The sequence below is a fragment of the Styela clava genome, chromosome 10 (assembly GCF_964204865.1).
Source record: "Styela clava chromosome 10, kaStyClav1.hap1.2, whole genome shotgun sequence".
Lineage (NCBI taxonomy): Eukaryota > Metazoa > Chordata > Ascidiacea > Stolidobranchia > Styelidae > Styela > Styela clava.
The window spans coordinates 12,625,097-12,694,822 of NC_135259.1; the positions used below are offsets into that span (position 1 = coordinate 12,625,097).

Sequence of the window (69,726 nt, forward strand, 5' to 3'; positions counted from 1 at the left end):
TATATTTGAATAATGCTCTCTGATTCATTTAGATACTAAAAACATCTGAGTGCATACTCAGCTTCATTAGACTTTGTCTCTATTTATATATATTGTCTTGTCTTATAAACTCCCCTGTATAAACAGTTTTGTATACTCCACCCTTACCACTTTCACCACACCAAACGACCCATTGCCCCACCTTGAACAACTGTCTAAATAAGGGACCATATTATACATATTTAATCTAATGTTCTTTGTTTTATATTTGTCAAAAAGGGTGCATGCCGCACATTTGTGTTTTAGGCCAGTACGGTCTTGTGCAGGCATCCCGTCTTAAATAATAATAATCGTTCATTTATTTTTTTATCACTATTACGAGACGAATAAACATACATACATACATTCTAATTATAACAATTTGAAATTGAAATAATTGTTAGTTCACCTAAAACGGCAACAAAAGTCAACTTCTATGTCGCCTTACTGTATTTTTGACGGATTTTTTTATATAATGTATTTCTCAAACATGGTGTAGAAGGAAATTTTCAGTATTGCTTTTTTAATTTTCATATCATAAAAATTCTTGGACTTGCCAAATATTTATTACCTTGCTTTGGTCGAAAAGTGCTCTCATTTCAAGTCCAGGTATTTTAGTTTACTTGTGCGTGTGATTTTGATGCTATGTGTGCATCTGGACATCTGAAATGTTTCTTTTTATTTACGATGTGAATTATTTGAAGTGAACAATTATTAGTGCCAACATCTTATAAAACACACGCTTGAGAAGACTTCATCAGAGATGTATTTATCTTCGAAGCATTAGCATTTGGGACAACAATTTTGAATTTTATCACAAATAGTGATGAAATGAAGGCGCGTATTGGGATATTGGAATTAACATTATGCAAGTATGCCTCAGTTCGTACATTTCTCAGAAGCTAAATTAAAGTTGAAAAGAATAAAATAGCCGCGAAGCTATTGTTTACTCTTACGCCACTTTCTGATATAATCATCTGTTGGACATATCAGGTGACAAGAACTTGAATCCCCGGTGCGAACCCGCTTGTTATCTTGATTAAAGCGCGACAATTAATGATAAGAGTTTATACCGCCGAGTCTCAAGGTGCGAGCGATAACAAATGATCAGGTAGTTCCGATGTTCCAGACGGAAGATTGCATAGACGAAAAAGTGCGAGCCATTTGCTTTATAATCCAGCTCGAATTCGAAAATGACATCAATCACTTGGGTTCATCCCAAGCAGAAGACCTCTTCCATCTATTGGCATCAGCAAGTATCGGTCTATCACAATGAATTCACCTTATGTAAGTAAGTATTAGAACTGTGCATTTTCAAACTCATCTTATAATTCGCTTTGGAACTTTTCTGGAACGGGTTTTGTTTTTCGAACAAATATTCCGAAACCCATTTCTAAAAGATCCCGACTGAATATTTGACTATCATCAAACGAATATAAATTTAGACATCGGCTCGTAATTTGGGTATTCGCATCGGAACATAGCGGAAAGAGCTGTCTTCATATCATTAGCTCTTTACGGTGTGTCCTACTGCGAGTACAACTTACACAACACTAGTTATACTGTTTACTATAAGTCAATGTTATGAAGAAACGCAGACAAGAAAATTGATACCTCGCTTCGGAACATATCGGAAAGGGCTGCTATAGTATTCAGCTCGTTCTGAAATGTCCTAACGTGAGTTGATCTCGGATATCTTCACTATATCACCTCAACTATGATTACCTCACTATATTTGGAGGTTTACTACGGAACATAACGAAAACGGCTGGTTATTGTATAGGTGTTCCGCCTGGTCCGCTATGTCCTAATGTACGCTCATCTTGCTTTCACCCGTTTTCCGATTCCTACTTTCCGATCTTTACGTTGAAACTTATTTAGAAACAGGCCGTGTCTTAGATGGCAGTTTCAAATAAGATTCAAAGCAAATTGAGGACTTTCACGCAACGAAAAGAGAAGAATTATATTTGAATTGTCCATATTTGGTTTCGTATTGGAACTTACTTGGAACGGATTTGAGGGACATTATGTAAGACCTTTCCGGTAAGATCCACAACGAAGGAAATACTGTCTCCTACTACAAGTCATATGTATTTTGTTAATACTGTTTTAAAGTAAGACAACGATTGTTTCGGGTTTTCACAAAGGAACATGGCGGAAAGTGCTGTTTGAAATAAAACTCAGCTAATTCCATCATGTCCAATGTGATTACACCGTCTATCAGAGATGCAAGAAGAAAATATTGGACAGTGGCCTTCGGAACATAACGGAAAAGGCTGTTCCCAGTTTCTGCCTTCTGCGATATGTCTCAATGACCGCGGTACTTCAATTTCTACAATCCAAAAATTTGTTTATAATTTTCAAGATACAGGTAAACTAAACATAACTTTTACTGGAGTGTGGTCTTCGGAACATAACGGAAATGGCTGTTTTCATCTTCGGTCTTTTCCGGTATGTCTCAACGGCCACGAAACTTCAATTTCTACAATTTTTTATGGGTATAATTTAGGAAATCAAAAATCACATTTAAATAATGAAGAGTGGCTTGTGGAACACAGCTATGCTTCAATTTCTACAATCTGCCTAAGTATGGAACAAAATCCAATACGTGCTGGGATGTGGTCTTCGGAACATAACGGAAAGGGCTGTTATCATATTCTACCTTTTCCGATATGTCTCAATAACCGCAATGCTTAAATTTCTTCTACAGTGTTGCATTGAAACATCTGTGAATATTTTCTTAAGACGCAATGAAACTTATATTGGAACGGGCCGTGTATTTAATAAAATGGCGGTTGCTTATAAGTTTTGTAGAGTCTTAAGACCTTACTCAAATAATGACATAGATTTAATAGAAAACTTGAAAATATTTCATTTTCAAGGCTTCAAACTGTGTCGTCGTCTGCTCTCTCGCTTTGCTGTGAAGTAGCTCAAATATCGACTTTCTATTCTTGAATTCGGGCATTTTTATGCAATCCAATAGTCGACCTCAGTGACAAAGTAATGCAAAAATTAGACTTCAAAAAACAAGCTGCCAATTATCATAAAACGATTCAGCTAGAATATAGTGGGGAGATTTGTCTATTTCTCACGACCAAATTGCGAAGGATTGAAATTTTGCACGATTAACTACACGCCAGCTTCAATAATAATCCCTCGTTAGCACCGTTATATTGATCATCAGTGTGCGAATGTACTACAGAGTGTACACAACAGGTTTGTGTGGATGAGGTTTTTAAAAAATCAGCCATTTCCTGTCATTATCAGATGTTCGATAGATTTAGTAAACTATAGAAGTATTTACAGTAAAAAAAGCACAGATTTCCATAGAATTACAGTTGAATATCCACACAAACCAGACAACAACATCAAGTTCATTAATGAATATTCAGCACGTTGATATTGATCATCGCGAATGTAACACATAATACAAGTTAATTGTATTGAATATATGCCGGTTGTTTTTGCACTTACATCATATGTACCACCGTGTACATGTTAAACTTTTTATAAATTACTTATCTTAACAGTTTGTTCTATTGAATTTATTTACACCCACCGTCATCTGTCGTACGCGGTTAGCGTGATCTGTCAATAATGTCTAGACACTAGACCAGGGATGTTCCACCTGCGGCCCGCGGGTCGAATGCGGCCCACAGGAAGAATTCGTGCGGCCCACTTGAAGTTTTTATATAAATACAGACATATAAACATATTTAACGTGAGAAAGTTTCCTGGTATGATATCAAATCTTACTAGAATTTAGGCTATAATTTCACGCGACTCCGCCATAAAAAAGCGTTGTTAAGCGCCTTAGAACATGATTTTACATTGGGCCACTCAAGCTTGCAACATCTGTGGCGACAATGAACTAAGTCATCGAGGTTGAAGTCACATACCGGTACTGTGTTTTATCGATGGTAGTTGACGAACCACAAAACCAATTCCACCGGTATGTGTGGAACAAAATAGATGAAGCTTGAGGACGAAAATCGGAAATATCAAAAAGATTGAGAAGAGTTGTAGGACAACGATGTATGCCTAATATGCTGTTTCGAGTTTGAAGTCGTATAATTTGAAAATTATGAAGTCGAAGCATAGGAGTAAGCTGACGATCGAAAATTTGACAAGCCAGTTAGTTACATTGTGCTATACCAAAACTACCCGTTGGTATGAAACAGTTAAGAATTGACAATCAAAAGCAAGTTTCGAATTAGTTAAAGAAAAAATGCTGACTCTATTTTATTTCCTGTGATTTTTCACGCCAATGTATGTGCATTTTGCATAAAAGCTGAATTGAATTTCATGGTCCATGGTGCGGGCATCTTGTGTTCAGAAACCCGCAAAATTGTTGTGCAATCCAGGCGTTTGAGTTAGTGACGCTCAAATTCTAACGTAAATCGGAATTAGGTTGGTATCTGAGTTCGGTAAAAACCTTTGCGGCCCGCAATGATTTTCCCCATGTGAAAGTGGCCGCCACACTAAAAAGGTTGGACATGCCTGCTCTAGACAAAAAAAAAGTGATGCCAAATTTTTAAAGCCTCAATTATATGAAGTTCAATACTGTCTTTTACAGTTGAATGTCTTTCAAATTATTTAATTGCTCACATAGAACTCATTGACAAAGTAACGCAATAATTTAACTTCGAAAAGAGAGCTGCCAAACATCCTAAAACGACCACGTAGAATATATTAGGGAGATTTGTCTATTTGTCACGACCAAATTGCGGAAGATTGCATTCTGAACGATCTAACTACACGTCAGTCCCAATCGTTGGCACATTGATATTGATCATCAGTGTGAGAATATACCGCAGAGTGTATACAACAGGTTTGTGGATTGAATCAAATACAAGAAATTTTTTTTTTTTAAATCGGCCATTGGATGTCATTTTCAGATGTCCAAAAGATGGAGCGGAATAGAGTAAATTATAAAAGTATTTACAGTGAAAAAGCCCATATTTCAATAGAATTTTAAAAATAACAATACAATTTACAAATAGAAAACTATACAAATCAGACAGTTGTCAACCTCTTAAGGTGAATGCTATTACTTCATCTGAAATAATCCGAAAACATATTTATAGAGGCAAACATATCTCGCAACAATGATAATCACACGTTAGTCATTCGTTTGATTGCTGAAAACTACATCACGTCATACACGCTAAATGAAGAAATGATAAATAGATGTAACACAACCGAAGTGACGCCATGATTATAAAACTAACTCAGACTTTTTGATAAAAAAAAAGACAGACTAAAATAGAACGCAATAAAAAAAATTCTAGAGACAATGAAAACGCTTAAAGCTAGAAAAAGAATTGTATTTTGTGTTTGACACTTTTGTCATAAACAAGAACAATGAAAATAACAAACGGCAGCAACTACGTTAGTTAATCAGATTATTTATAATCTAACTGAGCCTCGAATGCGAGATCTCATGATTAATGTTGTCGGTAACTTAGGCAGCTTGTCATCCTTCATACTTCAAACATTAATACAATATAACGTTTCAATACCATAGATTAAAAACACTTTTTGGGCAATTTTGTAAAATGGTCAACTTCAGATATAGATATTCAATCAGTATTTTGGAAATAATATGTGAAATATGCAAAAAAAAATTCATCCGTTTTTTTAATTCGATAAAAATGAAGTTTTTAACTAACGAATTTACACTTTTTTGTTGAAAAATGGTCGCCGTATTTCATTTTGTTGTCAATTTATAGCGAAAATGCACATATTTCAATATAACATCCAAATGTACCAAACAATTTGCGAAAAGAAAACACTCAATTCAAACAGTTTTCAAGCCATGTAATGTTTCATCTTTCTGAGTTTTACGGAATACGATTGTAGGATAAACATATGTCAAGATGAAAGATAATTCCTCATCTGCAGTATTTTCAACATCTAGAAGTTTCTTGACTTTTTTTGCGAGAACGTCAAGCGGATCATTGCATGAAGTATAGTTACCAATGTGATATTCGCCCATACTTGCAAAAAAATCTTTGTATTCTGACATAGTGTATATTGCATTGCTTTTGATTCCACTGATCCACTCTTTTGTATTATTTTTCAGTTGTTTAAAAATTTCGACATAGAAATCGAACGCCACTGTTGTACGGTGGTGTGCGTTCACATTGCTCAGATAATCACGATGTACTTCTATCAGAGAAATACTTTTAATGTTTCCTTCATTACTCTGAGTCACTTTAGTTGCTTTTATAGGAACATAAGTGTATATTGCGCAGCATCCACCAGGCTTTAAAACTCTTTCACATTCTCTTTCGAATATTTCCATATCAAGCCAATGCGCGGAACAAGCACACGTTACCAAGTCGATGGTACTATCTTCCACGGGTAACAGATTATCATCAACCAGTTGAAAGCATACATTTTCGCTTGTGTTGATTTTGTTTGCTAAAAGTATTTGAGCTTCGCTGATATCGATACCTAGAATTGATTCAAAATGATGTGAGTACATATGAGTGTTCTGGCCGCTACCGCATCCAACGTCAATCATTTTTCTTGGTTTACAATTAGGTTTGATTCCGTCTTTCAAATACTTCAAAACAGATTCCAATATTTCTGTAGGATATGTTGGTCGACTTACCATGTACAAATTTGCTAATTTGCTACCTTCATAATATCGATAAATTTTAGCTGGCAACATATCCTATCGCGTTAACAGCTTCATACCAAACTCGTACTTCATGAATTGAGTCCGTACTTTTTCCTATTTTCGACATCAGTTACTCAAATTGATTTCATTGGCACGCAAGTTGCAGTTCTCGTGCTCACTAACGAGTCACAGAAGTCACGGTTAACTTTTTTTGAACAACATCAATTCCATTAATGAATATTCAGCACGTTGATACTGATCATCGCGAATGTAACACATAATACAAGTTAATTGTATTGAATATATGCCGGTTGTTTTTGCACTTACACCATATGTACCACCGTGTACATGTTAAACTTTTTATAAATTACTTATCTTAACAGTTTGTTCTATTGAATTTATTCACAGCCACCATCAGCCGTCGTACTCGGTTGGCCGTGATCTGTCATTAATGTCTCTAGACTCTAGACCAGGGATGTTCAATCTGTGGCCCGCAGGTCGCATGCGGCCCACAGGAAGAATTCGTGCGGCCCACTTGAAGTTTTTATATAAATACAGACATATAAACATATTTAACATGAGAAAATTTCCTGGTATGATATCAAATCTTAATAGAATTTAGGCTATAAATTCACGCGACTCCGCCATAAGAAAAGCGTTGTTAAGCGCCTCAGAACATGATTTTACACAGGGCCACTCAAACTTGCAACATCTGTGGCGACAATGAACTCATTGTGGAGTCATCGAGGTCATACCGATTCTGGGTTTTATCGATGGTAGTTGACGATAGATGAAGCTTGAGGACGAAAATCGGAAATATCAAAAGGATTGAGAAGAGTTTCAAGACAACGATGTATGCCTAATACGCCGTTTTGAGTTTGAAGTCGTATAATTTGAAAATTCTAGACGTTTGAGTTAGTGACGCTCAAATTCTGACGTAAATCAGAATTGGGTTGGTTTTTAAGTTCGGTAAAAACGTTTGCGGCCGCAATAATTTTCCCCATGTGAAAGTGGCCGCCACACTAAAAAGGTTGGACATGCCTGCTCTAGACGAAAAAAAAAGTGATGCCAAATTTTGAAATGTCTTTCAAATTATTTAATTGCTCACATAGAACTCATTGACAAAGTAATGCAATAATTAAACTTCGGAAAAGAGAGCTGCCAAACATCCTTAAACGACCACGTAGAATAAATTAGGGAGATTTGTCTATTTGTCACGACCAAATTGCGAAAGATTTAAATTCTGAACGATCCAACTACACGTCAGCTTGAATCGTTAGCACATTGATATTGATCAACCATGTGAGAATATACCGCAGAGTGTATACAACAGGTTTGTGGATTGGATCAAATACAAAAGAAAATTTTTTTTTAAAATCAGCCATTGGTTGTCATTCTCAGATGTCCAAGAGATGGAGCGAAATAGAGTAAAATTATAAAAGTATTTACAGTGAAAAAGCCCATATTTCAATAGAATTCCAAAAATAACAATACAATTTACTAAAAGAAAACTACACAAATCAGACAGTTGTCAACCTCTTAAGGTGAATGCTATTTCTTCATCTGAATTAATCCGAAAACATATTTATATAGGCAAACATATCTCGTAACAATGATAATCACACGTTAGTCATTCGTTTGATCGCTGAATACTACACCACGTCATACACGCTTATTGAAGAAGTAATATTTTGATGCATCACAACCGAAGTGACGCCATGAATATAAGACTAACTCAGACTTTTTGATAAAAAAAAAAGATGGACTTAAAGAGAACGCAATAAAAAAAATTCTAGAGACAATGAAAACGCTTTAAGCTAGAAAAAGAAATTGTATTTTGTGTTTGACATTTTCGTCATTAACAAGAACAATGAAAATAACAAACGGCAGCAACTACGTTAGTTAGTTGGATTATTTATAATCTGACTGAGCCTCGAATTCGAGATCTCATGATTAATGTTGTCGGTAACTTAGACAGCTTGTTATCCTTCATACTTCAAACATTAATACAATATAACGTTTCAATATTATATATTATAAAATCACTTTTTGGGCAATTCAGTATTTTGGAAATAATATGTGAAATATGCAATTTTTTTTTCATTCGTTATTTTTTTAATTCGATAAAAATGATAAAATTTTTACCTAACAAATTTACACTTTATTTGTTAAAAAATGATCGCCGTATTTCATTTTGTTGTCAATTTATAGCGAGAATGCACATATGTCAATATAACATTCAAATGTACCAAACAATTTGCGAAAAGAAAACACTCAATTCAAACAGTTTTCAAGCCATGTAATGTTTCTCTTTCTGAGTTTTACGGAATGCGATTGTAGGATAAACATAATTTGCTACCTTCATAATATCGATAAATTTTAGATGACGACATGTCAAATCCGAATCATTAACTAATAACCTGAACATAACAATTTGAACTGATTTTACAATAACGCGATTTTATTAACTAGTATTTAGAAAAACGCAAAACGAATTATAATCAATACCTTCACGTTGATAATGATAATCAGACTATAGAATAATTATATTGCATCAACCTTGGCTATTGTTGCACGTTCGCCATTCATTTAAAAATTGATTAACATCAACGATCGAAAAGTACAATTAATCCAAATTGAAGAGTTTTTATTGCGTATATCAGTCGTAAGCCGTTGTTCTCATTTGGCTGTGAGCCCTCAATAGTTACGGAATAGATGAGGGTATTGTTATGCCCATTTTTGGAAAATAAATCAAATATGTTAAATTCACCACCGCTCCTGATTTGTTAATTTGAACGGCGAATCACATTGCTCGGAAGTCTTTTTTTCTTATGAATGAGAGCGGGTAACTTAGTTCGAACAAATTTCTCCTAAAAAAATTAACCTGAGTTTGTCGAGTTCAAGAAGGAACCCAAATTACGGTTTAGCTTCAGTCAAAAGTTATGAGGAAGAAAATATTCCCACTAAAAAGTTTCTTTACTGTTCTTGGCTGACACCAAACATCTTCGCTCACGTGACATTTTTAGGATTGCGCCACCCCTTCCCAATTGTTCCTTGATCGTTTTTTCGTAACTTTATATTTTGTAGTCAACCTTTTCTTGTCAGAACCTTTTTTAATATCATAAATTGCTTGCAAAGCACCAAATGAAAATTTCTGATTTGTGTCAACACAAATAACTTTCGACCCGAGTAGCAAGAGAGCTAACAGATTGTAATTCATGGCTTCAAAATCAGCTAATATTCTTAATGCTTTCTGATACTGAGCAAAACAACTCCATAACAAATAAAAAATAATATTAATAATTAGGAAGATGATTTTATTCTCTAAAATTTTTCAAGGCTCAACCTACAGCACAAAAATTAAACGTATTATTTTTACACCATCACGTCTACTATTATTGTCACAATAATTGATGCGGCACCAATGTTTCAGTAACATTTCAATGGTCCTAAAGTGTAGTATCCAAAATACGATGTCGAGGTATAATAGAATCCAAAGTGCATTCCAGTAACTGGAAGTACATTTTTATCATAAAGATATCCAGCATCGACTCGATCTGGAGACGAACCGTAGTAATCACAGTTGCACTTGTGACTATAAGTAGTGCCAGGCTGGCAAGATCCTGAAGTGAATGATATAGTTATGACAGATTACGTTTTGAGTTCCGTCAGAGTTGGCGACAAGTGCAGAAATAGATTCGCTTCAATATGACCGATATCTTACACTGACCAAGACGATTTAAAAAAACAACAATTTGCACAAGTCAAAGCCAGCTGGGCTAAAATGTCGTTCGCGAAATAGTCATAGAGGTAACTTTTTTATTTCTTCTAGATGTCGACAAGAAACTTAATATTACTGAAGTGAATAGTTTAAAGTTCAAACAAAATAACAATCAAATCTATTTGGGGTTCAAATCACAGTATACTTTCACAAATTGAATTTGTCAAATTTAATACGTCTTGCTACTAATTTCGGACAATAAAAAAGACTGAAAGTGACGCCACATAGTGGATTAGAATTGCAGCAACAGAGACAAAAGTTGTTTAAATTGCAACAATCATGTGAATAATGAAGAATATGTAATAAATGGTGAGATCGTCAGGTAATCAGGTTAGTCATTGAATAAATGATGGGGAATAGAATTGAACAGGGGTTGTGAATAGTGATGCCCACCTGTTTCTCCACAAGCACAATATCCATCATGATTAGGATCAGCTCCTCCCCAGTACGTCATATTGTTTCCTTGTCTCGAAATCCACCAAGTGTATCCGCCGTACAGCATTCCCGTTCTACGACATTGCCACTAAACAGAGTCGTAAATTAAAACAAGATAGCGAAACTCAAATATATGGATACGAAGAGCCAATCAATACCTAACCGCAGGGTACTCCCGTACAATGTAAACCAAGATGGCAGACACCGGAACGTAATATGTGTACCAGGTTAGGGTTAGGCCATAATTTTAAGTACAAATACCACGGGAGCCACTGGTCTAGTCCCCAAACTCGTAATAGAATTTAAAAAAAAGGAAAATTGTAATAAAATTATGGACTAACCCTAACCTGGTACACCACATACTATGTTCCGGTGTCCACCATCTTGGTTCACATACTACAGGAGCGCAAACCGCAGTGCCGGTAACCCACGCGAATCATACGGAAATATGTCGCAAAAGCTTACAGAACCGAGTTCGCAAAATTAAAACGGAGGACAGCGTTGACGTAGGACGTACCGCATGACAGAATTAAAACGGTGTTCCCCCGAATAAAAAAGTGAAATTTTGGATGAAATATCTGATCTCATAGAATTCATACAAAATTTAGGACCCATGAAAAGTAATAATAGACTTCTGCCGATAACAACAATCTCTAACCACTAAAGATTTCAAGCTAATTGGTCTAGTAGTTGAAGTAAAAGGTGATTTATTTCACGACAACAACAAGAATACCAACAACAACAACATAATAACGAAACGATCCTCTCGCTTCATTACAGTTTTTAAGTAGTTTGTAATGTGTGCACAAACGAGTATTACAATAGAAATGATGTCACTATGTAACAAAAAATCTTATTTTTAATACAGCTAATACAAAGCAAAATTCTTTACCAAGAAAGACGAAATTTCTCCTCTGAGGGAGTTTCACACTAATTGGGAAATATGCAGTTATCTGAGCATTCAGAGTCGTAACAATTCATACTAGCAGAGGTAACGCCTTGCTTAGTAGTGAGCATCGGAGTTAACAAAAAGATGGCGGATTGGTCTGACGCAACACCAGCACTTATCGTAAAAATAGAACATTTTTGGGTGAAATAACGTGCCCAGTAGAACTGGGGGTAAGTATGAAATAAGATATTAATAGCCTTATAGCGACTTCCATCTTTGAATATTGAGAATTATACATTAACCACAATAACAAGTCCCTCAGAAACAACTTGGCAAAACGTTCCATTTCGTAGCAAACTTCGTGTTCAATAACATTTTAATTAATGACCATGAGCTTTTGACGATCACTATAAAAAAAACGTGGGTTGTTTGTTCAGAACGCGTGGGACGTGTTGTAGCTACTCGATATTTTGGATTGTTTAAACTTTCCCAGACCATAGTATTCGCGAAAAGCCTTTGCTTGAAGTAAAAAGTAAAAGCTGACCTCAATGTATTGCTCGCAGTAATTGGATCCGTTAATAAGAGCACTAATTTGTTCCATAGTTACATTGTAGTTGACTTTAATATCGTTGTCAGTATTGTAAGTAAGTTGGGAACTCTTACTTTCTTTATCATGATGTACAACTGTTATCCCTGTCCCAAAATAAGATTATGATGAAGGTTGGATTCAACAAGAGTGCAATTACTTGTATCTTATATTATTAACTTCTGAAGTTGAAAAAGAATGAAACAAGATATATACATAAATAGTTTAGGCTCATCTGGGCTGATTCCCGATCTGTACCGACCTGTTCCAGGATAAGAATCCATATCGCAATAAACTTCAAACGGTTGAACACCAGCACCAGGAGCTATTGTATAGTTTCCTGATGGGTTTCCGTCTTTCTTGAGACCAGCACAATCCTTGGTGCTCACTGAAATTTTAAAAAAACGGTCGAAATATATGTTAGAATTAATTGTATCAGATGAACTTCACCGTAGCAAAGAGAAATACCTTTGCTCTCGCACACTAACGTTTCTACTGTTTACTTACCTTTTACACGTGTGAATAGCTTGAAAATCACACTTATTTCGTTGTAACTCACGGGAAGATATAAGTCAACTAATTAAATTTGAATTTAGAGATAAAATGATAAAAGTAAAAATGTTTATGTACATTAAAAAATAATTCTTCTTGCAATTGCATTGAAATGAAAATAGTTCTAGATTTCATTTCGAATATGATCTGGGTACCTGTTTTATCTGTCTCTTCTTTTAATGCATATTCAATTAGCTTCAATTAATATTTTATTCACAGTTTATTATAGAATTGGTGTCTCGACTTAGCAACTTGGGATAAATACCTTGTCCTTTACATTCCAATTTTCCAAGAGTAAAATATCCCCTTTCTTCAGCACCTAAAACGTCTCCAAAGAAGAGCTGAGTTACAGGCAAAGTATCCTTCGAAGATATATACCTGTAATATATTCAAATAATCAAGCAACTGGCAGTAACTGGTGATTAATATCGGTTTACTCATTGTGATGAACTGGTAAAACGATACAGGTATGAGCTTTTTCAATCACAAGCGATTTTGGACGTACAGGTTGATCCACGAATTTCTTAATTACCTCTACGAAAATGGAGAAACTTTATGTAACTCTTAACTTCTGTTTGTGTATGATTGTAACCGGAAGTTTTGGTAATGTGGGAATCCTTGCACAAAAATCATGTTCTCTTCAGAGTTTCCAAATGACCTGGGTCCTTTTTTTTATTTTTGAGAGGGAGAGAGAGAGAGAGAGTAAATTGTTAAGCATACAAAAAACTTCATGTTTGTCCAAACAACAGTCACTTACAAAATTGCACTTATTTAACAGATTCATTACTAAATGGCATCATCTACACTTGCGGTTGAATACTATTGGAAAAAAAATTGTATCTTCAACACTTGAGATTGCCCCGATATCACTTTGATAATTATATATATACATATGGTTTGATTGGGGTATATTGGCGACTTACCCGTCATCTTGTCTCCAAACTAAGTCATTATTATCACAGTTACAAGTAGTGGATTTCCCTTCGCATGTTCCTTTTTTTCCGCATTCACACATATTGCTTCCTGCCAGATACAATTTTTTTTAGGTCTGATTAAAAAATCTTGGAAGTAAAACACGAATGATCAAATGTAAACTAAATTTGAACCTGGATCGGCTCCAGCCCAGTAATGTTGCTCTTCGCCATCTCTCGACACCCACCACGCATAATCATTGTAAGAGAACAGCATTGATCCAAGACATTCGTACTGTTTTTCATATTGAAACAAATAGTGATGTACTTTATACATTTGTAGGCACTATATAGTACAAATGTTACCAACAAACCTACGATGTATTTTACCCAAATATTTTTTTATAATATACCGAATGTAAGTTTGGAACATAGCATATGAATACAAATTCAGAAACATTTACATTTTAATTGATCTGTTGATTTTTGTCTCATCTCGTTTCATATTAATTGTATTTGTCAAGTCGTACAAGAATTATCTGGGATGGTAGAGAGCTTTCATATAAAACTTTTGTTGGGAAGTTCCGAATGAATTCACACAACACCCAAAGCTGGCAAGCATGAATGCAAAACTCGATTAACATGAAACCGATTATTTTTTAAAGTATTTATTTCTATTTATAACTTTTTAAGTAACTTACCGACAGATATTGTTGACAGGATCTTGATGTCCACATGACAGCTTGGATTTGTTCCCAGGTTTGATTGTATGTGATGTTATGAGAAAAGCAACCTGGATCCTGGCAGCCATAGACGTACGTCCTTTCTTCAGAATTATGTCTAATTTAATAGAATATATTTGAGAAAAACTTGATGGCTTAGTTATATAATCGAGCCACTTGCTCGAGAAAATAATTACACCAATGCTTAATCCAATTTACCCCAACATCGTAACTGCCCATTCTGGATCTGATGACATGTTGCAGTAAACTTGAAACGGTGGTATAGAACCTTTGGGACCGTCTGGATCTATTTCATAGTATCCGGAATCGTAGCCACTGAGTTTGTAGTGTTCGCATGATATTTTTGCTTTAAATATAGACACAAAACTGAATTGTTGTAATTGACTGGTTATTATTAAAAAGTTAATTATGGTTTGTTTTATTTGAAGATGTAGTCACAAGAGTTAGCTGTTATAAAATCGAATGAAAGACGCTTCAAAAAAGTTTTAAATTTGAATGAAAGAAGCAATAATTTATATAAGATTGATCCATTGCGCAACTTACGGTCTGTGTAGTTGATTGTTTCTTCTATTTGTTCTACTCTACTTTGCAAGCTCGTCAGTTGTGTTTGCAATGCTGCGACCTTCAATTGGAAGTTGTAAAAATGGTATTATGAATTAATTTATTATCCAAAAATTTGTATGAAGTGAACAACTCAAAATCCGGAATGTTCACCACCTGCAATGGCTTCCGTCTATTATCGTCATCAATCAAGGGAAATGTAAATGATAATACGCGAAGTTGTGGTTTTATTCATTTTATTTGGCGTATTATGGTGATCACTGCGTAGATTGGCATATTTCTATTTTGAAATTGTAAGTTTTTTTGTCTGCAATGTAATATTAAATCGGACCTCCTGAAGTATGAGCACCAAGATGGCGCACAACCTGAACTCAGGTTGTGTCCAGGTTAGGGTTCAGGTTATGCGACATCTTGGTGCGCATACTTCAGGAGTACCAATAAATCTGTATTTCTGTGATGGAAAATAAACTAAAATTTCGTGTTGATACATGATAATTTTAATCATATATTAACACTCACGTGTCCTTTTAATTCATCGATTTGAGTTTGCATATCGATACAGCACTGTTCCTCAACCGGTTCTGAATCTGCAATGAAGAGCGGTAGATCAGAAATATGATAACGGGTAAAAATCGATACCTTGCGAAGTTTCAGATGTAAAAACATGTCAAAATGACGAACATACTAACCCACACCAGATTCTTCATACGGCAAAACATCGTCAGCTTTGGTTCTAGTTGCCGAAAAGTATAAAGCAATCAGCAGAATGCTCAATCGGGACATATTAATCGCTTGCATACCCTTTCTGCAGTTGTGTGAATCCCGGATAAAAGTATGTGACTTCGAGGAGTAATATGCTTCTTTTATACATTTTTGCCGAGGGCGTACGTGCTGGGGGGTTGGGGGTGAGAAAAAACACATTGAGTTGCTTAAATATTACGAGGCAAGTTGTTGATTTTACTTCTATATTTGTATCGTTATCGAGTCATTTCCAACTATCGGTTTGACAGTTGCAAGTATTCCCATTACCGAGCAAATATTGCTTTCAATTGCATAATACCAAAATGTACTGACTTTGACCTCATTCCAGAACGACTCTGGTAGAATAGTGCTTGTGCATTAGAGTTTTTATATATTTTTCGAAATCTCCTAACATAAATTGCTTCGGAACGAGACTCATATTAGCAGAGTGTACAAATCAATCTTGAAAATTTTATTTTGAAACCCATTTTACGTTTTATTCGTTTGCTCATACTTCCAAAATAGGTTTTTGCTTAGTAAATCGCATTGGGTGTGGCCAATTTATATCTGAGAATAGAAGTACATTCAACAATTGGAAATGAATCCAGATAATAATTTTTTTTTTTTGCTTTTTCCTTATCATATGTATAATATCAATGTTGCACATTAAGAAAAATTTAATAAAACTTATTGAAATAATCCGTTTTTGGTGATTATCTTTCCTACTTTCCTAATAAGCATGTTTCATTGGGACGTCTATTTAACGCCAACAAAAAGGGGGAAGTTGAATAATAACACTTTTGATGTACAAGTTTTTCTCCAGCTATTGTAAAATATAGTAAAGTATTGTAAAATATAGTAAAGTAAAGTTAAAAATATTTCTTTAAATTGCAATGAGAATTTATCGATACCATATATTGTTTTGAACCTCACAGATGTATCAAATGAAGTAAAAATACTTAAACAATTACTGATTGTAAAACAACAAACCTGGTTAAGATATATATATTGGGAACTGACTTCGTAACAAAATTGAAATTGTAAGAGGACTTTATGGACACCCTGTATATCTTTTCTTGCACTTTACGTATCATAGACCCAGTATCTGGAGATGTGAATTTTTCATAAACGCAGACGCGATGTTGTCGAGACAAAAGTGGCAGACAGGAAATTCTGTATTTTGTTGACTCTTTTGAGTTACATAAGATCGTTCAAAGTTGCACGTAGTCAATATACATTGTTTGTTTTCTCATCTCGTCTTGTTTTCCCGTTTCCCGTAACTAAGCTGAGAACATGTGCAGCTGTTTAGGTAAAATTCAAATTTCGGGTTTCAAAAATACCCTGTTTTATTTGCTGTTGCGTGATGCAAAACAAGTCAGCATATGCCTAGCGTCATATTTTCCCATATAGTTACGCAACAGGAAGCAATAAAACCCCCGATCATTTTGAATCTTGTTTTATTCAACATAACGTTTAATACAGACGAGTTCTCATTTCAACGCGAAAATGATGAAGAAACCTTTATTGCTGATTTCCTTAGCACTAATGATCAACTGTTGTTCAACAGCTCCAGAAACAACGTCCAAACCAAGAACGACATTTAAACCAAGAACGACAACAGGCAGGGTCTTTTTATTTTGTAAAATAAATAGCCGGATTTCTCGAATCCACCCCTATAAGCTTTTGGCGTATGGTCGAATAACATATCTTCGACTTTAATCATATCTAGTCCAGCGCTCAGTTCGTGCTTGATACGTCACAACTTGGTCAATGCGATTTCTTCGTAATTTACACTGAAATTCAAATATCGTAACCAAGCCTACCTAAGCCTAAAAAAATCATAATTGTAATTCCAATGTCGTTAGTTTATTGAGTATAAGATACACTGTAAATAAGTTCAAATTGTTTTGTAACCTGTAATATGTATAATGCGGTTTCTTATTGCATTGTGTGCATTTTGATAAAGCCTTCAATTCTTTGTTTGGTGAATCAATAAATATTTTCTTGCAGCCGTTTCCACAATCGGGCCATGCTGTCCGTCATTACAAGCTGAACTTGACAACCTAACTGCAGAGGTAATTTTATAAATTTATGTTGAAGTGTTATTTTATACATACAATAGATATCTTATGTTCTGCAATATCAGTACATACGGCACCCATTATTGTCTTCCATAATAAAATGTAACGCGATAGAAATTTGTCATATACACAAGTGAACCACGGAGAAGTATAAAAATGAATATTCCCGAATGTGCAAACACAATTTGTGGCGGCGCTCATAGCTATAGTCTGCTGCAATAAAAACTTAAATCCTTGCGCATATTTTCACCTGACTGTATTTCTTTAGGCAGCAGCGTTGCAAGAAGAAATCATCGACTTTCAAAATCAGGTTGATGCAATTGAAATAACTGTTAATCATCCAGATGGTGAGCAATTATAACTGTATGCTTTTATTTACAAAAATATTTTCTTTTCCTTAGTTTTCCTCAATTATTTTATATTGTTCAGCAAAACAATCCTGTGACGAATTCAAAAAAATGGATTTTTCATCCGGTTATTACAATATTGATCCAGATGGCCCCGATGGTGAAATGTCTCCGTTTGAGGTTTATTGTGATATGGACTCTGATCCTGAATGGGCTGTTACTATGCTTGGGTTAGATCTGATTTGATTGTTTATATGTGAAGTCATTTAAAAATTTTACTGTATTGAAGAACTCTCTTTTCTATTAAGAAAATAAATGTTAGAACGAAACTAATTTTCAAAAGTTTAGGTTTATGTCGTTTATTATTTGTCAATACTATAGTATTGTAACTCAGCAAGAATATAAAGTTACCTAAAAGTAGTACATAAATACATAAGTCCATTTTTTCAGTCATGATTCTGAATCGCGTACGCTTGTGAGTGGTTGTCAAAACCCAGGATGTTTCTCACGAGACGTTAGTTATCGGCAATCCAAGTATCAGATTGAAGCTGTCATTTCAGCATCACAGACCTGCAAGCAATATCTATCGGTAAACATTATTTAATTGTAGGAAATATTTGTATGTCAGTTTTTCGATATGGTGACATATTTAATACTGACGAAATAGTATATTTTCTATTTACCGTCAAACGAAAAATTTCCAAACCAAAGAGCATTGTTCAAGTATTTGGTCGAGCACCGGTGCTTCCTGTAGCCATATAAGGCTAATAACACCGACGTAATGGATGCAAGGAATGTCACCTTATATATTGGTAATAGATTGGTAATCATTTGTTAAAGCTATATTCACCGGCAAAATATTTTATTTTGCCTTTGCTTTACTTTCTTATAAAAAAATTTTACAGTACGAATGCTACGGATCAATGTTATTCGAATATTCCGATTATGCTTGGTGGGTCTCACGTGATGGCGTAAACCAGTATTATTGGTCAGGAGCTGATGAAGGTAATAATTTCATTTAGAATTATATATACGATGTATTTGATGAAGTTGTGATATGCCGGCGATAATAGGCACAAAAAAGAAATTATTTGATGCTATGCTGTACGTACAGCATATTAAATTTTGAATACGATTACCTTTTGCTAGTCTCGGCCTCCACGCACTGATTTCGTTTTGAATATTTTTTGTTCTATACTTATTGAAGGAAGCAAAATGTGTGCATGTGGAAAAAATGGAAACTGCAATGGAACATCAACTACTTGCAATTGTGACAACAATGACTTTGAATGGAGACAAGATGATGGGTAAAGTTTACCATTAGTTTTCGTTCGCCACAAAATTAAATTTGAAAAATAGGTTCAATGAAGCGCAGTTACAATTTATGAAACTGTTTTCACCTGGTTAATGCTCCTTTCTACCTAAACCGACATTGGTAAATGCCGTAATGATTCTTATTCTCGGTGTGGTCTTGGTTTAAGGTATTTGACAAACAAGAATAATCTGCCAGTGACTCAGATAAATTTCGGAGATGTTTTAGGAATTGAAGAAAAAGGTTATTTCACGCTGGGAAAATTGGAATGCAAGGGTGATGGTACGAATAAATTAATTTGAAACTTTATTTTATTCCTATATCAGCTCTAACAATAGCTAATAGAAATAAAAGATTAGGTTTTTTCCATAAGTTTTTAAAGTTCATGTATGCAGCTCGTGTATATATATATATATAACCCATGTCCACCCAGAGGTTAACCGAGTGAGAATACATTGTAGGCTATTGGTATTGTATTGATCACTTTAAATAAACCAGTAAATGTGTTTCCAACGTGTAGATTCGACATTAATTTTAATGTTTCTGTTTGTTTTTTTAGCAAAAAGCATTTCAACTTGCGCTGGTCTGAAAGAAAGTGGAAATCCGACAGGATATTATGAAATTACTCCAAGCTCAACCGTTGAATCTTTTTTAGTTTATTGTGACATGGATTCTTATCCGGGAACAGGTTGGTAGATCCCGCTACCGGTTTTACTGATGGTATTTTTTTCTCTGTAGGCGCGTTAGTCATGTGGTTAAGGCGTTGAGAGATTAAAACTCGTAATGGTTCAAGTTTTATTTCCACTACCAAACTCTAATAAAAGTGGGTAGGAAATCCAGAATCGAAAAAAGAACTGTCATTGCAAAATAAAGTAACTATTTTCCTATCGGTGGTTGCTTTTATTAACCCTTGTTTGGAGCATACATTTTTTAGTTAAATATTGTTTAATGTCTGTTCTCTTTGGGCAAAATTTCTCAACATATTTCTTCGACCCCAGCCGCGTACCACATAACTTTGACCATCAGTTTTAGATTACATATGCAAAAAGAAATGTGTTAAAGGGTTAACCGATTCGAGAGCATACAAACATAATACAAATAAACGAATCCGCCCTAAAACCCTTGGAAAGGTAAACTTAACGTATCTGCACACATAACTAATCAAGTTAAAATTCAACTTATTCATGATAAAAATAACATTTCAAGAACTAGTCCCCCATGCATGGAAATATTTTGCTTGCAAACGACGGGAATTAGTTTTTTGCCTACTGCTTGATTGTAAGAAAAGTGGAAAACCCTATTCCACGCAAAACAAAACAAAACAAAAAGATCTGGGGCAAAATTGTCATTACTAAATTCATGAATATGTAATTTGCTGTGATATCGAATGGTTTTTCGTATTTCATGGAAAATATCCAGCGTACCGCCTCGGAGGCTTTGCGTTACATCAGTGTCTCGCGCATCGTTGATTGGATACCTTTGGCTTAGAGAATTAGACAACTTCGATTTCTAGCCTTGTAACATATTTTAATGAGAATTCAACACTATCAGCACATAACTATTATTAAATCTAACCTTTTCCAGGAATAACCGAGATCGACCACGATGAGCAAAGCGGAAGTCTTAATTACTATTCTTCCAATAAAAATATACAAGTTAATTACAACGTGTCAATGGATCAGATTGTTGCTCTAATGAGTGTTTCACAGCAATGTGAACAATATATTGAAGTTAGTAAAAGCTAAATAGAATATTTTTTTTTTAGATATTGATCAATAATATTAGTGATATATATTACAGTCATTTTGATTCATTTCAGTGGCGTTGTTCCAGAACAAGGATGTTTTACAGTGACAAAAACTGGTGGCTGTCACGTGATGGAGACAAAATGACCTACTGGGGAGGAGCTGCCCCCGGGCATGATGGATACTGTGGGTGCGGAGAAACTGGTAAGAGCGTAACCTAGATTTGAATAAAATAAAAATATAGGTCATAAAAATGTTTATACCACAGGAACGTGTCTGCCTGGAACCAGTTATCTACACAAATGCAATTGCGACTATATTAGCTCCAGTGATGGCACATACCGTGTTGATGGAGGTTATCTGTACGACAAAAGCACATTGCCAGTAACTGGCATGGCATTTGCATTGGATTACTATTACTCTTCTTCCATTTATTCTCGGGGAGACTACAAACTTGGAAAACTTAGGTGCTATTGATGCCTTAACCTGATTAACCTGAAACATGCATCAGTACTTTCTGAAATTATGAAAATAAAATTTATTGAATCTAGTAATAAAATAATTTACTGATGATTTCACTCAATATTCTGTATGATATATTTTATTTATCGGAAGGTTGAGGTGAATGTTGTTCAGTTAATATTTTCATATTTAGCTCGGGGAGAGGAAAGTCAGTGTATAATACAGAATACAGATCGATCGTAAAACGAACAACAACAAGTCAAAAACGTAATCGACCTGCGGCAGTGATAGCCCGACCTATATCGATACCATAACCATATGGCGAACCACTATCTTTCACCAGGTTATTAGTACCTGTTCCAGGGGATAGCAATCTGTTTCAAGGTTTTGGATGTATAAAATTGGGTGATGGGCATTGGTGGGTTTCAGAATGTTCCTGGAATGTCGTCGCTGAATTCATCACTGGATAAGATGGTGACACGCTTAACTAGGAATCCCAGCATTCCGTATGTTTTATCTTTGCGTCCGTTTTATTATTCATTGCTTCTTCCTGTTTCCCGGCCACAACAAATTGGTTGGGCAAATAAAGAATGTTATGTTATAGAATAAGCAGAGCGACTTCAGAAAAACATGCAACAACTAAATCGAAGTAGGAAATGCGAACACCACGAAACGTTTATTATAATATTCTCTACCAGGGAAATTCAACTTACAAATGAAGCTATTTGAGATTAGGGTTTGATTGCGCTCCTGAAATGCTTGGTTGCATTTGTTCAAAACTTCAAAGATATCCGATAAATCTCATAATATATAAATTATAATTAATTATCTATTAATAAAATTAATAACTAAGTTTTTTTCAAATTGATTTGAAAATTTAACTTTTATTTATATTATCGAAAGTAAAGACAAATACATGAACTTTGTTATATATGTCTGAGCAAAACTACAATAAAATTCAAACTTATGATCTGGTGACCTATTTCCCAGAAGACCTAATTCTAAAAATTGTTCGTTTATACCACCATTTATTTTATCAAATTCTGTAGGATCTTGTGCAATTTGTAAGCCGTCAATTATTTCGAGTGTCCGAGCTGGTAGCATTTGAGTTTTATATTACAAATTGTTTAAATAGTTGCATTTGATTGACACTAAAGAGTGGGCGTTTCAGAGCTTTCTATAGCACGATAGGACCCCATCGAGAAGTCCTAACGAGTGGGTAAACCGACATCCCTTGGGTCAACATGGAAGCTCGGTATATATTCAGACACAGCGAAATTTGTATAAAAAAAACTATTTTGTTTTGGCTGTTTTAATATGCAATGTGATTTCTCGTTTGTTTTAGATATTTATCTGTTGTGAGTGGAAATATTTTGCCGTGCAGTGTATTCAGTTATTTCGGTATATCTATATTTTTTTATAATATTTTTGTTTGAATTTGACAACATCTAAACCAGGGCCGCGCTCAATATGTGGCCCGCAGAAGAGTTCCGAGTGGCCCGCGCAGTATTTTTAGAAATTAAATAAACTAAACTTAAACCGATGTCTCGCCCAAATTTGAGTCACAATCGACACCTCCCATAAAACAATTAAGTAAATTATTATTAAAACAAATTATACTTGGTCGTTCAAACGCGCGAGAGACAGGACTAAATGAATATTTTCGAGACATCGCTTCCAATTTACTTCACTGTAGTGAGCACTGATATGGACGATTTGTCCATTTCAGCCTGTTGTATTCAAACTCCCTTAACAACGAGTCGTGAATTTTATATAGGGCAAGGTGTGTTTCGTGATTTGGGTTTGTTTATTCCGGCCATCTACATTCATATATCGGTTCTCGTTATCACATGTACCAAACCCTGCGCCCTGGTCGACATCGATGTTTGTTTTTATTTCTCGAAGGACCACGCGCTTTTCTCAACAAAATGAAAGCTATTGTACGATCATTGGTCGAGGAAAATTATAGGAATAAATTTGCAACCCAAATTTAGTTCAATATGATAATTATATTTCGTGTAGGCTTTGATCATTCTTATCACCACTGTAAAATAAAAAGTGTACTGTACAAGATCTTTACTACTGGCTTTTTTTGCGTTAAATAGAACTTCTGAAATTTATTCATTGGTTTAAAAATGCGTGCATATTGTTTTCAGATATTCGCAATAGCTTTGTGCAATAAGATGGCTTGTATTAACTAACCTCTTGATATTTAGATTTTTTTTTCCATAAAATATACTAGTTTTGTGAAGAGAAAGATACTAACAATACATCCACTGAATCAAATGCTTAAACAGATTTCTATCCTGGAATCCATAAATATTAAACAAACACATTTAAACAAGTGGGTGATGCTTCATTAGATGGACACGAAGACGTATAATTAGCCTACGTCAAGTAGACCAATGGATTGTTATACAGATTCTTCTCTCAGCAGCAGAAATTATACAAGCAAATTATTGTTCATTCTGAACAACAGGCCAAGAAAAAGAGAAATACTTGTTTGAAGATCATTTTTAAAGGATCAGATTTCTTACGACTTGCTTCGGATTAATATTCATCATATAATATAAACACGTCATATTTGAATCACAACGACATAAAGCTTTAAATCAGCACTTCGTTGCTGCTATTTGCAAAAATATCTTATTGGTTGTTGGTATTCTTCTTATCTCTGGTTTACTGTTTTTGAATTTATAAAACATCACCGGGTATTGGCAATCAATTGGCGCCCCTTCGGGTATTTTTACAGTTTGAAACGATATCACACACACTCTAAATAAATCGAAAAACATCTGAATGACGGGACGAGTTGCAAAATCTTATTCCATTCAATAATTATCTTTCGTACATATGATATATATGAATTTTTCCTTCACCTTCATCGCCACCTCCTTCATATCCATGCCCTTACTCTGCCCAACAAGAACCGCCTACGTACGCCCGAATCCCTACCCCCGCGACAGATAAAACATGCTACCGCAGGCCTTAAAGTCGAAACGCAGTAAATTGCGCAAGCAATGTATATTGCTGTCCAACCTAAACAGTGGTGGAAAAAATATCAGAAAAAAAATATTCTGATACTACGTGGATGACGCACGTCGTCTTTCCCCGGATTCTGATGAAATATAAGCTAATCAATGTTATTTAGGCTATGGTTAATCAGTTTTACATTCTATTATAAATGCATTCTTGAGATTCTATTGCAGGCCGTCTATGGAAATTTCAGTGGTATACCTCATTTTCCTTAGCGCCTTATAAACACGTGCTTATTTTGCCTGATTGTTTATCGAACACCGCCAGTACCTCACAAATAACTGTCAAAGTAATTTAAACCTGAAGTGTGTTAATTTTCTTGTTTTTCCTGAAAGCCTTCTTGTGCGTTCACTGGGCCACTAATATCGTGATATATTTTCAATTTACGTGCTAAACTTGTACGCATTTTTGACTTTGAAAAACGCCGGCGCAACACCTGTCTGTCTCCTTCTAATATTCTTCAGTAATTTGCGTTCTATTTGAATCAATGTGCAGCTTTAATTAATGATCAGAGATCGAGCGTAAATGGTTTACAGCTGAAAGTGTTTGAAATTGTGAACATCTGAAGCAAAAAGATATATACTCCTAAAAATATGCCGGCGAAAATTTTTACTCACTATTCCGAGTAGTGTTGAATTACAAAATAAAACATTCGAGGTTCATTAGCGCGACATACAGGAATGTTCTCATAGAAGCAAAGTGTTTGTATGTTGTTGAGTAAAAACCAATGTAGTTTATAAACCAATACCGAATAGGATGAACTATTAGAAACCATATTCATATTAGTTTGAAAGATATAAAGCGAACGATGTCGATATTCGAATTTTAAAAAAAATGAAAAGGGCGCTTCTCAGCAATAATGCGCATCCATATTAGTTTAAAAGATACAAAACAAAAAATGCCGATACCTATAAAGAAAAAAGACATGAAAAGCGACGTTTATAAGCTATTGAGTGATGCATTCAGCCATTTTCTTAATTACCCCACATTGAAATTAAAAATATTTTATTGCATCTTGAAGAAATTAAATTTGCTTATTTTTAAAATGTTAAAATTAATTCGTATCCACATTAGTTTAAAAGATATAATGCAAAGAATGTCGATACGCAAAGGAAAAAACACGAAAAAGGCCGTTTGAAATATCCCACATTGGGAATATTTTTATTTTATATTAGTACATTAAACTCACTTATTTTTGTAATGTAGAAATTAATGCGTATAAACATGCTTCCTAACCTCAGTACCATTAAAACGTACTTTAGCGGAGTAACCCCACCGACTCCTCTAGAAGTCAAAAAACACACGATAGATTGTGACGCCAAATATTCGTAGGCTATATTGTAAGGTTGCACAATCGAGTTGATCCATATACCAGATACCGATATACACTTAAAACCCTAGGGCAAGTATATGATGGAACCAAATGTCTACCTAACACAGAACAATAATACAAGGACGATCAACACTTGAGCTAGGATAATACGTCATCAACGTATGAAACAATACAAGATATAACTGTTAATATAAAAGATCAAATAAAAATTGAGTCTATTATTGAGTTTCCTCGGATTTCGGGAGATCTTTGTCATTGCAGTCATCATTGAGTCCAGATGAGGCAGGATCCATAGTTGGATACTAGCAATACACAGACTATGCCCATATGCCAATCCTAGGGGAACTTGGATATTGTGTATTGAACTGCAGGTCCTTTCTCCTTGATTACTTGCTACTTCGGATCCGTATGTGGCACAAAAATATCATAAAAGAAAATGAAATCGGGCAACGACGTTGTTTCAGGCAAATTACATTCACTATCAATAATAAGTGGTTAAAAGCATTGAAAAAAACAGTAACTATGTACTCGCTACTATTTGAACTCAGAGGAACCTTATTCGGAACAAATTCTTTTGTCTTATTATCGTGGTGCCCATGAACGATGCTTCTATTTAGGTTAGCAGGAACCTTGTTGCAAGCAAAATTTTTCCAATTGTTAAATTTTCCACGTAATTTCCTGTGTAATTTCTTCCACTGTAATTTTGAGCTCTGATCGCCAAGGTTGAATCATTGATGTACATCAGGCCTGCACAACTCAAATTACCACGAGGTCCGCATTCCGCAAGCATAAATCTGAAAGCCCGGCGTGCCGCAAACTTTGCCACATACAAATTTCACAAGATGAACTACAAATCAAAAAAATTTTGTGAAACAGTCAAATTTAATGAAACACTTTCATTACTGGGGAGCTTGAGTAAAGCTATTTTCTTGAGTAAAAACAAGGTACAGTATTTTTGCATATGAGATGGCAAATATGTATTTAGCGGTTCATCTACCTTGAAAACCCATCCTTCATTTTCAATATTTTTTTTTATTAGAATTAGGTATTGCGTGCTGCAGTATAAACTGGCTGCAGAAAAATATTTTACTCAGGTTCGGTTTTTTAAAATCGTCCAAATATATGTATGACAATTTATTTAGTAATATCTACCATTATTGGATATTTCCATTGTAGGCTAGACAAACAATCTGTTTAGTAGCAATAGATCTTCCTCTGTTGTACTTTTTTGACTGTTAAATAACATTTTTCTACAAAATCTGCTCCAATTTATTTGAAATTTTACAGTAAATAGCAATATCTTTTGTGCGAGAATTTCTGCACCATTCATAAATGAAGGAATTGTTTTTTAAGTTCTGAATTTGAATCAAAAAAGAAACTTCAGTTTCATAAACTGTTAGTAAAAAATAATGGAGGTAATAATAAAGAGATTGTATAGTAGCGAAGGAGCAGCAGCGAAAGTGGGAAGAGAAAAAGTGTTCTTGAAGCGCGGGACAAAGAAAATCGCAAGGAGTTTCCATTTAAATAGAATGGGAATATCATTTGTCTCACTTTGAGAAACTACATGAAATACCCTGTGCTAATCATATTATATGAAGAATAAACAACATATGTCCCCTGATGATACCGAATCTAAAAAACTAAAACAATATGATGAGGCGAAACCGTACTCGACTTACTACGGGAATGTTCGTCTATGACGTCACAAACGGCATTATAATCTGGTGTGACATAACAATGACTTGTAATTAAATGACAAATTGTAATTTGAGGAAAATCATTCCTACTTGAGAATCGCAAGCGACCAAATCATTTTTGGAACTTGTATCTTTCGGGTTTATATTGCTTATGATTATGGAGGACAATCATAAAATCAAGCTTAGAGCCTGCATCCAGGAGAAGCAGGACAGTCGTCGTCGAGAAAATGGCTCATTAAAGAAGATGGCGAAGTTTTTCAGCAAAGTCCGCGCTCGTGAAAATCGGAAGGTTAGAATTAATTAAATTACTACAAGCATTTTTTTAGAGGCAAAAGTTTTTTGAACATTAGGATAATGTACTATCATTAGTTGCAACTAACAAACAGTGCGTTTGTTACCAATGCTCGATACCATTAAATTTCATTGCTATTTGTACTTCGACATCCACCATTTTGTTGCTTGATGCTTCCTTCAAATTAGCGTTTTCGGATTTCGGTGGTTGCAAATATTCTGCTTTGTTGATCTCATTTTTCATTATAGGCTATTAATACTATTGTACTTATGTATAATAGTTTTTTCCATCGGTAACGATTCAATATCGCGCAACAATAACGGTTCCTGCAAAATCCAATTGAGCATATACTTTTAATTAATCAGATCTTAAAATGAACCCGATTGCTAAATTGAATTTCTGACAGGCATAATTTAGTCATTGATTGAATGACCTAAATATCATTTTTCTTCAGTTTTCTCCGTGTGTGTAATAGGAATAGGACCACAATGCATAAATACTATATATACATGCTTTCTGAATTGTACAGATTGCTTCACTACTTCTTCAGGCCAAGTCAAAGACAAAACATTTTTCACACCGGTGTGGAAGACTACTACGAAAGGTAAGATGATATGGATATTGGTGAGATGCATATACAATATTTGCAATACCAACATTACATTACTACATTTCATTTAGATTTTTCTTTGCTGCTCATCGGACGAGTTAGATGACGACTTTCGTTCGACATTGAACGGTCCAAATGTTCCTGGACCTTCTGCCCGCAATGCCATTATAAACAAGGATGAAGTATCCAATCCTGATTTCGGGTCACCGAGACGACATCCAAAATCTGTTGGACAAGATGGCATCTCCCTCGATGACGTTAGTGGATTTGTCGCATTTGACTGCACGTGTATTTTTAACATCCATATTTCTCACCATATAAGCTTTATACTACATTTTATTCAGATTTTCCTTTGTCTTCCACCAGACGAGATAGATGTTGGTCTTCTTTTAGCATTGAAAGGTCCGAATGTTTCTGGACCTTCTGTTTACAAAGGCATTATTGACAATGATAGCGTATTTATACCTGATTTCGGGTCACCGGGAAGACATCCCAACCTTTTTGGACAAGATGGCATCTCCTTAGATGATGTTAGTAGATTTTTTCACATTCGAACTGTAAAACAATATTTGTAGCTTTTAAACATGCGTGTTCGTAGCATCGATATTTAAATACAAGCTTTATACTGTAAAATTATAATGTTGATACGCATTATAGATAATATTTAAAAGCATTTAGTTAAAATAATCCAATTTAACAGGTGTTTTATCTAATTGTACATGATTTTTTCACTGTGTTGCACGATTATTTGATTTTTTATTTTTAGTTCTAATTTGGCAGTTTAGCATCCATAATTATTATTATAAGTCAATGAACATTTGATAAAGCAGACTAATTATTTCACTTTTCAAAGGAAACGCCACCTCTGGAAATCGAAATTCCTTTTGCCAAGTATGCAGAACAAAGACTGTCATTGGACTGGTGGGATAAGGTAACCAATAACCTTCGAAAAAAACTAAAATTTAAGAAATGGTCATAATGCGAAAAATGTTACATATCGATAATTTCACGGAGCTAATAAATGAATATACTAGTTCTGGGTTATAACAAAAACCCGCGTCTAGTAGAAAATATGAGAGCAATGCTTGAATATATGGTCACGTTCGTGCATCGGTGAGGCTTCGTTCGCCAGAAATATCCTCGTGACGGACAAGCGTGACGGAATTGGTCAAGCACTATGGAATAAATAGATTTCAAAATGATCAATAAAATTGTGTGTCTCAGCTTTGCGTCGTCTCTGACTGGAATTTTCGTTTTACGGAAGAAAATATGCTTACATATACCCCATTGGTAAATAAACTGAAATTTCGCTACGGGGTCCCTTTTTTAAATAAGAATTTTGCGATATTCTTTATTTTACAAATTCATAAAATAGTTGTAATAATCTTGATTGCTCAAAATGAATTTAAACGTCTGGCGCATCTTTAATTCTATAATTAAATTTATATAAGACTTTTTATGTGACAATGAGAAGCAAGTTAGACCTGTGGTACTTACGTATGTGTTCTTGTAGCATATAAAATATATGTTTATTAATATTTTCAGATGGATTCAATGGTTGATGAGAATAAACGGAAAACGGACATGAAATCGAATCAAACAAATGTTAAAATATTTTCATAGGATTTTCCTGCTGCGAATAAAGTGCCAACACAGAAAAAGGGTAAATTAAAATAACACTTGACTTAATGCAAATTAGGTAATGCAAATTCCAACTTAATTGTCATAATTATGGAAACATATATATTTGATCAACAGTGTTGGCGTTTGCAAAATCATAGATTACTGATTACAAGAATCCCTAAAATTACTGTTATTATTTTCAAAATATATATCTTTAATCTGACAGGATGACGTAAATAATGATGTCCAATTGACGTTCAATCGTCGAATGAAATTCATTGGGAAATTCACGCAAACTCGGAGAGATGTAGGCGTTTTACAACGCAATAGCCGTCGTCGCAGCGAACGCCGTCGGATTTGACCAGCAAAGTTCGTTTCTTACACAATACGCGAGTGCACGACGGACTAATTTGAAGAAATAAAGGTGTTGGACCGAGAATGGCAACCAAGAGGACACAACACCGGAACGACAAAGACATTTCTTGACTGAGTGAATTTCGGTCATGGATGAGCGTAAAAGAAAACGAACGCGAACTTACCGTATACTTGTACTGCGTGCTTTGACGTCTTAGTAGTCATCTTGATATTGAAAATATATAATATTGTTTTTTTTTTTGTATGTCTGATTTTATATTGAGCAATACAAAAAAGTTAGATTGCAACAATGCGTAAAATAAATTATTTTGTGCAAAACGATGTACTCGGAAAATACCTTATTGGTTTTAATACGTCCGAAAATATTTTTTATATATATTTAAGTAAGTGGAATAGGGCAACGGAAACACGGAATAAACGAATTCGAAGCGCTTCAAACATTTAAACATCCTGAAAAATTCATCTGCCGTTCAGCAAGAGTAGCATCGACAGTACTTCTATTTCGTCCTAATTTGTGTCATTTTTAACACCAAAAAGTTTTGAAATTTTTATTTAAAAATTATCTGGAAATTTTAACAATTGGAAAAGGTTCGTACCAACTCCTAAATCAAATCATCGTTCACAGGCATTGCGATTATAATACAGGAGCAATTACTTTGTTGGGAGTTTGTTCTAAATGAGGCTAAGGAATTGACAAAAAGTTCGGTTTGGGAAGTCCAGAATATTTTCAGTTCGACAAGTGTTCATGAGATCTTAAAAGAGATCTTTAAACAGATATGAACCTACTTTTATAATCGTCTATCCAAGCGTAGTTTTTTCCACCCACAATTTGCAAATGCAAATAATGACACTTAGTTTCAAAATCATTACTTCAACCAATCATTTAAAACGATTGTTTTTTACTATAAAACAAGCCATTTCAATAGTCTATGATTTTTCATTCATTTCATGGGGTTTTAATTTTTATTTTAAAAATGATTGACAAAAATGATTGTTCACAACAGAACTGTAACAAAAATATGAGAGCGTAATTCACAGGGGTACCTACGGTACCTTACCTGTTGCTGTACTGTAGGCCTGCTATTCGATCGTAGAACGCTTCTTTTCTGGCCTTTAAAAACTCAATTTAATTTGCTCTTATCAATATTAACAAATACGGTAGGCTAGATTTGCTAGAAAACCTACAGTTGACATTGCTGCAATAGTAAGATCGCGAAGGGAATAAGTCAATTTCCCTGTGGTACGGTAACTTAGCAGTACCGTACATGCAGGCTTGATCACGCAACCGCTTGAAATAAGTTTCAAAACAATGTTACCATGAGTAAATGTTAGAAGAGCGAAATTTTGAATGTAATATCAGATCTCATAGGATTCATAGAAAATTTAAGAATAAATATAAAAGTACCGTAATAGCCTTCTGAAAAAAAATAAAACTTTAACCACTGAAAAGCAATCGGTCCAGTATTCGAAGAGAAAAGCGATTTTATAAGGATGGTGACGAAGAAAAATGAGACTAACAACAACATAATATTGAAACGATCGTTATGTCCACTAAAGTGTCCAATAAGTCAAAAACGTAATCGACCTGCGGCAGTGATAGCCCGACCTACATCAACACCATAACCATATAGCGAACCACTATCTCTCACCTGGTTATTAGTACCTGTTCCAGGGGATAGCAATCTGCTTCAAGGTTTTGGATGTATAAAATTGGGTGATGGGCATAGGTGGGTTTCAGAATGTTTCTGGAATGTCGTCGCTGAGTTCATCACTGGATAAGATGGCGACACGCTTAACTAGGAATCCCAGCATTCCGTATGTTTTATCTTTGCGTCAGTTTTATTATTCATTGGTTCTTCCTGTTTCCCGGCTACAACAAATTGGTTGGGCCAATAAAGAATGTTATGTTAGAATAAGCAGAGCGACGTCAGAAAAACATGCAACAACTCAATCGAAGTAGGAAATGCGAACACCAAGAAACGTTTATTATAATATTCTCTACCAGGGAAATTCAGCTTACGAATGGAACCTTTTAGCTTTAAGATTAAGGTTTGATTGCGCTCCTGAAATGCCAGATTGCATTTATTCAAAACTTCAAAAATATCCGATAAATCTCATAATATATAAATTATAATTAATTATCTATTATTAAAATTAATAACTAAGTTTTTTTCAAATTGCTAAAAAAATTTAACTTCTATTTATATTATCGAAAGTAAAGACAAATACATGAACTTTGTTATATATGTCTGAGCAAAACTACAATAAAATTCATGATCTGGTGACCTATTTTCCAGAAGACCTAATGCTAAAAATTGTTCGTTTATACCACCATTTATTTTATCGAATTCTGTAGGGTCTTGTGCAATTTGTAGGCCGTCAATTATTTCGAGTGTCCGAGCTGGTAGCATTTGAATCCTATATTCCAAACTGTTTAAATAGGACCGCATCGAGAAGTCCTAACGAGTGGATAAACCGACCTTCCTTGGATCCACATGGAAGCTCGGTATATATTCAGACACAGCGAAATTTGTATGAATAAATATTTTGTTTTGGTTGTTTTAATCTGCAATGTGACTTCTCGTTTATTTTACAATATTTATCTGTTGTGAGTGGAAATATTTTGCCGTGCAGTGTATTCAGTTATTTCGGTATATCTATATTTTTTTATAATATTTTTGTTTGAATTTAACAACATCTAAACCAGGGCCGCTCAATATGTGGCCCGTAGAAAAGTTCCGAGTGGCCCGCGCAGTATTTTTAGAAATTATATAAACTAAACTTAAAGCGATGTCTCGCCCAAATTTGAATCACAATCGACATCTCCCATAAAAAAATCAATTAAATTATTATTAAAAAAAATTATACTTGGTCGTTCAAACGCGCGAGAGACGGGACTAAATGAATATTTTCGAGACATCGCTTCCAATTTACTTCGACTGTAGTGAGCACTGATATGGACGATTTGTCCATTTCAGCCTGTTGTATTCAAACTCCCTTAACAACGAGTCGTGAATTTTATATAGGGTAAGGTGTGTTTCGTGATTTGGGTTTGTTTATTCCGGCCATCTACATTCATATATCGGTTCTCGTTATCACATGTACCAAACCCTGCGCCCTGGTCGACATCGATGTTTGTTTTTATTTCTCGAAGGACCACACGCTTTTCTCAACAAAATGAAAGCTATTGTTCGATCATTGATCGAGGAAAATTATAGGAATGAATTTGCAACCCAAATTTAGTTCAATATGATAATTATATTTCGTGTAGGCTTTGATCATCTTCATCACCACCGTAAAATAAAAAGTGTACTGTAGAAGATCTTTGTTACTGGCTTTTTTTGCGTTAAATAGAACTTCTGAAATTTAGTCACTGTGTAAAAATGCGTGCATATTGTTTTCAGATATTCGCAATAGCTTTGTGCAATAAGATGGCTTGTATTAACTAACCTCTTGGTATTTAGATTTTTTTTCCATTAAATATACTAGTTTTGTGAACAGAAAGATACTAACAATACATCCACTGAATCAAATGCTTAAACAGATTTCTATCCTGGAATCCATAAATATTAAACAACCACATTTAAACAAGTGGGTGGTGCTTCATTACATGGACACGAAGACGTATAGTTAGCCTAGGTCAGGTAGACCAATGGATTGTTATACACATTCTTCACTCAGCAGCAGACATTATACAAGCAATTTATTGTTCATTCTGAACAACAGGCCAAGAACAAGAGAAATACTTGTTTGAAGATCATTTTTAAAGGATCAGATTACTTACGACTAGCTTCGGATTAATATTCATCATATAATATAAACACGTCATATTTGAATCACAACGACATAAAGCTTTAAATCAGCACTTCGTTGCTGCTATTTGCAAAAATATCTTATTGGTTGTTGGTATTCTTCATATCTCTGGTTTACTGTTTTTGAATTTATAAAACATCACCGGTTATTGGCGGTCAATTGGCGCCCCTTCATGTATTTTCACAGATTGAAGCGATATCACACACACTGTGAATAAAACGAAAAACATCTGAGTGACGGGACGAGTTACAAAATCTTGTTCCATTCAATGAATATTTTTTGTACATATGATATGAATTTTTCCTTCACCTTCTCCGTCATCTCCTTCATACCCATGCCCTTACTCTGCCCAACAAGAACCGCCCATGTACGCCCGACTCCATACCCCCGCGACAGGTAAAACATGCTACCGCAGGCCTTGCGCATGAACGATGTATATTGCTGTCCAACCTAATCAGTGGTGAAAAAAAAATAAATTTGTTATAGGCAGAAAAAAATATTCAATCTGATACTACGTGGATGACACACGTCATCTTTCCCCAGATTTAAATGGAGTATAAGCTAATCAATGTTATTTAGACTATGGTCAATCAGTTTTACATTCTGTTATAAATGCATTCTTGAGATTCTATTGCAGGCCGTCCATGGAAATTTCAATGGTATACCTCCTTTTCCTTGGCGCCCTATAAACACGTGCTTATTTTGCCTGATTGTTTATCAAAGTACCGCCAGTACCTCATAAATAACCGTCAAAGGAATCTAAACCTGAAGTGTGTTAATTCTTTTGTTTTCCTGAAAGCCTTCTTGGGCGTTCACAGGGCCACTAATATCGTGATATATTTTCAATTTACATGCTTAATTTGTGCGCATTTTTGACTTTGAAAAACGCCGGCGCAACACCGCCTGTCCCCTTCTAATATTCTTCAGTAGGTTGCTTTCTATTTCAATCAATGTACAGCTTCAATTAATGATCAGAGCTCGAGCATAAATGGTTTTTTCAGCTGAATGTTTTTGAAATTGTGAACATATTCTACTAAAAATATGCCGGCGAAAGTTTTTACTCACGATTCCGAGTTGTGTTGAATTACAAAATAAAACATTTGAGGTTCATTAGCGCGATATGCAACAGGGTGGTCCAAGGTTGTCGGCTCCGCGGACCACAAATTTATTTTTTCATTGTTCGCGGGCCACAATAGTGCCAAGAATAGGTAAACAGTGCAATACAAACTAAACAGTTTTATTGTGCAAACACATAGTTATCAGACATAGCCATCCCAGGCTAATGGAATCCGCATTCGCCTTTCAGCTTTCTATGATGTCATATTGTTAGCATATACTCCCGACCAAAAAGATAGAAAGCCAGATAATAATTCAGACTGCCAAGCACATCATTCAACTTTGCTATTTGCCTCAACTAGCCATAACACTAGTCAATTCAGTGACATTAGTGTCAAATATATGTATCAATAATATGTAACAATATGTTTTTCTGATTAATTTGATTACAAAACAACACGAAATGCGATTTATTGATTACTCTCCAAATGTGACGCGGGCCACAGATAATGGAGCGGCGGGCCGCATGTAGCCCGCGGGCCTGAGTTTGGACCACTCTGACATACAAGAATGTTCCATAACAAGCAATGTGTATCTATGTTGTTGAGTAAAAACCAATGTAGTTTGGAAACGATGTCGATATATTTAAATTAAAAAAAAAAACATGAAAAGGGCTCTTCTGAGCAATTCAGTTTTCTAAAAGATTTTCTAAAATATCCCAAATCAGGAATAGAAATATATGTTATTTTTATATTAAAGAACATTAAATTTAGAAAATTATGCGCATCCATATTAGTTTAAAAGATACAAAACAAGAAATGCCGATACCTATAAAGAAAAAATACATTAAAGCGTTTCTAAGCTATTCAGTGAGGCATTCAGCGATTTTCTTAATTATCCCACACTGAAAGTAAAAATATTTTCATTGCATCTTGAAGAAATTAAATTTGCTTATTTTTAAAATGTAGAAATTAATTCGTATCCACATTAAGTTAAAAGATATAAAGCAGAGAATGTCGATACGTAAAGGAAAAAAGGGCGTTAAAAATATCCCACATTGGGAATATTTTTATTTTATTTTAAAGTACATTAAACTCACTTATTTTTGGAATGTAGAAATTAATGCGTATAAACATGCTTCCTCACCCCAGTACTATTAAAACGTACTTTAGCGGAGTAACCCCACCGACTCCTCCAGAGGTCAAAAAGCACAGATAGATTGTGACGCCAAATATTCGTAGGCTATATTGCAAGGTTGCACAATCAAGTTGATCCAAATACCAGATAACGATATACACTCTTAAAACCTTAGGGCAAGTATATATGATGAAACCAAATGTCTACCTAACACAGAACGATAAAACAAGGGCGATCAACACTTGAGCTAGGATAATACGTCATCAATTACGTATAAAACGTTGCACAAAAATATCATAGAAGGAAATAAAATCGGGCAACGACTTGGTTTCAGGCAAATTACATTCACTATTAACAATAAGTGGTTAAAAGCATTGAAATAAACAGTAACTATACTTATGTACTTGCTACTATTTGAACACAGAAGAACCTTATTCGGAACACGTTCTTTTGTCTTATTATTGTGGTGCCCATGAACGATGGATGCTTCTATTTAGGTTAGCAGGAACCTTGTTGCAAGTAAAATTTTTCCAATTGTTAAATTTTTCACGTAATTTCCTGTGTAATTTCTTCCACTGTAATTTCGAGCTCTGATCACCAAGGTTGAATCATTGATGTACATCAGGCCTGCACAACTCAAATTACCACGAGGTCCGCAAGCATAAATCTGAAGGCCCGGCGGGCCGCAAACTTTGCCACATACAAATTTCACAAGATGAACTACAAATCAAAAAATTTTTGTGAAACAGTCAAATTTAATGAAACACTTTCATTACTGGGGAGCTTAAAAATATGAAGAATCTTATTTTCTTGAGTAAAAACAAGGTACAGTATTTTTGCATATGAGATGGCAAATATGTATTTAGTGGTTCATCTACCTTGGAAACCCACCCTTCATTTTCAATATTTCTTTTTTATTAGAATTAGGTATTGCGTGTTGCAGTATAAACTTGCTGCAGGAAAATATTTTACTCAGGTTCAGTTTTGTAAAATCGTCCAAATATATGTATGACAATTTATTTAGTAATATCTACCATCATTGGATATTTCCATTGTAGGCTAGACAAACAATCCGTTTAGTAGCAATAGATCTTCCTTTGTTGTACTTTTTTGACTGTTAAATTACATTTTTCTACAAAATCTGCTCCAATTTATTTGAAATTTTACAGTAAATAGCAATATCTTTTGTGCGAGTATTTCTGCACCATTCATAAATGAAGGAATGTTTTTTAAGTTCTAAATTTGAATCAAAAAGAAACTTCAGTTTCATGAACTGCTTGTAAAAAATAATGGGGTTATTAATAGGTTGCTAATATGCACTAATGGGTGTGAGATGGAATATACCGATATTGTTTTAAGCGTGATTCAGTCTGAATACTGAGATATCCAAATCAGGGTTTCTCAAACTGGGGGGCGAGAGGTCGAACGACGAATTTTAGGGGTCGCGAAGGGCACACCAATTTCACACAAAGTTCGAAATTTATTGAAACTAGTGCAAATCATAAATCTCACGATTTCGAATATGATCGGAGTAGCGGCACGCTTGCATAACAATGCCGGCGTTGATTGTTAGACCCGAGAAGTGGCGTGTTTCCAAATCACCCGCGGGCCGCACAGAAGTATCTAGCGGGCCGTATGTTGTGCAGGCCTGATGTACATAGAAGGATATTATTTATTATTCATTGCTGTACATAGAAGCATATTATAAAGGGACATGCGGCGTTGCGCTGCCGTTTTTAGGTTTGAAAATGCGCACAAGTTCAGTGTGAAAATTGAAAATATACCACGTTATTAGTGGCAACACACTTCAGGTTCAGATTACTCTGATTACTCTACGGGTGTTCAAGGGAAGTAAGTAAGGTGAGCGAGCAATAGCAGCAATAGTAGCAAAGATGAAAAGGAAATAAAAAACAACGTAGGTAACGAAAATGTGAGCCCGCCACTGGCCAGCCAAGGAAAGTAGAGATATATGGAGAGGAAATAGAGATAAGCTAGGCCGGCGTCAGGAAGGGCGTTAGAAATTAGGAAAATGGCGCAAGCCAGCGTCGCCTGCAGCAGGTCAGCCAGTCAATGAAAAAATAAGGTAAAAGAGTGAGAGGAAATGGAAAAAACGTCTATGTGGATCCAGCTATCCAAATGTGAGCCAAAGATGCTAGCCAAAGAAGAAAGTGAAGAAGATAAAACAAATAAAAACAAGGGCGCTCCTCCATTCAGATAAGGGTAAAAGAAGTGAGGTAGATAGAAAAGCGTAGAAGAAAAGAGTCCAGCGAATATCAAGAGCTCTCTCGATCAAGAAAAAAAAATGGAGGGAAAGTAGTAGCGAAGGAGCAGCAGCGAAAGTGGGAGAGGAAAGTTGTTCTTAAAGCGCGGGACAAGGAAAATCCAAGCAGTTTCAATTTGAATGAAAATGGGAAATTATCTGTCTCACTTTGAGAAACCATATTAAAGACCCTGTGTTAATCATATATGAAGAATAAATGACATAAATCCCCTGATTATACCCAATCTAAAAAACAAAACAATATGATAAGGGCGAAACCGTACTCGACTTACTACGGGAATGTTTGTCTATCTCGATCAAAAAAAAAATAGAGGGAAAGAAGATGTGAGCAAGCGAAAATACAAACCAGCAAGAACATCTAACTAGTAGCGAAGGAGCAGCAGCGAAAGTGGGAAGAGAAAAAGTGTTCTTGAAGCGCGGGACAAAGAAAATCGCAAGGAGTTTCAATTTAAATAAAATGGGAATATCATTTGTCTCACTTTGAGAAACTACATGAAATACCCTGTGTTAATAATATTATATGGAGAAAAAACAACATATATCCCCTGATGATACCGAATCTAAGAAACAAAACAATATGATGAGGCAAAACCGTACTCGACTTACTACGGGAATGTTTGTCTATGACGTCACAAATGGCATTATAATCTGGTGTGCCATAACAATGACATGTAATTAAATGACAAATTGTAATTTGAGGAAAATCATTCCTATTTGAGAATCGCAAGCGACCAAATCATTTTTGGAACTTGTATCTTTCGGGTTTATATTGCTTATGATTATGGAGGACAATCATAAAATCAAGCTTAGAGCCTGCATCCAGGAGAAGCAGGACAGTCGTCGTCGAGAAAATGGCTCATTAAAAAAGATTGCGAAGTTTTTCAGCAAAGTCCGCGCTCGTGAAAATCGAAAGGTTAGAATTAATTAAATCACTACAAGCATTTTTTTTTTATAGGCAAAAGTTTTTTGAACATTAGGATAATGTACTATCATTAGTTGCAACTAACAAACAGTGCGTTTGTTACCAATGCCCGATACCATTAAATTTCATTGCTATTTGTACTTCGACATCCACCACTTTGTCGCTTGATGCTTCCTTCAAATTAGCGTTTTTGGATTTCGGTGGTTGCAAATATTCTGCTTTGTTGATCTAATTTTTCATTATAGGCTATTAATACTATTGTACTTGTGTATAATAGTTTTTTCCATCGGTAACGATTCAATATCGCGCAACAATAACGGTTTCTGCAAAATCCAATTGAGCATATACTTTTAATTAATCAGATCTTAAAATGAACCCGATTGCTAAATTGAATTTCTGACAGGCATAATTTAGTCATTGATTGAATGACCTAAATATCATTTTTCTTCAGTTTTCCCCGTGTGTGTAATAGGAATAGGACCACAATGCATAAAAACTATATATACATGCTTTCTGAATTGTACAGATTGCTTCACTACTTCTTCAGGCCAAGTCGAAGACAAAACATTTTTCACACCGGTGTGGAAGACTACTACGAAAGGTAGGATGATATAGATATTGGTGTGATGATTATACAATAGTTGCAATATCAATATTACATTACTACATTTCATTTAGATTTTTCTTTGCTGCCCATCGAACGAGTTAGATGACGACTTTCTTTCGACATTGAACGGTCCAAATGTTCCTGGACCTTCTGCCCGCAATGCCATTATAAACAAGGATGAAGTATTCAATCCTGATTTCGGGTCACCGAGACGACATCCAAAATCTTTTGGACAAGATGGCATCTCCCTCGATGACGTTAGTGGATTTGTCGCATTTGACTGCACGTGTATTTTTAACATCCATAATTCTCACCATATAAGCTTTATACTACATTTTATTCAGATTTTCCTTTGTCTTCCACCAGACGAGATAGATGTTGGTCTTCTTTTGGCATTGAAAGATCCGAATGTTTCTGGACCTTCTGTTTACAAAGGCATTATTGACAAGGATGGCGTATTTATACCTGATTTCGGGTCACCGGGAAGACATCCCAACCTTTTTGGACAAGATGGCATCTCCTTAGATGACGTTAGTAGATTTTTTCACATTTGAACTGTAAAACAATATTTGTAGCTTTTAAACATGCGTGTTCGTAGCATCGATATTTAAATACAAGCTTTATACTGTAAAATTATAATGTTGATACGCATTATAGATAATATTTAAGAGCATTTAGTTAAAATAATCCAATTCAACATGTGTTTTATCTAATTGTACATGATTTTTTCACTGTGTTGCACGATTATTTGATTCTTTATTTTTAGTTCTAATTTGGCAGTTTAGCATCCTTAATTAATATTTTAAGTCAATGAACATTTGATAAAGCAGACTAATTATTTCACTTTTCAAAGGAAACGCCACCTCTGGAAATCGAAATTCCTTTTGCCAAGTATGCAGAACAAAGACTGTCGTTGGACTGGTGGGATAAGGTAACCAATAACCTTCGAAAAAAACTAAAATTTAAGAAATGGTCATAATGCGAAAAATGTTACATATCGATAGTTTCACGAAGCTAATAAATGAATATACTAGTTCTGGGTTATAACAAAAACCCGCGTCTAGTAGAAAATATGAGAGCAATGCTTGAATATATGATCACGTTCGTGCATCGGTAAGGCTTCGTTCGCCAGAAATATCCTCGTGACGGACAAGCGTGACGGAATTGGTCAAGCACTATGGAATAAATAGATTTCAAAATGATCAATGAGATTGTGTGTCATCGTCTCTGACTGGAATTTTCGTTTTACGGAAGAAAATATGCTTACATATACCCCATTGATAAATAAACTGAAATTTTGTTACGGGGTCGCTTTTTTAAATAAGAATTTTGCGATATTCTTTATTTTACAAGTTCATAAAATAGTTGTAATAATCTTGATTGCTCAAAATGGATTCAAACGTCTGGCGCATCTTCAATTCTATAATTGAATTTATATAAGATTTTTTATGTGACAATGAAAATCAAGTTAAACCTGTGGTACTCACGTATGTGTTTCTTGTAGCATATAAAATATATGTTTATTAATATTTTCAGATGGATTCAATGGTGGATGAGAAAGAACGGAAAACGGACATGAAATCGAATCAAACAAATGTTAAAATATTTTTATAGGATCTTCCTGCTGCGAATAAAGTGTCAACACAGAGAAAGTATAAATGAAAATAACACATGACTTAATTAATGCAAATTAGTTAATGCAAATTCCAACTTAATTGTCTTAATTATGGAAACATATATATTTGATCAACAATGTTTGCGTTTGCAAAATCATAGATTACTGATTACAAGATTCTCTAAAACTACTGTTATTATTTTCAAAATATATATCTTTAATCTGACAGGATGACGTCAATAATGATGTCCAATTGACGCTCAATCGTCGAATGAAATTCATTGGGAAATTCACGCAAACTCGGAGAGATGTAGGCGTTTTATGACGCAATAGCCGTCGTCGAAGCGAACGCCGTCGGATTTGACCAGCAAAGTTCGTTTCTTACACAATACGCAAGTGCACGACGGGCTAATTTTAAGAAATAAAGGTGTTGGACCGAGAATGGAAACCAAGAGGACACAACACCGGAATGACAAAGACATTTTTTGACTGAATGAATTTCGGTCATGGATGAGCGTAAAAGAAAACGAACGCAAACTTACCGTACTTGTACTACGTGCATTGACATCTTAGTAGTCATATTGATATTGAAAATATATATATTATATCAATTTTTTTTGTCTGATTTTATATTGTGCAATACAAAAAAGTTAGATTGCAACAATGCGTAAAATAATTATTTTATGCAAAACGTTGTACCCGGTAAATACCTTATTGGTTTTAATAAAAAGTTCGGTTTGGGAAGTCCAGAATATTTTCAGTTCGACAAGTGTTCATGAGATCTTTAAACAGATATGAACCTACTTTTATATTCGTCTATCCAAGCGCAGTTTTTTCCACCCACGATTTGCAGATGCAAATAATGACACATGGTTTCCAAATCATTACTTCAACCAATCATTTAAAACGATTGTTTTTCACTATAAAACAAGCCATTTCATAGCCTATGATTTCTCAGTCATTTCATAGGGTTTTGATTTTAATTTTAAAAATGATTGACAACAGACAAAGATATATGTTTCCAGCCTTAAACCTAGAAAAAGAAAGAATAAACAAGGACAGAAAACAAAAGCAAATATAATTTAAACATTACTCAAAATACTAATATGATTTATCATTTACAGAAAGAAAAACCAAGCATCTATGCGTACGCGCTGACACTCGCTAGCACTTGAAATTACTTGGTTCTCGGCATACGCTAATCTAATTACTCCTAAAGAACGGAAATATTATCGTAATAAGTTGCTTAAAAATATAGAAATATTGGACACCTTTCGCACACCTTGCACTTATGTGTTCCAGCAAGCTCTTGAGGCCACTCGATTAAACCAAATGTCAATTCCTTGATAACCGATGTATGATACCTCAATTACTACTTAAGCATAACCTATGTTTCAGAATTGTCCATCTGGTGATTTTACAAGTACTGAACACCTTGTCCGTAAGTATGATAAGTAGGGTATAAGGAAGCAATAGTAATTTAGACACAAAGGAATTATGTAAATAAAAGTATTATATATAATAAAAGTATTTGTACCCTCAAAAAAGATTTAAAAACAGAAAATATTTGCGCATGGATGTATTTGGTGTTTCAGTTTTCGGAAAGTTACAAGCATATTGAATTGAAGAATGCATAATAAGCAAGAACTAGTTGCTAAATTATCAGCAGACTGATTCTAGCTTTATTTTAGTAATGATATAAATAACATAATTTTTCTCAAATACCAAAAAAATACGAGAGTTGTATTGACAGATATTTTTTTTTATATTGTACTGTATCGTATTGTATATTGTAAAAGATTCAAACAGAACAACATGATGCGCTTAAATAATCCAACGTGTTGTCGGCGTATTAGTTCCAAATATATTATCAAAAATTTGGTATAGACATATTTTATGAAACCCAAAATATCATTCCAATATTATTCAACAATTTATTCCAAAACTCAAACTAGCTTAAACCTATTGAAGGCGAATTATTATGCTGTTGAGAAGATTCGCAAATATTATCTGAGGAGTTGTCGCCACAAGTAAAAACACTGTCTTCTACCTGTCATACGAACACAATACCACATATAACATTGCTATTTATCACTAAAACCAGTCAGCATTCATCTGACAAAACTTCGGATAAGACGGCGCCGGCTGAGAACACGAGAGGAGATTATTATTTTGGGTGAAAGATTTCAAATCACGTAAAACTTGTCACTTGTTTGTATTGCTTTTCCTTTCTCTGTGTTGTTAATTTCCCCGATTGTATTAAAAGCGAGACACATGTTTGAGAAATGAATTATATAGAAAGATAGTCAGGATATGCAGGTTATATAGATTATAAAGTGGTTCCATGTAGGCGGTAACAATATATATATATTTCAGAGCAGAAGTGGTAGATTGTAGATATTTGCAACCTCTTGCACAATAAATTCATTTTTCTGTAGTAAATCCCTTCGTAGTCCATTCGTTTGTCGTAAATTTTGTACTATTAGCTTGAAGCATATGTATTTGCAAGAACCGTCTTTCCAATCAGGGGATTATACGCGCGGTTTTTGTCTACAAGTACAGCTCTCAGACAAAATGGTAGCAGTGAAGTTTTTACCTCGATTTGGAAATGATTGCCCATTTAGAATATTTCTTGAATTGTATATATCGTAATTCGTTGAATGCAATAAAATGTGTTTTATGCACTGCTATTATAATTTAATGTTCTTATTTCAAAAAATGCACAGATCTAACGCATTTGATAATACAACTTTTCTGATATTTGTAATCGCTTAAAACAGGGACAACTTGCAAACCAGGTGAAACAAGAAAATAAAATGGCGACGTCTACTCCGGTCAATACGACGCATATTGCCGATATAAAGTTTCCAAATTCGGGCGCTTTCAGACTGAAAATGCCGGCGCCAATTTTTTCTCCTCGAGACACTTTTTTGCCGAACCAATCAAAACACCAAACAAAGTTTGCTTTGCCTTCCATGCAGAACAGTCTGTATTCGTCTATACTTCAACAATGGTTAATGCGAAGCGTATTTGAAGGAATACAATCCCCGGGAAGAAATTTAATCTCCCCTTTTCCGTGCACAACAAACTGTGAGAAACCGAACTATTTATTACAAGATTTGAATGCAAGATATAAAGAACTATTGATAACTCGTCTCAGTGGATCACCCGGGTGTTTGAATTTTGAATCACCGACTCCGTTAATTTCTCCATTTTTCCCAAACCCAACCAATATAATGCCTAGTTATTCGCAGTTTTCCGGAACTTCGTTTCAAAGCCAAACACACAATCCAGCTCCAGTCCTTGTACACGGAGCCTTCAAAAACAATGATAGGCCTAGAAATATAACTGAAACATGTAACAGTAAATCACGCGAAGACAATACCCAAGATCTAAATGATCTGCAAAGAAATAAGTTGGACTTGGTCAACAACAATATTGGCAAAGAACGAAAAAGTCACAAATGTATTTATTGCGGTAAATTATATTCAAGAAAATACGGATTGAAGATCCACATCAGAACTCACACAGGATATAAACCTCTGAAATGTAAAGTAAGTGAATTCTTTCCTCGTGAAGTTTTATATATTGTGCATTTTTAGCAATGAATTTCCAAGAAAAATTGCTTCAAATTCACACTTTTCTTGGATTTCGGTTTGTTATTTAATATACTCTCGCTCCCCACGACTCCAGAGACCAGAAAAATCAGAAATTTAAATTTCAGAATAATAATTCATCTTGTCAAATAAAACCAAAAAAATAAAAACGAAAGGAAATTTACAACCATACTTTAAAAAGAGAAGACAAGTGTCTGAACGACCGGCTAATATTCAAATTGCTACATCCCCGTTTACTTATTGCTGAATGGCCATTGTTGCGGGTAACAATCAAGAAAGTACAACCTAGTCCTAGACCCTAGGATAGGGGAAGCATTTATTTATTAGTAAGTTCTGACACTTTCATTGTATTCAGGTGTGTGGTCGACCGTTCGGAGACCCAAGTAATTTGAATAAACATGTTCGACTTCATGCAGAAGGAGACACCCCGTATCGATGCAAGTTCTGTGGTAAAGTGTTGGTCAGAAGACGCGATCTCGATAGACATATCAAATCGAGGCATTCTCTTTGTGGGAATACCGAAAAAGGATTGTACACAGATAACTGGAAAATATAAAATAAGACAATATGATTACATTATTATTGTTCTTTCTATGAAAACGTTGCGACAATTTTTGTGTAGAAAGTAAAAATAACAGTGCTGTTCAAATTAATTACTTATATCAATATATACATCCCGTATCTCAACAATTGTGAAAAAGTTTACGGATTTTTGAACGTCAATTGGGCGTAGCATGAAATTTGGAATATATATTATCAACCAAAAATATTTCAATGTAGATAGAATTAACAAGAAAATCTTATGTAACGAAAATGAGAACAGTCACTATTCGAGGCAGTTTTGAATAAAAATCTAAAAAAACAGACCAGATAATAACGAAAGCTTATATGTGGCAATATTGTCTTTCAATGTCGGGTACGCTCACTGCCAAAACCCTGTCGGTCTATAGACCGGAAGGATGGGATAAGAATTTTTGAATATTCATAAGAAAACTCCTCATCTCGGGAATATTTTTTCAGTCACAGCACACTCGTGGTTATGTAAATCACGTTGTGACGTCAATGACTCCAGAAGTCCAACTGTCTTCTCGGACATGATCACCCTCTACAGCTTACGCCCTACGGCATTGCTATTTGAATCCTCGGACCTACCCAAGATTATTAGTTTTGCGACAGCCAAGGTGTTCCTAACGCTAATGTGGAAGGTTAATCGTCCTCAAATATAGTTGCTTACCACTTTTAGTCGGCAGAAATGAAATCGTACGTCACCACTTAATGTTATAGGAAAATAAGACCTTGCAGCAATTGCCTTTTGCTTATTTATGCGACCAATCCGACCATTGGGGATCGCCACAAATAATTTTGAAAGTATATAAAGTTTGAAAATGGAATGTAAATAGTTTTTCAGAACAACATTTTTTTATGTATGTGATATATTGAATGTATGTAAATTTTGTGTTAAGTATATTTATTTATAGCGTAGATTAAAACAAATTTTGTGCACTGGAACGTACATTGTTTCTACAATAAGAATTTCGAAAAACGATAATTTAAAACTCGTACTGAATACAGCTCAAATGATAGACTTGAGTTCGGTTCATGACATATTTTAACATTCTATACGGGTGGGTTAATAGTCCAGATTCACATCTAACAACTTTTTCACAAAGTTTTACCGAAATTCATTCATTCTTAGGATAACTTTCAACCGATATCAATTGAGTAATTTTGAGTCATTTTCAGTAATTCAACAATAGCCTTGTACAATAATTCGACCAGTATATAAGCCACCCAACTTAAAGCCACTCCACATCATAAGCCACTCAACTTAAATTAGCAGCTATTATTAGTAGTTTAAAGAACACTTTTTCCAATGAAGGCAGGTTCATTTGATGTAGGCAAGCAGATGCTTTTGTACATAAATTAAATTTCTGAAAAAAATGAGAAGAGATCAGTGTCAGACATGTAAACTAATTTTGTGATAGCAAAGAAACTAGCCTACTTTTGATGAAATGTAGGCCATTTCAGCATCAGAAACAGAGATGCGTTGAATATAATCATTCCTGGTTGAGCACGGGCCATCGGAGGAGATTTTGTTGTCTTAAAGAAAATTGGATTCCAATTTCTGAGAACCTGGATTTCAGAGCCAAATATTACAAATGCCAGTCTAATTTTACAAGCATAACCTTATTGAAATATTGGGTAAAAAAATAATATGTACATTTTAGTGTTCACTGTAATGAAAACCTATTTACATTGCTTACAGCAGCTCGTGATAGTCATTTAGTAAGCAAAGTTGCCCGTGCATTGCTATCCAAACACACCCGGAGTTAGCGATGTTAATCGACAATTCATTACAAGCCATTCAATTTTCGGCTCACGTGGAAACTCCTGTAGTAATCACGACGAAGAATTCAGCAACAAAACATTCAGTTGCCGGAGTTGTGATTGATTAAAAAAAATATTTTCAATCAGGACATACCACTAAACTTCAAGAATAGTCGTTATGTTTTTTCATACGTTTGAATCAGCTTACAACCCATCCCCTTAAAATATTTCTGAAATTCTTTGGTGGATTTTACTGTGACATTAATACTACAAGACAAATAGTGTCCACATAATTTCTTAACTATTTGGAAACAAACTCTTATAACTGATGTTGTTTAAAATAATAAACTTTATCTGAAACATACACTCGGATGTCTCCACAAATAAAACACACCATTCTTCAACCTGTCATACACAAACAATACATATTATCCTACTTCAATAACCTGTTTGATGTTCTTAGACCTTCGTGTAACGCGTGCGTAAGTAGATGCCCAGTAGGATTAGACTTTATGATCCACTGATATATCTCATGAGTTGGAATAAGAAATAAATTTTGAAGCGAAGACAACAATGTAATATCCTATTAACGTAATATCAAACTGAGTGCCCAATAACGACCTAGCAACCTTCTGTAATCCCCGCCCTTCCACCAGTTGCCTGATATAATGTCATGAAACAGTTGAACACCCACCACATAGCTCGGCCGTTCGAGCGTGACTGAACACCGTTTTGGATGAATAGCGATCTGGGAACTTTACATACATGAAATATGAGTTTGGTGATTTTGTTAAAATAATTTTTAAGGAATTTGTTGAAATTGTGATTAAATATAGTTTCGTCACGAGGCTTATTGTTTTCCAATTTTGCTTTCGTAACACTGTAAATATTGTTGATAAAATGTAACTTTTTACGTTATACTTACATGGCCCGCCAGTGTGGGGGGGGGGGGGGGGGGGGCGTTCTTGGCCCCTGGTCCGAAAAAAAACTTGCACGATTTTTGGGTCTGGGAAAAAGGTACGAAAACTTTAAATTAGAAGTTGCCACAATTAGTTTAGAGAGAACACGTACCATAAAATATTTGGGAATAGTCTTGAATGAAAAACTTACTTAGAAAAATCACATAGATTACCTTTCAAAAAACTTTCTCAATCAGTCGAAATGCTATATAAATTGAGAAGATTTGTTTTGCGTACCGGCACCGATCTCCGGACCGGCGGTTGGGAACCACTGACAAATACGAATCAAACAAATTGTTTTTCACCCCGCGATTCCAATCTTCAGCCACGAAGAAATCGCTTAAACAGGGAGGTATTAACGTATGGCAAAGTCTCCTATTCCCCTGTGTATAAAACAGTGTTTCCTAAAATTGTTTAATCGCCAATTTAAACAACATTTATTAGCAAAAAATGCTCTGATTCAATCATATGCAAATATCAGTGTATGCTGCAATATTCATACAATGGATATATATGAATTCACTATTATATATATAGCTATGTTTGTGTGAAAATGATCAAAGATGTTATCATATATACTTTAAAAAAATAAAGTGTGTATATATAGCTTTGGAAATGGGATATTTTTTTCTTACCCCGTGCATATATATAAATTGCCTCATTCTCGAATATTGATTTTTCGTCTAACACAAAATAAATCTAGATTGAGAAAATTATAATCAGCCTTAGGCCCTTCTTATGCCTTTCTTGTTATTTATTGAGTACTGTTAAGTTGTTAACCAGGCTCAAAACTAAAAAAAAAATTCATTGCGTTCACGATGCCTGCATCAGAGTGTTTTGTCGTGATACAAAACTTTTCTTAGAGGTCAGTTGACCTCGCGGTCTTACCCGCCCCATTCCGATTATATTTATGATTACTGTTCGTTTATTTTTACTGTAATGAGTACTTTAATAAAATATTCGGAAATAAATCATTATCTATCCATCTTTCATAAATGTAATGATAGATTGTCTCGTGCCTACTCGTCAGTTACACATGACTTCATGCTACGTCATACATCACATGATGCAAATAAAAAAAGACGGAACATCTTATGAGGCCAGTTTCCTATACTTCTACAATCGCCAGATCGCTGTTATATCATATTACTGTATTACTTTCAGTGTTCATACTTTCAGAGACTTGGTGTTCGCAATAGTTTAGCTATAGATTTTAATCAGTCAAACTATTCCAACTTGTTAAAATAACAGTAAATGAAAAGACATGGCTTAGAACAGTACCGGTACCGTACGAGAGGCCGTCGTTCGCTAAGCATTGCTAAGCCATCTTATCGGCTTTCTTCTTCCACGGAATAAATATGTAAATCCTGTCCTGTACTTGATTTTTATAGTATCAGGAATTTATTAGATATCAAATTATATTATCTATGAGGTTTCAAATTTTTGAATGAAAAATATTTCAATTTAATCCTAAATCACTAATTTATTATTTCAATCACAAATTTCAGAATGTATTTGAGTATCTGATTCGTTTTGAACTTCCTTAGTTTCAACTTTTTCATACAAACATGCTTTAACTCAGCTTGGAACTACTGAACTAATGCACTTTTCTTCTGCACTTGACAGTTCACTGGCTTTAAGTAAATTATAAACAAAGATGTTCGGTGGTGGTTTTAATGAAAAAAAGTTGAAGGTCAACCTTCGGCTGTCTATAAATCGTCTGAAATTGTTGGAAAAAAAAAAGACAGAACTTGCGATCAAAGAACGACGTGACATCGCTGAATATATCAGAGGAGGAAAACTTGACAGAGCAAGGATTCGTGTTGAACATATTATAAGGTAAGATTGATGATTTGATGTAGTATTTCTCTGACATAAATTTTAGTTGTGGCTGCGCAAAATATAAAAAAAGATTTAATATCTATCTCGAAACAGAAGAATCAACCATAATAGCAAATAACAATCTGTTCTATTATGTTTTCAGAGAAGACTATATGGTGGAAGCCATGGAAATAACAGAAATGTATTGTGACATTTTGATGGCAAGAATAGGGCTGATGTTGGCATCGAAATCTTTGGATGAAAGTTTGAAGAAACCCATTTCGTCTGTAATATGGGTCTCATCAAGGTCAGTTTTCATAATTTATTCTGACATAAGTCTTAAATTACCTGTGATGAATAGTCCTATTCACTGTATTATTTACTTATATTATATATTTACCTTATATTTACTCTGATAACAATAAGGTCCTAAACTATCTCTGAATTTTCCAACCCTGGGTAAAGGTACAACACACAAATATGGGATCTCTTGTAACCTGAAATGTTAACAGTGATTAGGCTAACAGCTATACTATAATGATATGGCCTCGTTCACTGACATTTCCCCAAATCAATTGAAATCCTTGACTGATCTTCGCCATAAATATCACTTATATTTTATTTTTTAGACTTGCAAATAATGTAGAAGAATTGATGGTTATTAAAAAACATCTTGGTGCCTACTACGGAAAAGAGTATATGCATGCTTGCCACACAAATGATGTTGGTACAGTATGTGATCGTCTGATGCATAAGCTTGATCCTTCGCCACCTCCTAAAAAACTAGTCGAGCAATATATGATTGAAATTGCTAGATCTGGCAACATAGATTTTACACCGGATGAAGATGCATTACGAGATGATATTGGAGCTGCACCTGCTGCTATTGAGGAGTCTGAGTTGATAGCCTTGTATGACAAGGCTATTGATCCACCATATAATGGACCAAAAGGGCCTGGTCCTAATGGTGGAGGTGGATTTGGCGGGGGTGGTGGCGGCCAACTTCAAGCCCCTGCCCCATTTTCATACCCCCCTAGTGCTTCTGCACCTGCTGGATATCCTGCAGAAGCATCTGGTTTCAGTGGCCCATCACAAGGGCCAACTAATTTACCCCCATATTCACCCATGGATCCTAACGTGGGCGGTGCGTCATATATGGGGCCTCCTCCAGATATGCCAGAGGGTGCTCAGGCTCCACCTTTGCCACACAAAAACCCAGCTGGTTCCCCAGAGAAAATGCATTTCGTTGATGATCCTGGCGTTACCCCACAGTTTCCACCTGACGTAACATCAACGCAAAATGGCCCACAACCAGGACAAAGTAGCATTCAACCTCCAGTTCCAGCACCAAGAAGTGTGTCGCCTGGAATTCCTGACCTACCATCTGTACCCAGTTCATTCAACACACCACCAGCCACTGGAGGAGGCGGCCCAGCAAATACTGGTGGTGATGATATGGACTTTGATGATCTGACTAGGCGATTTGAAAATCTTAAAAACAAAAAGTGAAACAAAGTGGAAACTGGCAATTATCTTCAATAGCAAACATCTTATCATATATGCAGTGGGCAGTGTGCAGCAGTTCTCATCGTAATTATCTTTTCACTGCTTGCACAAATCCAGTTTCAGATAAAAACATTAGTTATCATGTAATGTGTACAGCACAGTACTTTATCTGGACATCAGTTACTTTTTATATGTGCACTTTTACCATGTAATGTAATTTTTCTGTATATGAAAATATATCTTGAAATCCAAGCGGTTCAATCCAGTGCAAGAAATATTGTTAAATATTTTGGGGTAGTAATGTTTTTATTTTGTCGAAAGAAGACTCGACCGTTTCGTTGAACACAATTAATCCCCTAATAGAACTAAAATACGGAAATCTGGAATAAGATTGTGGCCTAACTCTGACCTGGTGGCGATGTTGCTAATGATTTACGTTTGAAATACGAGGATTAGGAATATGAATGTCCACCATCTTGGTTCACATACATCTGGAGTATCGAATATTTAATGCCACAGAAAAGTCATCCTATGCTAAAAAAGCCTATTTTAACTAGCGCTTAATCGCGGCAAGTGTTTCAGAAGGGAATGGGACTTTTCGATTTTGGGACGACTCCCCTTTTGAAATCCTGGCTGCGCCCCTGATCGAGTCTGCGTCATTTTTACAGAGTTGTAAATTATAGGATATTGAAAAATATACATGCTCACGGCATCGAGAATACAATAATTTAATATCATAATTAAAGTCACTGTCCCCACACACTAATAAAGCATCTATGTGTGCAAGTTGCAAGCCTCTCGGAAACATGGTCTTTGCAAAGATTCAATTCAGAACCTTGATTTATCTACCAAAACTGGAACCGTACCATCCCTGGTATGGGGACAAGCAGCTTTGAGACGAATATGCTCAATATAAGTTCTGATGCACCAATGTGTTATGAAGAGATAACTCTGAGGGTAATAGATTTGAAAGTCACAAATGGCTTTACTATTTATTGTATGCTAAAACCAGTTAGCTTCACAAAGCAAGTCTTGTCAGTGATCTACAGCCAAATACATTCATAAACAATGCCCTGCCCGAATTGACCTGTCGCCCTATTCTGCTCTCACCTATCAGAGCAGTGGTTCTCAACCTTATACTTACTGCGTACCACTTTTGTGCTTTTTACTCTAGCCGCGTGCCACTGATAGAACCCCTTTTGGGATGGGGAACAAACGCACAAGAAAGGCACTATGCTATGGAAGTATTTTATGTGGGGCAACATCTATTTTTGGACCTTCACACAAAGTTGCAACGTATCAATTATATGCAGTATTAATTGCATGCAAAATCGTGAGAGAATTTGCATCCTCTACCATCAGAGCTGAAAGGCTTTAATCAAGGCTATCACTGGATTGTCGCAAAACTCGGGACACATTTGGTCGGCACTAGCCGCTTAGTCGTAAAACTTAGGATTATGCACAAACATAAGGTAGAAATAGTAACATCCGTATGATGCAACAAGGCGCTAGCAGGGTATCTCGGCACATGCTATAAAAACGTTCAGTATGGAACCGCACGCAGTATGGAAGATAGAAAGCTACTCGCGTGCCACGAGAACCACTGTATTAGGGTGTAGTACATCTTATGAAATACTGACAGAATCAAAATCATTCAAATTGTAGTGTTTGTAAGTGTGACACTCCAGACTACAACTATTTCAGGAATAATTCATTCTAAGTTTTTATAAAAGAGTTCAAATAATTCAATTATCAATCTGTATCACATCTCCAACAATTTTTCATCAAAAGTCAAATTCAAGTGGAGACTAATCATAATTTTCTATGAAAGATTATAGTCAGAATTGAGCAATTTTAATACATTCAATTTTCTACCTTGTCTCTGTACGCAGGACTCTGTGAAATGTAACCCAACTACTACACATTCATACGGAGCATCAAACAATATTTGGAAATAAAAATGTATTGACATAACCATTGAGTGAAATGGACCATAATGATTGGAAGCAAAAATCCCATCGTAAAAAAGTTATTTGGTTGGAGGAGGAGCCATAGCCCCTGGTGCACTGGGTTGCATGCCCATAGAACCAGACATAGCAGCATTTGGTCCAAGAAGCATTTGTCTTTGCTGAACAAGTTGCTGTTGTTCTAAGTTAAATCGCTCTTGTTCAAAAACAACTGGCACAACAAGAAGAATAAAACTTGTAGCTCCAATCCACAATGAAGAACGTGAAAATTTATATACAGCTTTCGAGCATTTTTTGCCCGTGTTATAACCAGAATAAGTCCAATTGCGAAGTCTTTCAGGAAACATTTCTGTTAAACCATAAAGTCTTTCAAGTACAGATTCATCTTCAAAGTCTTCATCATCTTCATCATCAATTTCTCGTATTTTAGGAATACTACCAAAATCTCCTGTAGCCATTTCTATATTTGGAAATGAAATCACTGGAATATAGTATTATATGTAGAAGTATGTGATGACTAACTGACCCTGTATATTGAAACAACATAATTATCAGATAGCAAAACAATACAAATACCAATTTGTAAAATCAATAATACACCAGACATACAGGCTTTATGTACTTATCCCGGGTGAAAAAAAAGCTTATATGGCGGCTCAATCATATGACGAACCACGGCCTCTCGTTCGGTTACCAGTCCATTTATGGGATTAGTTAGCTAGATATTTGTTTCAGATGCAGTTATGTGAACCACATCCTATGGCGGCAAGGAGTCCAGCAATTCTCTTGCAAATAGATATCTCCTACAAGATTCGGACCTGCTATACCATGCAGGGTAATCAGAGATGCAATGCGCATTCTCAAAGTTAGCACGATGCGCCTTGCCACATACCGTAAGATATATAACACAGCTTGTAGCTTCATTGCCCTCATACGATACCATACCTGCATACCATAGCAGTTACTTGTATTGGGTTAAAGATCCTCATTCATATTCTGATATTCTTAATTTTCCCTATTCCTATTTCAAAGTTAGGTAGTCCAAATCCATGAAATCATGACAGCATGACCAGGTAAATCATGAGCAACATCTTCTAGTTTTGCATTTCAGTATTTTGCCGTTAAGGTTAGTCTATATAAATCACACAGCAACCTACATACTGAGATACACTAATACCTGAATACAGGCTTAAAATTACAGCACGACCATGAATACTGAAAATCCTATAGCAGTGTTGTGTTTGCTTTTGTCATCAATTTATATTAGGGGTCTGGTATAGTTTAGTACCACAAGTACTTCCGGTGGGCGTAGCATAACGAATTTTGCATATCAATCAATCAATCAATTTTATTCGGTCACTCTGATACAAACAAAACACAAAACAACAACAAAGGGACAAACAAAATACAGAGAACCTGGAGGACGGGCATAACTTAATAAAAAAGTTAAATACGTACAAGTACGTGCCCGTCCCCCAAAAACAGAATAAAACAAAAACACGGTGTAACATCGGGCAACAACTTATAAATTCAAATTAAAATGTGAGACGTGTATGTGCTTTTCCTATACAGATATATGGATTAAAACACTCGCTGACGAAAAATGGTGATGTTGTGGGCCTACTTCAATTATATTGTAAAAATAACACAGTGACAAATTTTTTTTTACTAAAAAACAAGCTTGGTAAATGGATTGGAGTGTTGGGTTCTTTTGTCGTTTTCGGTTGGTTCACTTTAAAATCATTGTATCCGTTCCAATGCTTCCAACATTAATATCGAATTTCCACGCACGACCACCATTCGGCCATTCCAACAGGTGCAGTGATCTCATCTTTTCTACGCTCTGTTCCATCATACACGACTAGATTGATAAAAAGATCGAAACCTCGCAATATACCCGCAACAAATCGTCCACCATTCAACTTTAAATCCAATCTTTTATCCATAAACTTCTTTAATTCCAGTGGATGGGCTTTGCTCATGTTGATATTACGCGATACAGATTATAGATACCGAAACATACAACGATGAGTAGCATTCACTAGTCTTTTCAAGCTGACACGTCCGCACCCGACGACGGTCGGAACGGAGTGAGCTATTCCTGACTATGTCATCCAAAAACTACGTCACTACAACGTCACCATCACGTCATAGGGATCGCCAAAGTATAATTACGATCGCCCGAAATGACATCTGCGCCGCCGATAACGAACTTGCTAAAGCCGGCGATCTCTCTCCTATAGTGATCGTTGTGACGAGAAAACGAGAGAAATTGCTTGCTCGATTTCGGGTGATCGTCTGTGCGTTTTGGACGAGCATCCGCATACTTCGGTGGGCCTTATTACGCCACTGTAACGTCGAAATGACGTAATTTTTCGGTGACGTAGTCAGGTCAGGTGGGGGTTAGGATTGGCATTGCAAAAATTGTTGAGCCAGGTCAACTAGAAGTACATGTGGTACTAAACTATACCAGACCCTATATTAGAACTAAAAATGACTCAATGCTGCAATGAGATGGCGCGTCTTTATGTCTATGCCTACTGCAAGATACGGTACCATACAACGCAAAAACAGCAAACGCCCAACAAACCAGCTTATCGCAAGACATCTGGATGTGAATAGCTACAAGAACAACCATGCGCCCAAGGTCTTTAGTTCGTAGTGTTGTGTGGAGTCAAAAATTGCTCAACGCTAGAATTATATGAATATGGAGTTTTTTGGAGCGGGAACTCTTACACACTTGTTCACATGTTCAAAACCACCATTTTTAATAAAATATTTAACCACGTTCTGCTAACAGGTACTGACAGCTGATTTCAGCCAAGTCTGTCGCAGCTTTTTTGATACTATTTTTCAAATATAGCATTTAAACTAAAGCTCATCAGAGAACATTAAACTATTCAATTTAAAACTTATTTTCAAAAACACAACACTCAAAACTGCGAAATCGAGCCGGTGTTTACGACCACACTTGAGCGACTGCACAAATTACCATTGTTACGTCACCTTTGACTTATTGCTGATTGGTCATTGTTAACAAGGAATTCGATACTCCGGAAAACATTCATTTAAATAAATTTTGTATCAGGTAAAAAAAGAAATCGAGGGTTCAGCGGAGGCTATTGAAATACAGCAACACAATACCAGGAAATATTCGCAGTCCATTATTGCTCACGAAAATGCGTTTTGTGTCAGAGGGGAGGTTTGAAGACAATGGCACGTCTATTTTTGCTCACGAAAATGCGTTTTGTGTCAGGGAGGAGGTTTGAAGACAATGCAGAGAGGCAGCAAGAATCATAATCTTGTATATCGTAATTAGTTCTTCCTTGTCATTAGCATTCGCGCGTTGGATGCTAGCATGGTGGTTTTTTCAAGCTGGAGCATACAAGTGGATTTGAGTTCCAGGAAATATAGTTCAAGCCTTAGGAGAGAACAGTTGAGTGGAAGCTAAAGCAGTTATGGGTGCCGCTGCTCGATAACCAAATTTGGTTTCTCGCGGCTCCCCTCACCCTGAAATGCCTTTTATTTATTTGTTACAATTTGTATATCAAGTGTGCATTTAGTATGGTGAGAAAATAAACTTCTGAAAAAATCGCTTACTTGGATGGATGCGCAATATATGAAAACTCTAGGGTTTGTAGTATGGATTCACTATATTCAAAAATTCCTGACACTATTTAACATTTCTCTCCGACGCAAAGTTGACGACTGAAACCCCGGAGATGTCAGGAAAAAAATAAAGCGTATGGTAACCCTAAACCAGCATGCTCTGACACAATAAATAAGCGCCAGTATAATCACAGAGATATGAGAAAAATGTGAGTGTCAAGACTGGGAAACATAACCAGGGTAAGTAATAATTAATGGGATCGGTGCACGTTTTATCATGAAACACTAAATAACCAAGTGGAGATCTAAATGAAATATCACATGTAAATCTTAAGCAAAAATGGTAGTGCACCCACATTTCTATCGAAGTATGGTAGCACATTATAAAAAAAATATACGGTAAGTTTCGGATCCATGAAGTTATGAAGCTGAATAAATGTAGAATAGTAACCTTTATGTACGATTATTACTGGACTTGTATCTTTGCCACATTGCTAATGTTACTTCATTCTATCAGACTAGTGATTCTCAAAAATAACTGGTCGTATGCAAGTCTGATTTTGAATTTTATACTCAATGTATCCAAACTTAAAAAATAGAATATTGCATGCAAATAGAGACAAGGTAGTGCAATGTTCATCGATGCAAAAATAATCACCAACTATTGAAAACTAATATATAGCGTCTCAATTGATGAGATTATCATAGCAAGACCATATCATATCTGTAAAAACAGCGAGGCTAAAATGCAGAATACAAATTATGTAATGAAGTTATGGCACTGCTTGTGATATAGATATGATGTCTGTTATCTCCTTTTTGAAGAGTTGTCCATGAGTTGCAACAGGCAAATCAGGTTGCTTTCAATCAGATGTTCCGTCATGTGTACAAACCTACTCCAACATTACTATTTTTGACCGCATTGAATATTTTCTGTTTTACAGATTCCTGATTCTAAATAGATGATGGTAACAATAATTAACTGGAATAAGTCTATGAAGAGGAACAATGATTAAATAGTCCAGTCACTAAAATAGTCCCTTTTTTAGACCCTCATTGCATGGATGTGGTCAAAGACTTCTTGTACAGCAGCAATCTCCAGTAACAAAAATAGTATTGTAATAGCACAGCCCTACACCAGTGGTTTCCAACCTTTTTTTTCAAGGGATCAAAATTTTTTTTTAAATAAATTTGATAAAAACCTGCGGCCTACGGCTATGCTCAAATACTAAAGGGCATGTAGTACTTTCATAGTCGCAAAATTGAAGGACTTATATAAAACAAAGTAAAATTAGTAACTTTTAGGTTTAAAAACAAGCAACCCAGGAAAATCTTCACTTCAGGCGGCTCAATTTTGAGCTGTGAACCATAGGTTGAGAAACACTGCTCTATACTACAGAGTGAAAAAAATCTCTGAAAAAAGTAATGAGAGGCTTCCATGGAGTAATCACCGATGGCCATATATTCACAAAATTCTAGTCTAATCCACAACTACCATGAGTATTTATGTTACAATATCATAAATGAAATTGTGACTAGCCTTATACTTACTACTGATATTTTAAACTGAGGTGTTCCTAGCAGCTCAGTAAAAGCTTGAATTGATAATGAATCTAGTTGATTATTTTCAGTATAACAGATGTAAGCAGTTGCAGGAATATTTTGAAACTGACAGTGGGTGATGACTGTGAAACAAGAAAAGTGCATTAAGTGTAAAAGTGTAATTTTTTGATTACTCTCAGAATGTGACGCGGGCCATAGATAATGAAGCGGCCTGGGTTTGAACCACCCTGGTCTAGGCTAAGATAAGGTAATTATAGATTGATCACTGTGGGAATTTTCATCCTTAATAACCTTACATTGGTTGTGGCTCTGAACTTGACATAATGAATTCTTGGATTTGGAAGGAAATTTCTCAGTTAACGTACTCAATAACGTACCCAACTCTGTACATCAGACTGAAAGATTAATCTGGCATTAATTGATAAAAGCCTATGAAGGCAATATAATCAGACCGGCAACTAACTACTTGACCATTATACCCACAAATTGTATTAATTTTTGTTAGCTTCATTCATAAAGTCTTGAAATCATAGCATTTTACCACAAACAAGTATTCCCTGGGAGCTACAAGAAACGTCAGTTACTGCTAAATACGAGCTAGTAAGTTATCCACGTAACGAGCTATAACCTTCCAAATAATCCTTTCTTCCAAGAGGCTTTTCAGATCTTTGCAAGCTGTGACTTAATATGTATTATTTTTACAACCATGAATGAAAGACAACACGCTTGTGACAGAATCGGGCTTGAATGAACAAAAAAATAAACGCTTACTTGCAGCAGGTATACTTTTCATTAAATTTGGTTGTTCAAGTACAGTAAATACTGGATGATTCTTAGGTTTTGTTGTTGTGGATAGAGATCTTACAAACGGAGTATTAATTGAATTCATGTCTTCACATTTATATTCATGTATCGTGGAAGATGACAAGACGAACACATCTTTTAACGGTTTGACCATATTGAAGAACTGAAATTGATAAAGAGTGATGAAATGTGAGATTAAAATACAACAAAAAATATTGCCAAACAGTTCTGGATTCTCAGTAAAATATTGTCAGATTCTGTAATTCTCAGATTATGTAATGCATATACAAACGAATAAAATTTCAAAAAAACCTAAGAATTAATTACCTTTGCTGTCCATGGCCAAATTTGTTCTGGTGGAATATATGACTTACAGGATACAAAAATATTCCTTTTTTGTTTATTAAATTTTTCATAGATTGTTGACACTGAAATTAAAGTATATTGTATTGTTTTATCTGAAAGTTAAACAATGACAATACTGTTTTAAATATTGAAAACTATCAAAATTTAAAACATCAAAACCAATGTTGGATGCAGACACCCCCTTGAGACGAAACAGACCATCCCTTGGGATGATCATCATTTCCTCGACTGAATCAGTCAGATAATTAAATTAGATACTTTGAAGTAGTAGCGCATTAATTAGATGCAGTTATGGAATCTATATTCATGTTGTTTGGAATACTCCAATTACTGTATTTTATCTCATTTCTGAATATCCAAATCAATGTTTTAAAGATGCAAAATCATGCTATATGCCAAGTTTTCCTGTAAACAATAATTTTATACATTAGAAGTTCCACTGTATCAAATATGATTGTGATCAAGCGAATGCTGAAAGCTGCTCTGTGTGATAATCCTGTGCCAACCACTCTCGAATGGGTGGGAGATAATTATGGCCATATGCTATATGATTGAGCAGTCCTATCGTCTCTCCTCTCCATGGGATAAATATGACCAGATTCATTAAATTGAGACCTCTAGGTGAAGTGATAACATACATTTGCAACAATTTATATCCATCATAAAATTGCAATGTGTTCTTGAGTTACTTACCGATATTAGGTTGTTTTGAGATAGCTTCATAAATACAATCGTCCTCTTTTGAATTTTCAATGATTTCAACTACTTTGTCAGAATTCTGCAGGTCATAATATATTTTGAGAAAACCTAAAGAGAAATGTTAGTTTATATTTCAAAAGGCCTAGTGAATTACATCACAAATTTAACATCGTAAAAGTTTGTACAATAATATTATATTATAAAATATATAAAAACTACGGTAGGTCCGTAAAAAATAAACATGAAATAACTCACTCCATGCGACTTCTCCAGCAGCAATAATAAGATTATCACACTCTAATGCTTTCTGATCATGATCTGCAGACCATTTCAACACCAAGTCTCTAAAATAAAATATCAATAATCAATCACGGGATAACAATTGAAAACATTATATACTGTATGTATCTAGATAATTGTTCCACAATGCCTTTATTTTGATACATTTGTTCTTAATTTAAAACTTTGCCCAGAACATTACAAATCACATTACAAAAACAACTCTATAAAAAGCTATTACACAACCTCATAATTAACAAGTTTTCTTGCAGCGACCAAGAACAATTTTAATGGTAACAAGTCAAAAATTACCGACATTCAGCGATTTATAAGTTGAATCAAGATAAACCAATTTCAGTCTTGATGTTCATTAACATAGAAACAGAAGAATACCAAACCTTGGTTTAGAAGCATTCTCCTCTTCCTCCTCGTCAACAGCTCTTGAAATAACTGGTAATATTTCTCCATGAAAAGTTGCCATTTTGTAACAATAAGTACCGGTATGTAATATCAATACTATTGAAAATACAACGGACGTTGGAAAACATAAAATGCAATCAATGATTATACTGGACATGTGCATACTGCTAGAAGTTACTGTGTCAGGATATTGTGACATCAAACAAAAATATTTTCATTCGAGATAAAGAAATGATGTGAAAAAACATTTTTATGACCTAATACATATTTATGGACAAATCAAGTATTTGAGATGACTTGGAATATGAGCACAGTAAAACAGTAATTAAAACAAAATTCGAACAACAATTCTGTATATTATGCGCATTTAGGGTGCACAAATCTGATTTATTATTATGCAAATAGAATGCATGGCAGAAACATCTACATATTGTAAGATTTAAATAGGGGCACCTTTATTAATCTTATACTGAGATGATGTTGAATATAGACAAGATTTTTCAAACAGAAATAATACAAACACTGCTAGTATATAGGACTACATAAGAAACTGAATATTGTTAAAAAAAATACTGCGAATGTAACTTATGATTTACAATTCGGTGTTAATAATAGAAAAAATAAACAAAAACCTGGTAGTCAATACCAAAACATACAAAGACAATATAAATGTATAAAAGCATAATGATATCAAAATCAGGACATTTAAACTGTATAGAATGGCAGACCTTGAAAAAAACAGTTTAATTAGGCAAGGATAATTGATCAGTCAAGCATGTGATGGTGGATAGGCCTCGTAGGGCGGGGCTTGCCATAGTGTGATACCATCAATAATAAGACAACAAAATAGTCCAATCTTCTTCCAATCGGAGAGAGCCAATGATGAGAGTTGGGAATATATATTTTAGGAGTCCGACAGCATTAAATCATATCAAAAATGTCATAGAAGCAGGGATGGCCAATTCGAATTAAGTATTCGAATATCTCGTCATTCGAATATCGGAATTCACGTTCATAAGAATATCGGATATTTGTGTGACGTCACACATTTTCCACGCCGCTTTCGAGACGTTTCCGTTGAATAAAAACATTCTCGATAGAAACTTGCGCGTGATTGATTTCATCACTCATCAGCGTAACGTGTTATTTAGGCCCGTAAACGCCTTTACGATTGTGTTATTTTCTCTAAAACGAAAATTTTCTACAAATTTGTTCCACGATAACGATAACATTTATTTTATTTTTGTAGGCGCACGGAATTGTGAATCTGGTAAATACGTTCATCGGCGGCGAGTTTCTAAAGACAACGCAACTTTTTGATTGAAAAGCGGCAATTTAAAATACTGAAAATAAAACCGTAAACAATATAAGTTTTATTGAGGCCCGCAAAAATTTAAAAAACGATTTTCTAGGCAGTGAAAATTGCAAAATTTCGTGGGCCTCTGGCACACATTATGTTTGGTCGGCGTTTAGAAACATATCGTCACTAATTGAGGGCGGGATTTGCCTGATTATCCATTACCTCAAATTGCCGTCGAATATTTTCGTGTTAACACGATACAAGGTTTGAAACGCGACTTTTTCCCGGGTTGTGAGGATGTATATAATATAATTAATCTAAAGTATATTCAATCAATTTTATTGTGATGAAATAAATTTTACTCTGAGATATTACAGCATATTTATGGATTTTTCGAACGGTTTTATCTAAAAATAATCAGAGTGGCAGCATTTCGATCGAGCGAAGTCACTGTTAACAAGTACATCTAAATATTTGCCGAATTCGCAAAATACGGATCAAAACAATATTTTATCGGGCAGTTCACCTCGCGTTTTTATTTTTATGACCGCGGATTGCAATGGTATATAATAAGACTGGTGAGGATTTTATTTTGTCGACGCAACCGCAGGTTAAATTGAAGACAATTAAATTAATAAAGCAAGACATTTTAAATATGCCCGTGTCGGTCACGAATTCATCACTTTGCACAACAGAAAAATATATATTCGTTGTTATATTATTTGTTGTAAAAGTCGACTCTTTTAACAGGTGGCATAATCGAGGCGATGAATATGAATTTTTAATTTACTGCTGAACTTTATATGTATATTCATTGTATGAAATGAATTATACTCTACACTTAACAGGATTTTATATAATTATTTAAGATTTTTCTTACGGCGATAACGAGTTGGCAAGATTGCAAAAACACGTATTAAAATTAAATACATCAGGCAGTTTATCTCGTAATTTTAGGTCACAGATCGCCGTGGACCGAATAGTATTGTTTTACTATTACGTTGGACACATTAAATTAATATATAAAGATATTTTAGAATCTCGTAGTTGTCATGGATTGAATATTTTACGTAACAGGATGATCATTATACGCTGAAAAGACGGCTCTTTTAACGAGCGCGTTACAGGCGGCAATGGAAATTTCCGATTTCGAAAATCCTGGCTGCGCGGCTGGCAGTGGTGGTCATCTATTCTCTACTAATTTATTTCTAATTCCAAACACAGCAATATGTTACACATAATAACAATATGTTTCACAAAAATTACTATACAAATATACAAAGGTATTAGAATACTCTAGGCTTAAATATTAGAATTTTTAAAGGCATAATGGATTTTTGATTGTTGTTGCCTGTATTACAAATAAATTTTATTACTCTCAGAAAATATACACAATTATCTGAATACATGTAGTATTTTTGTCAATAGACTTGACTATTATCGTATATCATGGTACCACTGATAAAAAGCGTCAGTCAACTTCTTGGCTATCTTTTCATATGGTCATTTGTACAAATGAATAATTTTAATGAACTGACTGTGTCACAAGTTGCTATTATTTTTTATCGATAGCTATAAACTTTGTGTACATATACTGTTGGTTTGTGGCTTTATTCTGATATTTCTATTGAAGCTTATTTTCTAATTTACTGGGTTTTAATCAACTAAAACAAAAATGTGTTATTTTCGATTTTAGAATGTATTCGGAATTCCAGATTCGAAAACATTATTTTAGAATGTATTCGGAATAGTTTAGTATTCGGAAATGGCCATCCCTGCATAGAAGGTTGCTCACTCAGTTGCTACTCACAGTGCCTTGAGCTTACTTTCATGAAAAAATATGATTGATGAAATTTCATCCACACGGAAATGTAGACAGAAATAGGTGTGGCCATTTGGATCATGTCGCATGATTTAAAATAGACATTTTAGTAAAAATCATTCACATATCACAAACCAAAAAACTAATTTAATTATTTTTTATGACAATTCATGATATTTATCAATTCCGATTCATCATCCATAATCTCATTGGCATCATCAACATGCCCCAACCGGAACATGACAAGATAATGGAAAACACCCAAAGCAATTTATAAGAATCCCCAAGTCTCCATAATTCTGGCAATTTGAAAGCTTCACCTCCAACAGTAACTTGTCGAAACCCAATCGGAAATAACATTCCAACATATGATAAACATCCAATTGCTATAAACGCCATCCATCTTGCATAAATTAGTCTATCACGCTTCCAATGTGAAGATACAACAAGTAAACATGTTATCCCCAAACAGACAATTCCGGCTACTAAAAACAGTCGAGTCCCGAGCCATTCTGGTGGTAAATCTGGAGCAAAACAAGATTGTTTTCTGCCATAAATCGTTTGACATTGCATTGTTAGACCCAACGTAATATCACCAGCCCGTCCACCCGTATTAATCCAATCTGGGTGTCCAAGACTTGCAACAGCAAAAACTTCAGCAGTGACAAATAAAACTCCTGATATTATTGTTAGCTTATCCATTATTGAATACTGGAATAGCTACCTTGAGATTTTTTTTATGAAAAGAAAATATATATATATATATATATGTATAAATATATAATATCAGTATTATACAGATATATAACAAAACTGAATACTTAAAAATATGGGGGTTTAGTGCACCTAATCGCAGAGACACCATAACGACTTTAACGATAACCATAAATAAACGATAAATTTATAAATAAATAAAAATTCTGGCTGTTTTTTCACATCACATTTTTGTTAGCCGTTTTTTTAAGCAGTCGCGACATTTAGTTTCATGTCATATTTTTGTTTGGCATTAGGCTATTTAAGTTATGGCATTTAGCCTACTTCACTAGACTCAAATATGGTGTGACTTGCTAGGTATATTACCGGTATATAATTTATATCTACAATTTTCAGATTTTACGATATTATCTTGCACAGTTGCTAAGCTGTTGGCTGGTCTTTGATTCAATAACTGTAAAAACTTAATTCTACATGTGAACAACTGCTTATGTCTATATGTCCGTACGTGAGAATATGCAGCAATCCAGGATTACAATAAACCATAACGGTACCGCATACACCGTACAGAACAGTACCGGTACCAGAGCGGCATCGGTAGTCTACAGTTACTGATAAGGCAGTAAGGGTAAGCGATAACGTTAACTCCTACCTGTATACTCACTTTGCATACCGCCAGCCGATATTATTGAACGCGTGCTATCGTCAGCGTTTTAATTTTGATTTCACATACAGGTATTATAAGTCCCCTACTGTCAGACTGTATTTTAGGTTGAACATTCAATATCACATTATATAAAAAACATTCAACGATCGTTGATAAAATAAAAACACTGCGCGGCGCCGGGCAAACTCCACAACTGAGCCTTGTACTTCACGGCCATTGAAATGCATGCATGTAGCCTGATTGCTTGGTATTTATTTACGGCCAGAGTCCTTTCAGCTCCGGATTGAAAAATGTCATTTTTTAGTTTCCCATCAATCTCTAAATTTAACAGGACGATGAAGACTTATTATTATCCCATATTAAATAAAGTAAGTGTTCATTTATTTTCAAAAATATGTATTTTTTTGAAATTATGGAGTCCAGTAGTTTTTAACTCCATCTATAGAGGACTTGCACGGGTCACGTGACCTTGTTTACTGGACGGCAATAAAACAAAAACGTCCATTTGGCTCCTGTCAGTTGCAAGTCGGATTATACGTTTCCGTTTTGTTTGGCTGTTGAAAATGGTTATTTCGTATTGTTCCGCTGGCTGTACGTATAGTATAGACAACGAAATGGATCTTCAGTTATATTTCACTGTTTTCAAAAGATACGGAACGTCGCGCAATGTGGATATCATCTATTAGCAGGACTGCTTGGTGTCAAGTCCAGAAGCCATCTCACTTGTGTTTCACTGTTTGCGGACAGCACTTCGTTGATGGTAAGTCATAATGTGCCGTTATCAATTTTTTTTGAATATTCAAAAGCTAGCTCCCTCATTTTAATGGAAAGCAGATGACAAACTACTGTTGTTGGTAGGCGTAGGCCTACTTGCAGGCTTGACTCGTGTAAGGTATTAATCAATAATTGCCATAAGGTATTGTTTCCCAGGTAGCAGGTAATCTATTAGTAAGTGTGAAAAGTTGAATAGATAACTAAAGTTTAACGCCAGTGCTAATGCAAAAAATAACCAGAATTCAATTGAATTCTCCATCTAGGAATACGCTCGCCACCGCATCTCTGATCCCCCCGGGAGTTTCACAGGTTCCAATCCCATGCGGGGATAGTTATGTGCGAAGGGATTGCAGCTCTCCTCCCACTGAGGGTGGATTACTACATCCCCCACCATCAAGTCCATGCTTCTAAAACAAATAACTGGCTAACTAATCCCGACATAAAATGGTAATCGTACGATGTTGCACCTTGCAATCTGTCCTCAACCACAGATAAATTCTATCCTAAAAACTACCCACATTGGTAGGCATTGTTGCGTTTTAAATTGAAAGAAATCTTCATTTAATGGTCAGAAGGTGTTGTCTGATTGTTTTGTTAGTTAGCAGGTAATTTATTACTGATCTGATACACAAACTTGGCACTGTCAAATGATGATTAGTGTTTAATTTATTTTCAGGAAAAAGGGAAGATAACCCATTATCAGCTGCTTATATGTCCCATCCATATTTGAATTTTCGCCATCCCCAGAGAGGAAGAGAATAGTTAGAAAAAGGGGGATTTTGAAGAAAGGCAAAAGGCAGGACCATTTCAACAAATTCTGTCAACTTGTATGCGTTGCAATATTAATTTGCAGTTGTTAGCATAAACATTTAATGTGTCTTTCGACTGGACCTACCACACTTTAAAAAAAACCGCCTACACCTCTTTTCACTAGAACCATTATACTGTAAAATATTTGATATAAATTACCCCCGAGGCATCATATCGCCCATTTGAAAGGGCTGTGGAGGCAGATACATTTTTTACTCTAAATTATGGAATGTTACTTCCAGGTTATCTTATCCTTGCTTATAGATATCTTGAGGTTAGTGACTCCAACTGACCCATGCATGCCACACTGGAAATTCTCTTGTGTACCCATAAAATAAGGCCTTGAAAACAGTCGAATCTGAGCACGATGGATTCATGTGAAACACGTAATATGCATTTAGAGGCAGTTATTTGTTTTCAGAAGCATGGACTTGGATGGTGGGGAATGGTCGTAACCGATCAGCGGTCATGTGAACCACCAGTAGAGCCGCAATCCTCTCGCACATAACTATCCCCGCATGGGATTGAAACCTGTGAAACTACCAGGGTGATCAGAGAGGCGGTGGCGAGCGTATTCCTAGATGGCGAATTCAATTGAATTCTGGTTATTTTTTGCATGACCACTGGTGTTAAACTTTAGTTATCTATTCAACCTTTCACACTTAGTAATAGATTACCTGCTAATTAGGGAAACAATACCTTATAGCAATTGATTATTAATTCCTTACTGTCTTACACAAGTCAAGTCTGCAACTGCAAGTAGGCCCACGCCTAGGCCTACTAATAACAGTAGTTTGTCATCTGCTTTCCATTGAAATGAGGGAGTTTGTGAATATTTAAAAAAAATTGATAACGGCACACTATCACTCGCTATCAACGAAGTGCTGTCCGCAAACAGTGAAACACAAGTAAGATGGCTTCTGGACTTGACACCAAGCAGTTCTGCCAATAGACCAAAGTTACCCCAGCCCACACTCGCTCAGCCTGACGTCAAGAGGTTAACCAACTATTTTACCACTTTATAAACGTTATTACATAAAAACTTGGTGGCTATGACAATATAGAGACCATATGTGATATACACAGATCAAATGCAATACCAAGCACGGCCCAGTTACCCCTAGTATGGCCTGTCAAAAACGAGTGTGGGCTAGCGTCTCACGAGTGTGGGCTGGCATCCTACGAGTGTGGGCTGGCCTCAGCACCAGAACCTCTCATAGTCCGGCAATTGATAGCACAAAATGGCCACAAATGCCTGGAAAATGAATCAAAATCAACTGAACAAATCACTGATATCTCTAACCAGAGTTGCCAGATATGACGGTAAACAAGACAGAAATTGACCGTCGAATCTCAAAAAAAGAAAATTGAAATCTTTGCTAAGTGACTGTTCTTTTTATGAATAAAAAAACGGAAACGTATAACCCGACTTGCAACTGACAGAAGCCAAATGGACGTTTTTGTTTTATTGCCGTCCAGTAACAAAGTCACGTGACCCGTGCAAGTCCTCTA

At 35.2% G+C, this 69,726-nt stretch overlaps 11 protein-coding genes and 1 long non-coding RNA gene across 13 annotated transcripts; 6 read left to right on the forward strand and 6 right to left on the reverse strand.

Moving 5' to 3' along the window:
* The first annotated feature begins 2,735 nt into the window (after window positions 1-2,735).
* On the forward strand, window positions 2,736-4,334 carry LOC144428171 (uncharacterized). The gene is made up of 2 exons (XR_013478168.1): window positions 2,736-3,234; window positions 3,864-4,334. It is a non-coding gene; the product is annotated as an uncharacterized LOC144428171 (long non-coding RNA).
* A 143-nt stretch (window positions 4,335-4,477) lies between these two features.
* Window positions 4,478-10,940, reverse strand: LOC120337715 (putative methyltransferase DDB_G0268948). Its single transcript, XM_078117034.1, has 2 exons — window positions 10,821-10,940; window positions 4,478-10,269 (listed from the first exon to the last, which is right to left on the reverse strand). Exon 2 carries the CDS (start codon window positions 6,695-6,697, stop codon window positions 5,819-5,821), a length of 879 nt encoding a protein of 292 aa, XP_077973160.1. The 5' UTR covers window positions 6,698-10,269; window positions 10,821-10,940; the 3' UTR covers window positions 4,478-5,818.
* A 1,034-nt stretch (window positions 10,941-11,974) lies between these two features.
* On the reverse strand, window positions 11,975-13,904 carry LOC144428170 (contactin-associated protein 1-like). The gene is made up of 4 exons (XM_078117036.1): window positions 13,813-13,904; window positions 13,155-13,267; window positions 12,600-12,725; window positions 11,975-12,444 (listed from the first exon to the last, which is right to left on the reverse strand). Exons 1-4 carry the CDS (start codon window positions 13,902-13,904, stop codon window positions 12,185-12,187), a joined length of 591 nt encoding a protein of 196 aa, XP_077973162.1. The 3' UTR covers window positions 11,975-12,184.
* Window positions 13,905-13,972: 68 nt separating this feature from the next.
* LOC120337717 (contactin-associated protein-like 3B) lies at window positions 13,973-16,025 on the reverse strand. The gene is made up of 6 exons (XM_078117035.1): window positions 15,794-16,025; window positions 15,624-15,691; window positions 15,087-15,165; window positions 14,742-14,889; window positions 14,502-14,640; window positions 13,973-14,095 (listed from the first exon to the last, which is right to left on the reverse strand). The coding sequence occupies exons 1-6, from the start codon at window positions 16,023-16,025 to the stop codon at window positions 13,973-13,975; spliced, it is 789 nt and encodes a 262-aa protein (XP_077973161.1).
* A 1,190-nt stretch (window positions 16,026-17,215) lies between these two features.
* On the forward strand, window positions 17,216-21,900 carry LOC120337713 (uncharacterized). The gene is made up of 12 exons (XM_039405587.2): window positions 17,216-17,466; window positions 17,856-17,920; window positions 18,195-18,273; window positions 18,356-18,503; window positions 18,724-18,862; window positions 19,179-19,278; window positions 19,481-19,580; window positions 19,755-19,867; window positions 20,145-20,273; window positions 21,170-21,315; window positions 21,405-21,534; window positions 21,599-21,900. Exons 1-12 carry the CDS (start codon window positions 17,352-17,354, stop codon window positions 21,805-21,807), a joined length of 1,473 nt encoding a protein of 490 aa, XP_039261521.2. The 5' UTR covers window positions 17,216-17,351; the 3' UTR covers window positions 21,808-21,900.
* A 6,115-nt stretch (window positions 21,901-28,015) lies between these two features.
* Window positions 28,016-30,424, forward strand: LOC120337718 (uncharacterized). Its single transcript, XM_078116653.1, has 5 exons — window positions 28,016-28,147; window positions 28,832-29,017; window positions 29,105-29,290; window positions 29,614-29,691; window positions 30,306-30,424. Exons 1-5 carry the CDS (start codon window positions 28,016-28,018, stop codon window positions 30,381-30,383), a joined length of 660 nt encoding a protein of 219 aa, XP_077972779.1. The 3' UTR covers window positions 30,384-30,424.
* A 9,252-nt stretch (window positions 30,425-39,676) lies between these two features.
* Window positions 39,677-42,227, forward strand: LOC144428005 (uncharacterized). Of its 2 annotated transcripts, XM_078116636.1 has the most exons (6): window positions 39,677-39,958; window positions 40,494-40,568; window positions 40,646-40,831; window positions 40,919-41,104; window positions 41,428-41,505; window positions 42,111-42,227. In XM_078116636.1, the coding sequence occupies exons 1-6, from the start codon at window positions 39,821-39,823 to the stop codon at window positions 42,186-42,188; spliced, it is 741 nt and encodes a 246-aa protein (XP_077972762.1). In that variant the 5' UTR covers window positions 39,677-39,820; the 3' UTR covers window positions 42,189-42,227. The 2 variants fall into 2 exon arrangements, with proteins under 2 accessions (XP_077972762.1, XP_077972761.1); XM_078116635.1 differs by having other exon boundaries at window positions 40,646-41,104.
* A 2,764-nt stretch (window positions 42,228-44,991) lies between these two features.
* LOC120338175 (uncharacterized) lies at window positions 44,992-46,362 on the forward strand. Its single transcript, XM_039406118.2, has 2 exons — window positions 44,992-45,743; window positions 46,162-46,362. Exons 1-2 carry the CDS (start codon window positions 45,006-45,008, stop codon window positions 46,360-46,362), a joined length of 939 nt encoding a protein of 312 aa, XP_039262052.2. The 5' UTR covers window positions 44,992-45,005.
* Window positions 46,363-50,700: 4,338 nt separating this feature from the next.
* LOC120337455 (IST1 homolog) lies at window positions 50,701-52,681 on the forward strand. Its single transcript, XM_039405215.2, has 3 exons — window positions 50,701-50,932; window positions 51,078-51,221; window positions 51,544-52,681. Exons 1-3 carry the CDS (start codon window positions 50,751-50,753, stop codon window positions 52,421-52,423), a joined length of 1,206 nt encoding a protein of 401 aa, XP_039261149.2. The 5' UTR covers window positions 50,701-50,750; the 3' UTR covers window positions 52,424-52,681.
* Window positions 52,682-54,367: 1,686 nt separating this feature from the next.
* LOC120337545 (mitochondrial import receptor subunit TOM22 homolog) lies at window positions 54,368-54,940 on the reverse strand. Its single transcript, XM_039405367.2, has one exon. The coding sequence runs from the start codon at window positions 54,843-54,845 to the stop codon at window positions 54,450-54,452; it is 396 nt and encodes a 131-aa protein (XP_039261301.2). The 5' UTR covers window positions 54,846-54,940; the 3' UTR covers window positions 54,368-54,449.
* A 3,605-nt stretch (window positions 54,941-58,545) lies between these two features.
* Window positions 58,546-62,326, reverse strand: LOC120337931 (proteasome assembly chaperone 1-like). The gene is made up of 7 exons (XM_039405842.2): window positions 62,106-62,326; window positions 61,684-61,772; window positions 61,423-61,536; window positions 60,691-60,791; window positions 60,331-60,526; window positions 59,548-59,681; window positions 58,546-58,950 (listed from the first exon to the last, which is right to left on the reverse strand). Exons 1-7 carry the CDS (start codon window positions 62,324-62,326, stop codon window positions 58,876-58,878), a joined length of 930 nt encoding a protein of 309 aa, XP_039261776.2. The 3' UTR covers window positions 58,546-58,875.
* LOC120337932 (modulator of smoothened protein-like) lies at window positions 62,224-65,981 on the reverse strand. The gene has a single exon (XM_039405843.2). It carries the CDS (start codon window positions 65,949-65,951, stop codon window positions 65,430-65,432), a length of 522 nt encoding a protein of 173 aa, XP_039261777.1. The 5' UTR covers window positions 65,952-65,981; the 3' UTR covers window positions 62,224-65,429.
* Window positions 65,982-69,726: the final 3,745 nt, after the last annotated feature.

What these genes read in the sequence shown, in the direction of transcription:
- LOC144428005 (XM_078116635.1), top strand. Translation starts at nt 39,821, where the DNA reads ATGATTATGGAGGACAATCATAAAATCAAGCTTAGAGCCTGCATCCAG. An exon ending in ATGGCATCTCCTTAGATGAC is followed by an intron (nt 41,105 to 41,427) that starts GTTAGTAGATTT and finishes CACTTTTCAAAG; the next exon opens with GAAACGCCACCTCTGGAAAT. An exon ending in CGTTGGACTGGTGGGATAAG is followed by an intron (nt 41,506 to 42,110) that starts GTAACCAATAAC and finishes TAATATTTTCAG; the next exon opens with ATGGATTCAATGGTGGATGA.
- LOC120337715 (XM_078117034.1), bottom strand. Translation starts at nt 6,697, where the DNA reads ATGTTGCCAGCTAAAATTTATCGATATTATGAAGGTAGCAAATTAGCA.
- LOC120337717 (XM_078117035.1), bottom strand. Translation starts at nt 16,025, where the DNA reads ATGTGTTTTTTCTCACCCCCAACCCCCCAGCACGTACGCCCTCGGCAA. An exon ending in TCGATGAATTAAAAGGACAC is followed by an intron (nt 15,166 to 15,623) that starts GTGAGTGTTAAT and finishes TTCCAATTGAAG; the next exon opens with GTCGCAGCATTGCAAACACA. An exon ending in TGGGCAGTTACGATGTTGGG is followed by an intron (nt 14,641 to 14,741) that starts GTAAATTGGATT and finishes CTATTAAATTAG; the next exon opens with ACATAATTCTGAAGAAAGGA.
- LOC144428170 (XM_078117036.1), bottom strand. Translation starts at nt 13,904, where the DNA reads ATGTGTGAATGCGGAAAAAAAGGAACATGCGAAGGGAAATCCACTACT. An exon ending in GTTTGGAGACAAGATGACGG is followed by an intron (nt 13,268 to 13,812) that starts GTAAGTCGCCAA and finishes AATATATTACAG; the next exon opens with GTATATATCTTCGAAGGATA. An exon ending in ATTGGAATGTAAAGGACAAG is followed by an intron (nt 12,726 to 13,154) that starts GTATTTATCCCA and finishes TTAAAATTTCAG; the next exon opens with TGAGCACCAAGGATTGTGCT.
- LOC120337455 (XM_039405215.2), top strand. Translation starts at nt 50,751, where the DNA reads ATGTTCGGTGGTGGTTTTAATGAAAAAAAGTTGAAGGTCAACCTTCGG. An exon ending in CGTGTTGAACATATTATAAG is followed by an intron (nt 50,933 to 51,077) that starts GTAAGATTGATG and finishes TTATGTTTTCAG; the next exon opens with AGAAGACTATATGGTGGAAG. An exon ending in GTAATATGGGTCTCATCAAG is followed by an intron (nt 51,222 to 51,543) that starts GTCAGTTTTCAT and finishes TTTATTTTTTAG; the next exon opens with ACTTGCAAATAATGTAGAAG.
- LOC120337545 (XM_039405367.2), bottom strand. Translation starts at nt 54,845, where the DNA reads ATGGCTACAGGAGATTTTGGTAGTATTCCTAAAATACGAGAAATTGAT.
- LOC120337931 (XM_039405842.2), bottom strand. Translation starts at nt 62,326, where the DNA reads ATGTCACAATATCCTGACACAGTAACTTCTAGCAGTATGCACATGTCC. An exon ending in GAGAATGCTTCTAAACCAAG is followed by an intron (nt 61,773 to 62,105) that starts GTTTGGTATTCT and finishes ATTTTATTTTAG; the next exon opens with AGACTTGGTGTTGAAATGGT. An exon ending in GAAAAGTATACCTGCTGCAA is followed by an intron (nt 59,682 to 60,330) that starts GTAAGCGTTTAT and finishes CTTGTTTCACAG; the next exon opens with TCATCACCCACTGTCAGTTT.
- LOC120337713 (XM_039405587.2), top strand. Translation starts at nt 17,352, where the DNA reads ATGATGAAGAAACCTTTATTGCTGATTTCCTTAGCACTAATGATCAAC. An exon ending in AACTGTTAATCATCCAGATG is followed by an intron (nt 18,274 to 18,355) that starts GTGAGCAATTAT and finishes TATATTGTTCAG; the next exon opens with CAAAACAATCCTGTGACGAA. An exon ending in TGGGCTGTTACTATGCTTGG is followed by an intron (nt 18,504 to 18,723) that starts GTTAGATCTGAT and finishes CCATTTTTTCAG; the next exon opens with TCATGATTCTGAATCGCGTA.
- LOC120338175 (XM_039406118.2), top strand. Translation starts at nt 45,006, where the DNA reads ATGGCGACGTCTACTCCGGTCAATACGACGCATATTGCCGATATAAAG. An exon ending in ATAAACCTCTGAAATGTAAA is followed by an intron (nt 45,744 to 46,161) that starts GTAAGTGAATTC and finishes CATTGTATTCAG; the next exon opens with GTGTGTGGTCGACCGTTCGG.
- LOC120337932 (XM_039405843.2), bottom strand. Translation starts at nt 65,951, where the DNA reads ATGGATAAGCTAACAATAATATCAGGAGTTTTATTTGTCACTGCTGAA.
- LOC120337718 (XM_078116653.1), top strand. Translation starts at nt 28,016, where the DNA reads ATGGAGGACAATCATAAAATCAAGCTTAGAGCCTGCATCCAGGAGAAG. An exon ending in GCGCTCGTGAAAATCGGAAG is followed by an intron (nt 28,148 to 28,831) that starts GTTAGAATTAAT and finishes CATTTCATTTAG; the next exon opens with ATTTTTCTTTGCTGCTCATC. An exon ending in CATTGGACTGGTGGGATAAG is followed by an intron (nt 29,692 to 30,305) that starts GTAACCAATAAC and finishes TAATATTTTCAG; the next exon opens with ATGGATTCAATGGTTGATGA.